This window comes from Dioscorea cayenensis, chromosome 11 (genome assembly GCF_009730915.1).
Source record: "Dioscorea cayenensis subsp. rotundata cultivar TDr96_F1 chromosome 11, TDr96_F1_v2_PseudoChromosome.rev07_lg8_w22 25.fasta, whole genome shotgun sequence".
Classification (NCBI taxonomy): Eukaryota; Viridiplantae; Streptophyta; class Magnoliopsida; order Dioscoreales; family Dioscoreaceae; genus Dioscorea; species Dioscorea cayenensis.
The window spans coordinates 13,435,211-13,507,299 of record NC_052481.1 but is presented as its reverse complement, the minus strand read 5'-3'; the positions used below and the strand labels follow the sequence as shown (position 1 = coordinate 13,507,299).

Genomic DNA, 72,089 nt, shown 5'->3' with positions numbered 1-72,089 from the left:
ATTTTAAAAAATAAAAAAATTTACATAATTCGAGTACCCGATCTGAATTTTTAAATAAAAACCGGATCAGATACTTGTTAAGAGAAAAAAAAAAAATACCGAATCCAATCGGGTTTTTTAGTATATATATATATAAATTCAAAATTTACATGAGCTAAAAAACAGTTAAAAAATCCAAATTCATAATCTAATCTCTTTAAAAGTTATATATATATATATATATATACACGTTAATAAATTAAATTTTACAAGTGCTACATGTAAAAAAATAATCCAAATCCTTAATTTAAAGTTATATATATATAATAAATTTAAATTTTAGATGAGCTAAATGTATAAAAAAATCATTATTCAATCACTTTAAAATATATTTTTTTTTCTTTTAATTCCTCTCTTATAGTCTTCATTGCCGGGACTTATAAAATGTTTAATGTTTCTCAAAATATTTGATTTGTTTTTTTTTTATATTTTTTTAAGGACCGATAAAACTTTTTATTATTTATGTTGTGAATAATATAGAATTTTAAATTTTTTTAGGTTTCTTATATTTGTTTCTTATGTTGTATTATTATATAAAAAAATTTCAAAAAACCAATAAACTAAAATTTGAATTCCAATATCTGATATGTGGATACCAAATTTTTGGTATTTAGTTTGAATCGAGTGGGATGCGGGTTATCGATTTTTCTTACACCTAATTGAAACCAAGAATATACAACTAAAATTTGTTTTTACAAGTCACGAAAATATATTGCATCTTATCTGAGAAACAAATAATAATAATAATTATCATTATATATATATTAAATATTTAAGTACTCTATATAAACTCCATCTCTAATAACTACCTCATCTTTTTTTCTCAAAACCCTCTGATCACTCCGGTGAATTACGTGGTACCAGGCAAGATGATGATCAAGGTCGAAAGCTCTGATGGAATGGTGTTTGAACTAGATCAGAAGGCGGCGGAGCAGTCCTTCTTCATCAACGAAACAATCCAGTACTGCATCGAGCAAGTGAATACCATCAAGATCCCTAACATCAATGGCAAGATTCTCTCCATGATTGTGAATTTCTGCAGGAAGCATGCTGAAACTGTCGATTTCATTGAACTCCAAAGCTGGGATGATGAGTTCATCAAAGATTACAACACGGATGATATCTTTGATCTCATCAGTGTGAGTCAGATATCTACCTATAGATTCATATCGTCTAAGAATCTAATTATCATCTGCATTTTTTTCTTTTCCTTTTTTTTTCCCCTTGTGATTCGTTTGATGGATTTGGAGATTTCTCGGCTGAATCTTGTGTTGTGTTTTAGTTTAAATGATGATGATGATGATGATGTTAATTAAAAGCATGAGTTCATGTTATTCATGTGACGAAATTGGGCTTTTTGGTTGGATCTTGTGTTTTATTTTGCTGCAGATGATAATGATGAAGATGTTAATTGTTGGATAGATTTAATGATTAATCGTGAACCATCAACATTTTTCTTGTTATTCATGTGATGAATATATATGTAGCTTTCTTGGTTGATACTTGTGTAGTATTGAAGTTTAGATGATGACGATGATGATGATGATGATGATATGAATGTTAGATTAATGTATGGCTTAATCATCTAAGCATCATCTGCGTGTTTTTGTTGGAAGCAGGGTGGGAATGTTACTAGGTAAAACAAAGAGAAAGAGGCAAATTTCGTTGTGAAAAGTTACTCTTGTCATTTTTGAATATTTTTGCAGAATTGTTGCTTAATATGATTGTAGATGTAAAATAGACAATCCTACTCCCATTTCCTCCATTCGTAGGCCATAACAACTTCATTATATTGCCAAATCAATGTGTGAAAATTACTTTTATTTGAGTTCTTTTTTCTCTCTTTCTTTCTTCTCTACCTCTAGTAGGTTGTCATAATTCTCTCATCGTTATATTAAATTACTATATATATATATATATATATATATTTTGTTTTACTCTCCCTTGAATGAGCATATTTTACTATATAGGAATAGGATCACTATATTCATTTTCAAAGATTTATACAAAATTGTTGCTACTATCTAATTATATAATTTTAGAAATACTTCTTTGTGGAATTGGCTAATCAAAATATCAGCCATGCATCTAAAATTTCTCGGTTAGTTTCATAATAGCATTCTTATATTGTTTATTTATCTATTTATTTATTGTTATGGTATTTTCTAGATAGATCAAATATGTTCCAATTACTCCTGTGACTTCATTTTACACCGTCATTACTTCAATTGCGACATTTATATGTATCCTTCCCATCCATTGGATTAGGACATGAAAAAAAAAGAGGACCACTATATCAATTAGACAGTTAACAACCAATGGTTAAATTTTTGTCAAAAATTAATGAACATGAACCTTCATGACTTCAACTAATATGGCAAATTTCACACTGTGATCAGTGATGAACCAACCTAGTCTTAGCCCTCCAAATTGTGCAAGCTGCTTTGCAGTAGATGAATTAGAAGTTTTGAGAATAAACATATTGTTCTTGGTATTGTCTTGTTGTGCCATTGATTTCATAGTTCTTGTGTACATTAGCAAAACAAGAATTTTCCTCCTTTATGCATCTTAATGCTTTGGTTTCAGTGACAAACTTTTTACTGTGACATTCAGGCTTCTGATTTTCTCCGCATCCATAGTCTCATGAATCTTTGTTGCTCCAAGGTGGCAAAATTGATCGAAGGGAAGACTGCTAGTGAAATCCGAGACATGTTAGGTATCGAGTATGACTTCACTGAAGAAGAGAAGGAAGCAATAAGGAAAGAGAACATGTGGGCGTTTTCATGAAGATGGCAGCAATATTGTTTGCCTAAATAAAAAAAACAACACAAGCAGTAAATAAAGCACAAGTGTTTTGTACTGTTCTATGTTTGATTTTCATGGAACAGTACAGATTTTTTTTGTGGTGGTTAATATTTGATTTGCATAAGTACCGAACACAAAATAATACAATAATACTTTTTTACTATTCTATATTTGTTTTATAATAAAAAATATACAATAATATTTTATAAAAATTTATGACCACAAAATAGCAACAAATTAAAAAATCAACATAATTTTAAAAATATTTAATCCAAAAAAACAAATTTTTATTAATATCTTAATGTTAAAAAACAAATAAATTGATAGAAAAATAAATAGATAAATAAATAAATAAATTTTTAAATAGATAAATACATAGATAAATAAATAAATAAAATAAAAAAAATTAATAAAATAAATAAATCAAGTTATCACTTTTATAATGAGTAGTGTAATTTGTAATTTTAAATAGGAACAATTTTACTATTAAGTTGCCCTGTGTAAAAAAAATTAAGAAGTTGTGTTGTACTGATTAGGTAATTTGTTTTATATACCCGCCCCATTTGTAAATCATGCGTATCAAGCGGACCCTTAGTCTATTTTCCTTTCATATTATGATTGTAGCTCATAATTTGCACAGATAATGTCTTTGGTGATGCTTTAACACTAAGGGGTCGTTTGGTTCATGGTAATGACATATTAACACATAACAAAATTATAATGTTAATATGAGTGGGAATGTTATATGGTTGGGAATATTGTGGTAATTTAATATAACCATGTTTGGTTGGGAACTCTTATTACCGGGAATAATTCATTAAAGTGTTTGGTTGTCATAGTAATCTATTTGTTAAAATATAAAAAGTTATAAGATTATCACGTAATCTAAGACAGACACCAAATTTGGTGGTAATAGGATTACCACTTTCTTGGTAATATTTATAAGTTGATAATGTGATATTACCATCCAGATTACCACTTGTGCAATGCCAAACGTGGTAATATTTTCAAATTACCACGTAACACATGGTAATCTTTCTACATTACCATGAACCAAACGGCCCCTAAGAATACATTTTCATTGTCATTAAATAGCTGTTTTGTTGATACTATTTGTTCTTGCGATTAGACTTGATAAAAATATAGGCAAAAAAAAATGTAACTACTTCCAAAAAGATTAAGTACATATTTAAAAAATAATAAATATCGACTGTGAACTAAATAAAATATTAGACAAGGACTTCATTATTTATTTGGCACTTGGGGACTTCATTGACAATGACTTGTATCACATAGTGGAACAAGATATGATATTCATCCTCGGTGATATACGTCTATCTTAGATTTCCCTTAGTAGTAATTAGTAAACTGCTTACTCCCGCACTTAATCTATTAATGACAGCTGGATCCTTTCCCATTTAGTGGACCCAGAACTTTAAAAGGAAAAAAGGGAAGTGTGCATCGCTGGAACATGCTAGGAAAGCTTGTAACTTAGTAGCAAAGAACAAAAAAAGAAGTTTTGGCAACATTAGGTTTTGCTCAAATTACCCATGCATGTTGAATCCTTGTAAGCTGCTCATCATTTAGGGGTATGATTTCTTGTTTGGTCTCTCTTTCATATCCCTTTTGATACTATCATTTTGGTGAGATCTGAGCTTTTCTAGGTGGTAGTTTGGTTATCTATCTTTAGTAATGATGATTATGTTGATGGTGAACCAAGAACAGAGTTCTTGATAATATATTATTATTGTTATCAATCTCTAGTTTGGATAGAGAGAATTTTGTAATTCCATTGTTGATATAGTGGAAGATTTAAGTAGCTTACAAGTCCTACGGTTCTTCAGCGATTTGAGTGGGTTTTCATGTTAAATTTAGTATCTTGCATTTGTGGATTGTTGTGCTCAGCTATTTTGGTTTGTTGCTAGTCTTGTTGATTGACTTTATAAGCAGATTAATTGATTTCCTATTTGAGTACACAAAATGATTCGACTTTGTAGTATTTGCAGTTGTTTTCCCAACATAAACAATCTATTCAAATGTACAAAACTTCTCAACTTCGTCACTTAACCCAATAGGACTTTGATGATCTGTAGTTTGTTGCACAGTGTATGATAAAGAGTAAGATGATTGTTCAAAATTAGATGAAAGCATTGAGCTTGGATTGTTTGCTGAATTGATTTTCTACTTGTTGGGGTTGCTTGCGTTGAAACAGTTAAAAATTCTGTGGAAGTTACTATAGCAAAATCATTGTGCATGGTATTGTAGCAGTTTACTGTTCACGTATATGGCCTCTATATGGGCCGTATAGAGGGGTATAACTCCAAAACAACTCCGAATGGTTTCTATAGGTGCTCAAGAGCCTCCTAGGTCAAATGCAACCCTCAAGAGTGCGATTACAATCCCTCTTTGTGCCCTAGAAATAGGTAAATACTACGAAGATGACGACAATATGCATACAACCATGCAAGACACTAATTTAGCGTGGAAAACCCTACAAATCGAGGAGAAAACCATGGGACTCCTTAGAACTACTTACAAATGCTTCACTACATAACCAATAGGGTACAAGAGGGTGTTCTCTATAGATACAACTAGAGGATTACAACAATGAGAGCATAACAAGTTAAGAGCTCACTCTCAACAATACATACATCATCACTAGGATGGATCTACACAATAAAGACATCAAGAAGAGATTAAGGGAATATCAAACCCGGTAGGTTAGGAGAGCCACCCACAAGGATTCTTTACCTGAGATTTGGGCAAGATCCAACACCAATTTACACTCTGATCGTCTTGCTTGCTTAAGCCCTAACCCTTTTTTTTCCTTCCTCTTCTTCTTGGCTTCTTACCTCTCTCTTTCTTTCACCCTAATATGTTCTGACCCCCTCTTACTCTCTCACTTGGATTTTAGTCCAATGGCAACATTACCATTGTGCCCTCAAGCGCTTCCACTATTGATGTAGTTTTCCTCTGTTTTTCTTTTTCATTAATGGATTGGGCCAAAGCGCCAATCTTATTTCCTCTAGCCCAAATGAGCTGAAACCCTAACAAACCTCTTCCTCAACTCCATTTGGGGTGCTCATCCAAGCATACCCTTTGCCTACAAGCTTCAAGCTTGTCCTTAGGCAAGATCTTTTACTTGTACACTTGCTTGTACATGAGTGTCTTCTTGCTCTTTTGCAGCTTTACCAAGTCATACTTGTGGTTCTCATACAAGGAACTCATTCCTTATTGCATGGCTTTAAACCACTTTTGCTTCTTGTCATGTATCTTAGCCTCTTGGTAGGTTTCTGGCTTTTCACCATTACTAAGCATGACAGACTCCACACAATATCTACTAGAAGGATAATGCTCTCTAGTAGTTTTTTACAACTGAGGTTTCATAGGTGGTGTTGGTGATAGTTATTCTTCTTCTTCTTCTTCATCAGTTAGTTCTATAGCATCAACTGAATGAGTTTGTCTTGCCCCTTCAACTGCCCTCACTCCATTAGTTAGATAGGCCTGCGTTGTTCCCTGTCAACTAGCTTTACTTCATTAGTTGGATGGGCTAAAATTATCCTTGTCTCATCACCATCTTCTTGGACATTTTCCCCTTGATTTGCATTCACCATAAGAGGGGACATGGGATCCAAATTGACAGGATCTCTAACAGACAAACTAGGAGATTTACCTTAGTTGCCATCATCTATCACTTTGAATTCAAGGAATACTACATCTTTGAGCTGACAATTTTCTTGTTTACAAGATCCCACAATCGTATGCAAACTCTTCATAGAAATACCTTATGAAAACACATGGCTTTGCCTCAACACCATCAAGCCTGGACCTTCCATCTTCAGAAGCATGAATATAAGCCCTGTAGCCAAACACTCTCAAGTGATCATAAGAAACATCTTTTCTAGTCCAAACCTTGTCTGGTACACCATTGTCCAAAACAGGTGCTAGAGAAAGATTGATTAAATCCACTGCAGTCCTCATTGCCACCCCCTGAAAAAGCTTAGGTAGCTTTGTATGAGAGAGCATCCATTTGATCCTCTCAACTATTACCTTGTTCACCATCTCTTCCACACCATTTAACTGAGGTGTCTTGGCAAGTATCTTTTCAAGCTTGATACCACTGAGTTTGCAATACCTTTTAAGCTGCCCACTGTACTCACCACTATTTTCTACCTTGACTACTTTCAGTTTTTTCCCTGTTGCTATTTCAACTCTGAGATGGAACTCTTAAAAGCATCAAGCACCTGATTTTTGGTCTTTAGAGTAGTGACCTACATCTTCCTTGAGTGGTCATCAATGAAGCTCACAAAATACTATGCTCCTCCAAGGGATTTCTCTTGTATAGAACATACATTAGTATGGATCAAATCAAGAATACATGACTTTATATATGGGTAATATGAGTGAAAAGAAACTCTATGTATTTTAACTCTAAGAAATCAACACAAACTTTGAGAGTCATACCTTGCAGGTTGGATAGACATTGGTTCCTAACAAGAAGATGTAGTTCTTTCTCGCCGATGTGGCAAAGCCTCTTGTGCCATAAATCAATGTCTGCATCCTTCTTAATTGTGTTCACCTCTCCTTTGTGAAGCCTTTCTTTCAAAACATAGAGTGTGTATGTCTTCCTTCCTTTAGCAACCACTAGGGAGACTTTGGTGAGCTTGCACTTGCCTTCACCAAACCAACTGACAAACCCCTCGCCATCAAGCTTTCTTGTGTATATTAGGTTTAGGCTCATGTCTGGAACATGCCTGACATCTTTGAGTAGTAAATTGTACCCAAGGTTTGTCTCCAACCAAACATCACCAATACCCAAAATCTTTGATGTAGCATTGTTCCCTATTTTCACATTCCCCAAGTCACTACTAGAGTAAGAAGTAAAGAGCTCATCATGAGGAGTAACATGGAATGACGCTCCTGAGTCAAGCACCCAGTCACTCTCTTGGCTGACAAGACTGATACAACTATCATCATATGTAACATAGATGTCACCCTCTGCGGCTATTGTATTTGTCTCTTTCTCTTCTTCACTTCCTCCGCCTTGTTCCTTCCTTAGGAATCTGCACTTATTTATATGACTCACTCTATTGCAGTAAAAACACTTGATGTTTCTCCTGCTTCTTGGCCTTCCTCTAGATGTTTCTCTATCCCCATAATCCTGTGGAAGTCTACATGCACTTCTTCCATACTGTTCATGAGTTTCTGATATGAGCGCTTAAAAAGAAGATTCACCTTTCTCTTTTCTTCTAACTTCTTCACTCAACAAAATTTTTTTTACCATCTCCATTGTTAATGTTCCTCCAGGGGTTGAAGTACTCAGAGATACTGCCAAAGTTTCCCAACTATATGGTAGTGAGCTTAGAAGTAGCAACGCTTGCAACTCATCTTTAAGAGTTATCTTCATAGATGTCAATTGGTTTACCAAGCCCTAAAAGTCACTAGTATGCTCAGTCATACTCCTTCTATCTTTGAACTTCAAATTCACCAACTTCTGATGGTAGTGGCTTTATTTATGAAGGTGTTCTTCTCATACATGGCTTCTAGCTTTTTTCCATAGCTCATCAGTCTTCACTTCTTCAGAAACATGGTGGAAGATACTTACATCAACATATTTCCTAATCATGGCAGATGCTTCCAAATGCAATATCTCCCATTCATCATCACCCATCTTCCATGGCTTTGTCTTTCTCATAGTAGGGAGATACAGGTCTTTCACAATCAACAAGCCTTGCATTCTTCTCTTCCAAATTGCATAATTGGAAGGATTTATTTTGATCATCCCACATGCATTTTGCCCTTCCATTCTAGGTTACAAGAACTGTCTCTGTCAACTTGATGCCCTAATACCACTTGTTAGGGTTACCTGCGCTTGTCGGGTTAGCTACGCTGAAAAATGAAAAAATTCTACGGAAGTTATTGAATCAAAATCACTGTGCACTGTACAATAGTACTTCATTATTCACGTATATAGCCTAGATGCCGGCCGCATGATTTAGTGAAAACTCTCGGGAAAATCCATACCAACCCCTATATGGCCTTATGGACCTCTTATGACCTAATTCAACCTCTCGGGATTTTCTATATTGACCTCTATACGGGTGGTATGGACCTCGTATGATTCCAAAACAACTCCGAATGGTTTCTATAGGTGCTCAAGACCCTCCTAGGTCAAATGCAACCCTCAAGAGTGCCATTACAACCTTTCTTTGCGCCCTAGAAATAGGTAAAGACTACAAAGATGATGACAATATGCATACAACCATGCAAGGTGCCAATTTAGCATGGAAAACCCTACAAATTGAGGGGAAAACCATGGGACTCCTTAGAGCCACTTACAAATGCTTCACTACATAAACAATGGAATACAAGAGGATGTTCTTTCTAGATATAACTAGAGGATTACAACAATGAGAGCATAACAAGTTAAGAACTCACTGTCAACAACACATACATCATCACAAGGATGGATTTACACAATAAAGACATCAAGAAGAGATTAAGGGTAGATCAAACCCGGTAGGTTAGGAGAGCCACCCACAAGGATTCTTTACCCGAGATTTGGGAGATCCAGCACCGATTTGCCATCCGATCATCTTGCTTGCTCAAGACTTAACCCCCTTTTTTTTCTTCCTCTTCTTCTTGGCTTCTTACCTCTCTTTTTCTTTCACCCTAATGTTCTGACCCCCTCTCACTCTCTCACTTGGATTTTAATCCAATGGCAAGATTACCATTGGGCCCTCAAGTGCTTCCACTATTGATGTAGTTTTCTTTTTCTTTTTCTTTTTTATTAAGGGATTAGGCCAAAGCCCCAATCTTATTTCTTCTAGCCCAAATGGGCTGAAACCCAACACTAGTTGCAATTAATTCCCAATATAGTGTCATGTTTGTAATGGCTAGAGGTGTGGATATCTACACATTTACTGCTTAGTAGTCATTTAATCTCCAAAATTTTCTTGTATTAGAGTTGCAAGGTTCCATCTTTGTTAAAGGCTGATTTATAGAGGAATCACATGTCAAGCAGAAGAAGTGATTGCCATCCAATTCTAGTTTTTTCTGGAGAATATTTTAATCATTGGTGTGTTAAGATGAATCCCTATTTAGATCATAAGATTTGTGGACTATGTTGAGGATGGATATGATCAATCTCTGACAACACTCCTTTGCATGTGTACCGCAAGTGCACGGGTTGTCGAAGTAATAAAAGTACCTTGGTGAGTGGGTAGTCATATCCACAGGGAATAGTGATTAGAAACACAAGAATTGCTATTTAACTATGGTGAAGATGAATCAATAGTGGTGTGAATAATATTAATACAAATAAAAATGAATAAAACAAGAGAGAGAGAGACGCAATAAAATGATAGGAGAGACAATTGACAGAAAGTGGGGTACCTGGATATTGCTCACCCTAGGACTATTGTTTCAAGTGCAAAACCAACCATTATGTCTCTTAAATGATGCTTAATAAGTTGTGCAAATCCTAAAATACACGCTCCCAAATCTAAAGTCAACCGTGACTAAACCTACACTATGCCCTGGCAGAGAAATCGCTCAGTCTCAACACCTCACACTATATAAGGTCGCATAAAGCTCTAGCGACTCCAAGTGATATCTCTATTCCCTAATATAGATCTAAACCTTTGGTCCAGGCAGAAGACCCCTAGTCACAACTAAGCCCCAGCACTAAGGATTACTTCAATGCTTCACTCGATTGCTCGCACAACTAAGCCCCAGCGGAGTTCCTCTCTTAGCACTTCATTCTATTGTGACCGTGAAGAACTCTTGGAATACGGAGGTAGGATAAATCACACTGGAGGGGAAAAGGGACGTTCTGTTACCTGTCGACTCACCCTCTCAACTCTCTCCAACCTAGCTTTGTCTAACACTCATGGTGTGTCACTTATCCACAAGGATTACCAAGATGGATTCTCAATCCTAGTGTCACTCTAAGGGAAAATTAACTCAACAAGCATTCAAGATTAGAACTCAATTAGAACATCAATTAAAGAAAACATAATAAAAGGTCAATGAAACAAAATTATCCTAGAGTTTACAAGTCCAAACACTCACTAGCGGTTTATCTCTCCATGGAGCAAGATACAATCAATAATGAAATCAAATATAAAAACATGTAATCCATAAGTAAAACCCCTCGCATTCCATTTTGATGGTTTTGCGGAGTGGCTTTATCTTCTCCAAGGGTTCCCTCGTCAAGCCTAGGTCACACCTCGCCAAATTGATGCTGGTGAAAGCTCCCCTAATAACTATCTTCTAAAAGAACACGGTATTGAAGGCTGTAGAGCCACTCTAAAAGCCTTGCTAAAGCCTCTCCAAACCCTAGTCGTGACCGCCTCCAAAGATGAGGAAAAGATAGAAAAAGGATTCGGAAAGGATCCCCAAAATGCCATAAGTCATGGCTTTAAATAAGCTGAAATCTGGCATCCACACGGGCGTGTAGAATTTCCACACGTTCGTGTGAGTTTCTGGGACTCAACATGGACGTGTGTGCTTCACAACCCATTGGAACTCAACTCTCAATGAATATAACTCCATCAAATGTACCATTAGGAGTTCAGGGGAGTATTTTTTCAATTGCCCACTTGCACATATGTTTTTGATTACTTTATTTTTTATTGAGCTTGCAAGCGTACATTGAGGGCAATGTACATCTTAAATGTGTGTGTGTGTTGGGGGAGTTCATATTACAGTTCTATACTTATGTTTTTATTATACATGCTCATGTAGCCAATGGTGGGTCACCTTAGTTGCAATGGTTGTATTCATATATTTAGGAGAATTTTTAACATTGAATGTTCTCATGCTCTAGTTTTACTTGAATTTTTAGAAATTTTGCCCGATTGACACTTTGTTGCACTACTCATTCATTAAACCTTGTGTAAACTCAGGTTCGACATTTGAGGGACTAGTTTTAGTTTGTTCCTTCTTTAGTTTCTTTTTTTTAAAAAAAAAATGGTGGAATGAAAAGAAAAAAAGTTATGTTATTTTTGTTTGTGTATTGGGGGTGGAAAGAGCTACCACCTATGAAGTATGAAGCTATTCTCATAAGTTGGATACTAGTTATGCCCTAATGAGAGAAAGAGCTATCTCATGGGATGAGTGAAAGCTACTACCGCGGTAGAAAAAGCTACTACCTCGAAAGTGTGAAAGCCACCTTAGCGGCCGCTTCAGAAAGGGTTACCTTAGAGGATATGTGAAGCTACTACCTTCTCCGTTCTTTTTGTACATAAATAAGTCCCTTGCATTTAGAACTTTGAGGAGTACACATTGGATTGACTTTAGTGAGTTTCACACACTTATATGATTTTGGGTTTGTTGTCCTTTTTTATTCAAGTTTTTAGCTAGAGCATTGATTTTTCTTATTCGGTGTTGAAATTTTTCCTTACTTGTAGAATGCTTCCCTTGCATGCTTTTGGTGAACCTAAGGCCAAGCACTTTCATTTTTCCTTCTTATGTGCTTTAATGTTTTATTTTGCTTAAGGACAAGCAAAAGCTTAAGTGTGGAGGAGTTTGATAAGTGCTTGTGTAATAGTAATATGAAGTATTCTGTTCTTACATTGAGCATTACTTTTCTAAGATTTTATTGCTTATACATGTGTATTTGTGTTCTTTTGTGCATGTAGGGTTGTGGAGACGATTATGAAAGAAAAAAACAAAAAGTAGATCGTGGATGCACTTTGTTGATGAAATCTTGGAGTGAACAAACGTGAAAACACAAGTTGTGCTCAAAGACATATGATTGTGTGCCAACCACTACTGTGCTCAAGTAAATACATGGTTTAGAGGGGCACAAAGGCAGTCACATTCGCGTGTTCTGACTTGTGCAAGGCTAGCAAGATCTCTGTAAATGTGATTTTTATTGACGACACAATGTGATCTACCACATGGATGTGTGCCCATTCATGTGGTCTCGATGAAGAGTGTGGATTCGGGAACATTTTGGCAAAATACTATAGAGGTTACTACAGCAAAGCACTGTAGCAGTTACTGTTCACAGCTTGCAGAAAAATGTAGTTCCAGAAATTTCCACGGGCGTGTACAAATTCCACGCGCTCATGTGGATGCCCAATTCTAGCCTATTTAAAGCTGCGACTTATGACGTTTTGGGGATCCTTTTTCCAATCCTTTTCCTATCTTTTCCCCACCTTTGGAGGCACTCGCGGCTAGGGTGACAACGCCCTTTTGCGTGTGTACCACAAGTGCATGGGTTTGTCGAAGTAATAATACCTTGGTGAGTGGGTAGTCTATCCACAGAGAATAGTGATCAAAAACACAAAGATTGCTATTTAACTAGAATGAAAATGAATCAATAGTGGTGTGAACAAAATCAATAAAAATAGAAATAGGGAAAGAAGAATGAGGCGCAAATAAAAGTTAGGAGAGACAATCGACAGAAATTGGGGCACCCAGACATTACTCACCCTAGGAATAATGTTTCAAGTGCAAGACCAACCATTATGTTTCTCAACTGATGCTTAATGAGTCATGGAAATCCTAAAACACACGGTCCCAAACCTAAGGTCAACCGTGACTAACCCTACACTATGCCTCCATGGAGAAATCGCTTAGTCTTGACACCTCACACTATGTAAGGTTGCTTAAAGCTCTAGAGATTCCAAGTGATAAACCCTATTCCCTAATATAAATCTAACCCTTTGGTCCAGGCGAAAGAACCCTAGTCACAATTAAGCCCCATATACTAAGGATTACTTCAACGCTTCACTCTATTACTTGCGCAACTAGGCCCCAACGGAGTTTGTCTCTTAGCACTTCACTCTATTGTGACCGCAAAGAACTCTTGGAATGTGGAGGTAGGATAAATCACATTGGAGGGGAAAGGGGACGTTCTAGTACCTCTCGACTCACCCTCTCAACCCTCTCCAATCTAGCATTATCTTACCCTCATGGTGTGTTACTCATCCACAAAGGTTACCAAGATGGATTCTCAACCCTAGTGTCACTCTAAGGGAAAATCAACTCAACAAGCATTCAAGATTAGAACTCAATTAAAAACATCAATTAAAGAAACACAATAGAAAGGTCAAAGAAATAATATCATCTTAGGGTTTACAAGTCCAAGTACCCACTAGGGGTTTAGCTCTCCATGGAGCAAGATATAATCAATAATGGAATCAAAAGTAAAGATATGCAATCCACGAATAAAACCCCTTGGTGTCCATATCGATGATCTTGTGGAGTAGCCGCGTCTTCTCCAAGAGTTTCCTCGTCATGCTTAGGGCACACCTCGCCGAACTGATGTTGACAAAAGCTCCCCCAATAACTATCTTATGAAGGAACACAATAGAACTACTCCAAAAACCTAGAAAATGCCTATCCAAACCCTAGCCGCGAGTGCCCCTAAAGATGGTGAAGAGATAGGCAAAAGATGGGAAAAAGATTCTCAAAATGGGCTGAAATCGTGACTTAAATAGGGCTTAAATCGGCAGGAATAGATTTTCTACGGCCTGTGAACAGTGACTGCTATAGTAACTTTGCTACATTGATTTTCTAGAGTAACCTGCTATAGTCTCTGACAAAATACTCCATAATCCACACTTTTCATCGAGACCACATAAATGGGCACACATTCATGCGGTAGATCGCGTTGCTTCTTCAATAAAATCATATTTGACGACAATCTTACTAGCTTTGCACAAGTCAGAACACATGACTGTAACTGCCTTTGTGCCCCTCCACTTTGCATGTTCACTCAAGCATAACGGAGGTTGGTACACACTCATGTGTCTTTGAGCACAACTTGTGTCTTCACATTTGTTCACTCCAAGATTTTATTAACAACATGCATTCATGATCTACTTTTGCTACTTTCTTCCATGCTTGTCTCCACAACCCTACATGCACAAAAGTAACACAAATACACATGTATGAGCGATAAAATCTGAGAAAAGTAATGATCATTATAAGAAAAGTAATGCTCATTATAAGAAAAAAATACTTCATGTTACTAATACACAAGCACTTATCATAGGGTTTGGAGAGGTTTATCAAGGCTTTTGGAGTGGTTCTACGGCCTTCAACACCGCGTTCCTTCGGAAGATAGTTATTGGGGGAGCTTTTGTCGGCATCTATTCGGCGAGGTGTGCCCTAGGCTTGATGAGGGATTCCTTGGATAAGACGAGGCCAGTCTGCAAGATCATCGACACGGAGTACGAGGAGGTTTTACTTATAGATTGCATGTTTTTACATTTGATTTCATTATTGATTGTACCTTGCTCCATGGAGAGCTAAACCCCTAGTGGGTGCCTGGACTTGTGAACCCTAGGATGCTTTTGTTTTATTGACCTTTCATTATGTTTCTTTAATTGATGTCTTTAATTGAGTTCCAATCTTGAATGCTTGTTGAGTTAATTTTTCCTTAGAGTGACACTAGGGTTGAGAATCCATCTTGGTAATCCTTGTGGATGAGTGACACACCATGAGGGTTAGACAAAGCTAAGTTGGAGAGGGTTGAGAGGGTGAGTCGAGAGGTAGCGGAACGTCCCCTTTCCCCTCCAGTGTGATTTATCCTACCTATGTATTCCAAGAGTTCTTTGCTGTTTAGCTGTCACAATAGAGTGAAGTGCTAAGAGAGGAACTCCGCTGGGGCTTAGTTGCGCGAGCAAAAGAGTGAAGCATTGAAGTAATCCTTAATGCTGGGGCTTAATTGTGAATAGGGGTCTTCCGTCTGTACCAAAGGGTTAGATTTATATTAGAGAATAGGATTTATCACTTGGAGTCGCTAAAGCTTTAAGCGACCTTATACAGTGTGAGGTGTTGAGACTGAGCGATTTCTCAGCTGGGGGCATAGTGTAGGGTTAGTCACGGTTAACCTTAGGTTTGGGACCATGTATTTTAGGATTTCCATGACTCATTAAGCATCAGTTAAGACACATAATGGTTGGTTTTGCACTTGAAACAATAGTCCTAGAGCTAGGGTGAGCAATGTCCGGGTACCCCACTTTTTGCCAATTGCCGCTTCTATCATTTTACTGCGTCTCTCTCTTGTTTTCTTTATTTTTATTTGCAATGATATTGTTTACACCACTATTGATTCATCTTCATCATAGTTAAATAGCAATTCTTGTGTTTCTAATCAATATTCCTTGTGGATACGACTGCCCACTCAGCAGGGTATTTTTATTACTTCGAAAACCCATGCACTTGCAGTACACACACAAAGGGGTGTTTTCAAGTATTTGGCGCTGTTGGAGAGGAATATGCATTTTAGAAACATTTTGTACTTTGCTATTTTATCTATTCTTTACTTGTTCTATTTCATACTTTCTTATTCTTCCATCGTTCTGATTCGTTTTCTTTTATTTGGTTGCAGCTCCAGGTTATGACCCGAGGAAACCGTTCGACATGGTTGAAGGAAATCTGGACATTGAACAAAGAATTCATAGAAGGAGAAAAGAACCTGTACAAGAATAGTCAAATCAAGATGAGATAGAAGGTGAAGGTCTGATAACATGGTAGAACATAATGAGCAGCAGAGGACACTCTTAGATTATTCCAGACCCGCAGTTTTTGGCACGCAGTCCAGTATTATGCGACCATCGATTATAGCTCATAATTTTGAGCTCAAGCCAAGCTTCATCCAGATGATACAGCAGTCAGCACAGTTTAATGGTTTGGCTGATGAGGATCCAAACAATCACATTGAGAACTTCTTGGAAGTGTGCGACATGCTCAAGATTAATAGAGTAATGGATTATACTATCAAGTTGAGGGCCTTCCCATTTTCCTTGAAAGGGAGAGCAAAGCAATGGCTACATTCATTACCTAGAGCATCGATCACTAAATGGGAGGAGATGGTAGAAGCTTTTCTTGCCTGATATTTTCCTCCTGAAAATCCGCGAAGCTTAGGAATGAAATATCCTCTTTTGTGCAAACGGAATTAGAGTCTTCTTTTGAGACATGGGATAGGTTCAAGGAGCTCCTGTGGAAATTTCCTTAACATGGGTTTCTTGAGTGGATGATCATTCAGACTTTCTATAATGGTTTGAACCCAAGTAAAAAGCGATTACTTGATGTTGCAGCAGGAGATACCTTAGGAAGCAAGACCCTTGACGAGGCCCAACATCTCATTGAAGAAATGGCTATGAATAGTTAACAGTGGAACACAAGGGACAGAGAGAAGGTAGCCGGATTTCATAAGATTGATGGAGTTACCTCATTGGCGGCCCAGGTTTAGTCATTGAGTAAAAAGTTAGACACTCTAACTTCTCCTATAGTGGCGACTATGATGAGTTGCACTGGGTATAGGGGAGGACATGCTCTATCCGATTGTTCAATTTCTATTGGTGGTACATCCTCAGTAGAACAAGTGGATTTTGTGGGTAATGCAATGAAAGGACAAGGAAATCTGTATAGCATTACCTACAATCCGGGTTGGAGGAGCCTCCCAAACCTTTCTTGGAGTAATCAAGGGAAACAGAAGACGATGGCACCACCTGGTTTCCAACAACAACAACAAGCCCCGAACATGGAGAATCGAGTTTCAGGGTTGGAGAACTAGATGACCGACTTAGAGAAGGCCTTCACCAAGTTCATTCAATCGTCAAATACAAGATTTCAATTGGCTGAGGCCACACTTCGCAACCACACCGCATCACTGCACAACTTAGAGAATCAAGTGGGTCAAATTGCGAAGTCACTCTCGGAAAGACCTTAAGAGAGTTTTCCTAGCAACACAGAAACCAACCCAAGAGAACATGTGAAGGCGATCACTTTGAGAAGTGGTCGTGAAGTTGAGGGTAGGCTCCCGAGTGAGAAGGCCAATGTTGAAGCACCCAAGGTCATGGAGGCTGAGGAAGAACCAAAGGGAAGGAGGTGGCATCCCCATCTTACAAGCCAAGAATCCCTTATCCTTCGATATTAAAGAATGACCAAAATAATGAGCAATACAAGGAGTTCTTGGGTCTATTCAATCATTTTCACATCAATATCCCATTTGTGGGGGCGTTGTCTCAAATACCTTGTTATGCAAAGTTTCTCAAGGACCTCTTGACCAACAAGAGGAAGTTGGAGAAGAGTGCATCTGTGATCTTAGATGTTTCATGTTCGGCGGTGTTGCAAAAGAATATGCTGAACAGGAAGAAGGACCCCGGAAGTTTTATCATTCCATGCAACATTGGCAATTTGGGTGAAGAGAAGGCATTGGCGGACTCTGTGGCTAGCATCAACGTCATGCCTTACAGATTCTTCTAGAAGCTATGCTTGGGAGAGTCTAGGCCCACTTGGATGACACTTTAATTTATGGACCTTATGATTAGACATCCAAGGGGCATCATCGAAGACGTACTTGTGAAAGTCGACAAGTACATATTTTTTGTAGACTTTGTAGTGTTGGATGTTGATGAGGTTGTTGATGTTCCGCTGATACTTGGGAGGTCATTCTTACGCACTTCCAAAGCTCTCATTGACATAGGGTTGCTTGTTTGTAATTTGGATGATCATCTTTGTTGATGTATTGTTGGATGTTATATTTTTTTTTATTGAATTTTGTAGTTTGTGGTTTAAGCTTTGTGCTCATTGATGTGTTGGATTGCATGAGAACTATGCGGTTCAACTTCTAGGTTGTACTTGGTTGCGTGATCATACCCCTTGTACTAGACACACTTAGCTTGGAAGGGATTCATGTATCAATACACCGTGACCATCGGGTATTTCGTACCCCTCCAAACATTAGGGTTGGACCTAGTTTGAGTATCGACCCTAATTAGAGACTTCACTAAGTGTAATGTAATCATAGGAGGATTTAGACAGGAGCAATTATGATCCTATACTTGTGTGAGATTAGCGGTTAACCGCCGTGACCATCGGGATGACCTATTTTAGGAGTCTCATGGCCAACCTACCATCTCAACATTTCATCCTAAATTCAGTACCTAATAACAATCCTGGGGGATTCATTATACAAATCATCACTTCTTGTGTTTGATTCTCCTTTGATTGCCAATTGTGTGTGATAGTAGTCCGGATTTCATTCTAGTTAGTTCTTTCTCTTTTTTATAATTACTATTTATCTTTTGAAGTGTTTGTCTAGGAAATAGACAAAAGGGAAGTATTACTAGCTTCTTGGCCACATAGAATATGACCCCTGTGTCACACACGCAGTATTACTTGATGACCCCGTGCACTTGCTGGTCACCAACCAAGTTTTTGGCGTCGTTGCCAAGGATACAAGGGATACAAGGAAAACCTGTAGTCTATTGCTTTAGTCATTTATTTTGCCTTTTGTAAATATTTGTCTTTGCATGTGTATTTTACCATTTTGTGTATATTTATTTATTTTCCTTCTCTCTTGTTTTCTTTGACAGCTTATTGATTTTAGTTCTGTTTATTTACACAGGGCCATGGATTTTGAAGAAAGATTGTTGGTCGCAAAAATCTATTCACTTGAGAAAAGGATGGAAATTTTTTTTGCCATGAAATAAAGCCAAGGCAATCCACAACAACCAAGACCACCACAGCCCCAAGGCCCCCAATTTCAGCCCCAATAGCAACAAGTGAAGAAATACACTACCGAAGATGTTCTAGTAAAGTTTATGCTCAACATGGACGTGAAATTTCAAAACGTAAACACCTAGTTTGACCACAATTGGAAAAGAAGCTCAATTGACCACAATTGAAGAAGCTAATTGCCTCAACATTGATCATTCCGTCAATCTATCTATTTTGGTCAAGTGCACTAGAAAAATTTTGGGAATTGTATTTGAAGATGTGGGTAGGAAGCTAAGGTCATCCTTGAACCCACCAATGCTGGGCTTGGACAATGCCCAACCAAAAATATTTCCATGGTGGCCCAAGCAAATTTTGTGGGTCTTTTTTGATCATTCAAGAAAGGTTGAGAAAAGAAATGTGGATAGGATGTTAAAGCCACCAATTAATCCACCCATGCAAAGCTCGACGAGTTCTCAACCAAACTTGTTCCCTTGGAAACCCAAACAACTCCTATGGGTAGTTCAAGGGCATTTGACAAGATTCAAGGAAGAAGATGTGGGTAGGAGGTGGAAACTGTCCAAGGACACAACCATGCCGAGCTTAAATAACTCTCGACCGAAAGTATTTCCTTGGAGGCCCAATCAACTTGGTGGAGTACTCAAAATAATTTTTGCCGGAGCCAAAAAAGAAGTAGAGAGGATGCTTAAACCAGCCAAGGATCTGCCCAAGTTAAAATTGCACAATGCCCGGCCTAAGCTTTTTCCATGGAGGCCAAAAGATAACTCATGCATGGCCTCCAATTTGACATCATCTCGGAAGGTAAGCTTCATTTTTCTTGGTAACTCTTATGCCATCTATAGCCGTGTTGAACACACCACTTTCAAGCGTCCCTAATGTAAGAAAGAGGTACATCAAGCTAATGATGTTAAACAAGCTCTTCTTGGTAGGCAACCCAAGCTTTTAATTCATGTTCTTGCATTTTTCGTATTCTAGTTGTGTGATAGATTTTTGTCTTGTTGTATTTCTTACTTGTTGTTGTTTGATTGTTAGGTTGTTTTTTGTTGTTTGAGTTAAATCCATGCTTGTTCTTGAATTTTTAGGAGTTTTAGGATTTTACGCTTAATTTGATGTGGAAAAGGGTGTAGTTTCACTTGGTTCAAGGTTGCCAGGAAGGAGTGCCAAAATTGTTTTTTTAAGCTCAGTAGAAAGGTTCACAGGCTTATTAATGGCCATGAACCAGCCCGTGAACCCATCCCAAAAAGACCTTAAGCAGCCACTTATTAGGGGTACCTCTTCATCATTTTCTTCATAACTCTCTCATTTCTCCTCCGTTTTTCCTCATTCTTTCACCATTTTTCTTCATTTTTCATCCTCTACACTCCTATCCTAGATATTGAACCTTGCTTCTTATGGTTTATTCAAGGTTTTACTATCTATTTCACCGATCTTCATCGATTCAAGTTTTGAAGCCCTAGCTTGTGTTTTGAAGTAATCTTGACTTTCCTTCTTGATTTTGTATGTTTTCTTCCTTCAAAACATGGAGAATGATATTTGGTTGTTTTATATTTAATTTATTTGAATTTTTAGCCATTATTTGTAAATTTTTATGATCCAAAAATAAGGAGAACTCTAGCTCTTTTAAGTCTGGGCTACGGTAACTTTTTAATGATGCTTTCCTTGAAGTTGTTTGTCACTTGTAGCATCTTTGTGAATCCCCAACAACACTTGCAATAGAGAGATTTGGACATCTTGTTATTGATTGAGAAGAGAACTTGCATGGAGTCATATTTTCGTATTTTTGTTTAACTTAGCTTGTTTTTGTGTTTGCTTCCTACTTATGAAATAGTGAGATGATATATGCTTGTTGATCTTTACAAGATTATTATGAAAGGAGCTTCGCTCTCATGATCCCTCTTAGATCAAACTCACCCCGTACTCATGCATGTATTATCCAATTCTCACCGAAAATGGGGAAGTTTTTTTATACCATCTCCTCATACTTATTTGATATCTGTCACCATATATTGCTGATATATGCACATTGAGGGTAATGTACGACTCTAGGTGTGCGATGGGGTATTTTATTTGATTGCATGCTTGACTTACCAATAATAGTTGTGATAATTAGTGATAAGTTCTTGAGTAGACATATTTTTCTATATGCTTTACATGCATTGAGCATCATTTTTACCATGGTTTATGTCTCATATTGTGTGTTTGGTATTTTTTTGTGCAATTAGGTTGTGAATGCCTTGAAGAGTCAAAAGGAAGCAAAGATAGGCTATAAAGACACAATTATGGGATTTTTTGTTCAATTAAAGGACCAAGACACGAGAAGAGTTCATGAATGTGGAGATGTGTGCCAACTTCCAAGGAGATTCAAGCCACTTTACTAGTTGGAAGGGCACAAAGGCAGTCACATCTTCATGTTCCTTCTCTTTGTGAAGATTGTAAGACCTTTCAAAGATGTGTAGATGAAGAAAAGTCTTATAGCCTACCACATGGACGTGTGCCCGACCATGTGGCCTTAAGAGAAGAGTGTTTGGACCACAGTTGTGCAAAGTAATGTAGCAAAACACCGCAGCATTTTACTATAGCAGAATTACTATTCACACAACCGCGTGCAAAATCCACATGGGCACGTGGGGCACATGACAGGCGCAGTTTTGGGCTATAAATAGACCATTTGCCCTATTTTTTAGGAGACTTTTTGCGGGGCTTTTTGTGAGAACTCTAAGGGCAAGGCGGCTAAGGTTTTAGAGGAGGTCTTTGGTGATATTGGGGGCCGTTCATCACCAACATTTATCGATCTTCTCTCCATCATAGCATCGAGGGGGCCTTCGGCAACCTAGCTTCAGAGAAGGATTCTTCAAGAAGTTGAACGACCCATCAAGGCCATCATGACGAATTCAAGGCAGTTTTTCTCTATGGTTTTCATTGCTATTCATTGTATTCATCATTGTTTTGTAACTTACCACATGGAGGGCTAAACCCTAGTAGGTATTTGGGCATGTGAACCCTAGGATCTATTCTTTTGTATTGATTTGGTTTATGTTTCTATTAAATCCTAGTTGATTTGAGTTTTAATCTTGTGTTCCCATTGCTTGCATGTGTTATTGATCCTTGTGGTTGATTGTATATGCATGATTTGTTACTTTAATGTGAGAGGTCTCCATTAGAGTTAGAATGCCAAGGTTAAAGAGGGTTGAAAGGGTGAGTAATGAGATAGTGGAGTGTCCCCTTTTCCTTCCGATTGAGTGTTTCCTATCTCGTATTCTCTAGACTCTATGCAACCATATTTGGCGTGAAATTGAGAGATTTCACTGCTGGAACCTTGTAGGGGGTTAGCGATCCTTCACCGGGAAATAGGGTCGGATCTATCTTTAGGAATGGGTTTCACTATTAGGTATCCTTAGAGCTTATTGCGGTCATATGGGGTGTGAAGCGTTAAGATTGAGAGATTTCTCCACCAATACCTTGTAGAGGACTAGTACCAGTAGCTTGGAGGCAAGGGACGGTTATTCTTGGATTACCTCGACTCATTAGACTCTGTTTAGAAGCATTTAGTAAATCTTGAGCTTCATGTAAGATCCTAGGGGAGCATCGCCCGGGTACCTCATCTTTATTGATTGATATCTCCTTTCATTTCTTTCTTGCCCACTTGCTTGCTTATTAATTTTTTTGCAATTAGTTCATTTCATCACATCCATTGATTTATACTAGATAACTAAGAATTGGTTACTACTAATATTTCGTTCCCTATGGATTTGACTACCCACTCACCAGGGTAATTATTACTTCGACACCTGTGCACTTGCGATTCACATACAATTCAGATAGGTGTCACTTAGTTAAGAACTTCCTAGCTTGAAAGAATGATAGATGTGAGTTGTATTTTTATTTATGTTTTTATGGAAGTCTTGTTTTATTTCTAGTGCACCTTCATGCTTTGTCATGAAAACTTCCACCTTATATGCTCCTACTAACCCATCACTTTGTTATTGGCGTTAGAATGCCAAATTTTACGCTCAATTTTCTTTTAAGATTTTTGGCTCCTTTATTATTCTCTTTAACCTTAAGTAAAGTTTTGTAACAGGTTTCTACACAACGGGGCATGAGATACAGTATGTATATATGAAAAAATAAGAAGAAAATAGGAGTCTATGACAATATTTCTTTGCTAGTAAAGCACAAATGCATCTATGTAGATATGTAAAATCAAGTAAGTTGGGTGGCTCTTATGCCTAATCAGCATGTACATCCTCCAAAAAGATTTTGCACAGTCTATGTTAGTCAGACTTGGAAAAAATGTATATATTAAAATAAAATATATTTATTGATCTCCTGGAACCTGTGTTACAATCACTTAAAAGCTAGAGTTTTATTTAGGAACCAAAGGGCTCTTGACTGATTATTGGGGTGTCTTTAACATTTCTGACACTAGTTATCATCGTGTGTGGGGTAAATGGACATCCTGGGGTAATCCAAGCTGTGGAGGATGAGGTTGAAAGTTTACACACACTCACAGGAGAACTTTAGGTGAAACAAGACTATTTTATCTACTTGATTACTTATAGAACAACTCACTATCTTGAATTCTTTTCATATGTGCTTATCAAGTTCTTTACTTTTGAGCTTGTGGTCATACATTAAGCCGCTTATCTTCTTTCCCTTATTCTTCATGATTGTTTGCTTAGGGATAAGCAAATGCTTAGGTGTGGGGATGTTTGATAAACGCCTAGATGTATAAATTATATACATATATATGTTTTACTATTTATGTATTAATTGATGAATCGATGTCAATTTTGTGGTTTAATTGGTTTTATTCGTGTTATAGAACTCAAGGAAACCCAACTGAGCTAGAGACGCAATTAAAAAAGAAATTGACACTGAAAATAAAGTTTTAGAACTTAGACTATAGCAACACTATAGCACAAAAGAGTTGAGAAATGGCGAAGTCTCAATTTTTTTTTACAAGCATTCTGACGAGCGAGAAGATACCGCAAACCGGCTAATTTACTATAGCATTCCACTGTAGCACTTCACGAAAATTTTGGTAGAAATCCCAAGGCTCTCATGGGTTCCTCCACGCCCATGAACCAAACCATGAGTCCATCCCGAGTGAGGTTTTAAAAGGAGTTTTAAGGCAAAGAAAGGCATCATATTTTTCTTGGGTCACTTGGCCCATCGCCCCACCATTCTTGGAGGCTATTTTCGGCGATCTACTGCGCTAAGCTTCTCCAAGGGCAAGGCAAACATCGCAGGAAGAGATAGTGAGAAGATCCAAGGCATTAAGGCATCATTTGAGGAGATATCTCTTTGATCCTTCAAGATCTTCATCCATCCAAGGGGATCTAAACCTAGAGGGTGTATTTCTTGCTTTTTTTTTTTATTTATTTGTTCCTTGGAATTGTATAAGTCTCCCTCTTTCATGAGTAACTAACTTATTTTTGTAGTTTATGGTTCAAGTTATGTGCTCATTGATGTGTTGGATTGCATGAGAACTCTGTGGTTCAACTTCTAAATTGTACTTGGTTGCGTGATCCATTGTACTAGACACACTTAGCTTTGAAGGGATTCATGTATGAATACACAATGACCATCGAGTATTTCATACCTTTGGACCTAGTTTGAGTATCGACCCTAATTAGAAATTTCCTTAAGGGTAATGCGATAATGGAGGATTTGGGTGAAAGCGATTCCGATCCAATACTTATATGGGATTAGGGGTTATTCACTGTGACCATCGGGGTTGACCTACTTTAGGAGTCTCTTGGCCCAACTACCATCTCAACATTTCATCCTAAATTCAGGACCTAATGACAATTCTAGGGTGATTCATTGTCCAAATCACCCCTTCCTGCGTTTGCTTTCCCTTGGTTGTCAATTGTGCATGGTAGTAGTCCGGATTTCATTCTAGTTAGTTCTTTCCCTTTTTGTAATTACTATTTATCTTTTTAAGTGTTAGGCTAGAAAATAGATGAAAGGAAAGTAATAGTAGCTCCTTGGCCCTGTGGAATACTACCCCTATGTCACACACAAGGTATTACTTGATGATCCCATGCACTTGTAGGTCACTAACCACTTATGTCCATAAGGAGGAATTTAGAGCCAACTCAGAGGATCATACTGGCAAGGCTTATACCTATAGGGATGCTGACATGACCCTTTTGCGTGTTAACCGCAAGTGCACAAGTTTGTCAAAGTAATAATACCCCGGTGAGAGGGTAGTCAAATCCTCAGGGAATAGTGCTTAGAAACACAAAGATTGCTATTTAACTAGAATGAAAATTAGTCGATGGTGATGTGATAACAAATCAATGCAAGTAAAAATAAGAAAAGAAGAAAGAGGCACAAATAAAAGATAGGAAAGGCAATAGATGATAAATGGGGCACCCGGACATTGCTTACCCTAGGACTATTGCTTCAAGTTCAAAACCAATCATTATACTTCCTAACTGATGTCTAACAAGTCATGGAGATCCTTAAACAGACGATCCCAAAACTTAAGGTCAATTGTGACTAACCCTACACTATGCCCCGGTGGAGAAATCTCTCAGTCTCGACACCTCACACTGTGTTAGGTTGCTTTAGACTCTAGGGATTCGAAGTGATAAACCCTATTCCCTAATATAGATCTAACCCTTTGGTCTAGGCGAAAGACCCCCAGTCACAATTAAGCCCCAGATACTAAGGAATACTTCAACGCTTCACTCTGTTGCTTGCGCAACTAAGCCCTAGCAGAGTTCATCTCTTAGCACTTCACTCTATTGTGACCATAAAGAACTCTTGGAATGTGGAGGTAGGATAAATCACATCGGAGGAGAAAGGAGACGTTCCGCTGCCTCTCAACTCATGCTCTCAACTCTCTCTAATCTAGCATTGTCTAATCCTCATAGTGTGTCACTCTAAGGGAAAATCAACTCAACAAGCATTCAAGATTGGAACTCAATTAAAAATATCAATTAAGGAAAGCATAATAAAAGGTCAAAGAAATAATATCATCCTAGAGTTTACAAGTCCAAGTACCCACTAAGGGTTTAGCTCTCCATGAAGCAAAATACAATCAACAATGAACTCAAAAGTAAAGAGATGCAATCCATGAATAAAACCCCTTGGTCTTCGTGTCGGTGGTCTTGAGGAGTGGCCGCATCTTCTTCAAAGGTCCCCTTGTCAAGCCTAGGGCACACCTCACAGGATTGGTGCCAACGAAAGCTCCCTCAATAAATCTTTTCCAAAGGAAACATGGTGTCGAAGGCCGTGAACCTCTTCAGAATCCTAGCCAAAGCCTCTCCAAACCCTAGCCGTAGGCGCCTCCAAAGGTGGAGAAAGATAGGCCAAAAGATGTGGAAAAGAATTCTAAAATTGGGCTGAAATTGTGACTTAAATAGGGCTGGAATCGAGCATCCACACGGGTGTGTGGAATTTCCACACACCCGTGTGAATTTGCAGAAATTCGGTTTTCAGCGGCCTGTGAACAATAAGTGCTATAGTGATTTGCTACAAGTGATTTGCTACGGTACCCTGCCAAAAACACTCCCGAATCCACACTCTTCATCGTTGCAACATAAACGGGCACATGTCTATGCTGTAGATCACGTTGCATCTTCAAATAAAGCACATTTGACGAGAATCTTGCTAACCTTGCACAAGTCGGAACATATGAGTGTGACTGCCTTTGTGCCCCTCCAATTTTCATATTCCATTGAGCATAATGGAGGTTGGCACACACTCATATGTCTTTGGGTGCAGCTTGTGTCTTCTCGTGTGTTCACTTCAAGATTCCATCAACATAATGCATTCGCAATATACTTTGGCTTCTTTCTTCTCTATTTGGCTCCACAACCCTATATGCGCGAAAGAGCACAAAAACACATGTATTAGTGATAAAATCTGAGAAATGTAATGCTCATCGTAAGAAAAGAATACATCATATTACTAATACACAAGCACTTATCAAACTCCCCCACACTTAAGCTTTTGTTTGTCCTTGAGTAAAAAAAACATTGAAGTATAGAAGAAGGGAAAAAAAATTGAAAATGTTTGGCCTTAAGTTTACCAAAAGCATGCAAGGTAAACATTCTACAAGTAAAGGGAATTTCAACACTAAATACGAAAAGTCAATGCTCTAGCTAAAAACTTGAATAAAAAAGGACAACAACCCGAAATAGTGTAAGTGCGTGTAAACTCACTCAAGTCAACCCAACGTATACTTCTCAAAGTTTTAACTATAAGAGACTTATTTATATACAAAAAACAAAACAAAACAAGACAAAGAAATGGTAGTAGCTTCACACATCCTCTAAGGTAGCCCTTTCCGAAGCAGCCGCTAAGGTGGCATTCACACTTTCGAGGTGGTAGCTCTTTCTACCAGGATGGTAGCTTTCACTCATCCCATGAGATAGCTCTTTCTCTCATTAGGGCATAACTAGTATCCGACTTATGAGAGTAGCTTCATACTTCATAGGTGGTAGCTCTTTCCACCCCAAATGCACAACTAAAACAAGTATTTTTCTCTTTTTATTTTTCATTTTTTTCATTTTTCTCAGCAAAATTAACACAAAAAAAACAAAACTAACTAGTCCATTAAACATCAAACTTGAGTTTCCAAAAGTATTTAATGAGCGAGTAGTGCAATAATTGTCAATCGGGCAAAAATTTCTAAAAACTAGAGCATGAGAATATTTAATGTTAAAAATTCACCTAAACTTAAGAATACAATTATTGCAACTAAGGTGAACCTCCATTGGCTACATGAGCATGTATTTTCAGTCAAAACTTGTGTAATGAACATGTGTAATGTGAACTCCCCAACACACACACACACACACACACACTTAAGATTTACATTGCCATCAATGATGCAAGCAAGCATAACAAAAAGTATAACATTCAAGATCAAATGTGAAGGTCAGCAATTGAAACAATACTCCCCTGAACTCCTAATGGTACGTTTGATGGAGCTAAATCCTTGAGAGTTGAGTTTTAATGTGTTGTGGAGCACACGTGGCCATGTGAAAATCACATTAACCGTGTCTATGACTTAATCCTCAAATTCCATACTCACAAGACCATCTGCACGTATACACAAGGGGGGAAAGGGGATGTTCCGCTATCTCTCGACTCACCCTCTCAACCCTCTCCAATCTAGCATTGTCTAACCCTCATAGTGTGTCACTCATCCATAAGGATTACCAACATGGATTCTCAACCCTAGTGTCATTCTAAGGGAAAATCAACTCAACAAGCATTCAAGATTGGAGCTCAATTAAAAACATCAATTAAGGAAAGCATAATAAAAGGTCAAAGGAACAATATCATCCTAGGGTTTACAAGTCCAAGTACCCACTAAGGGTTTAGCTCTCCATGGAGCAAAATACAATCAATAATGAAGTCAAAAGTAAAGAGATACAATCCATGAATAAAACAGTTTTGGTGTTCGTGTCGGTGGTCTTGAGGAGTCACCGCGTCTTCTTCAAAGGTCCCCTTGTCAAGCCTAGGGCGCACCTCGCCGAATTGGTGCCCACGAAAGCTCCTGCAGTAAATTTCTTCCAAAGGTAACATGGTCTCGAAGGCCGTAAACCTTTTCAAAAGCCTAGCCAAAGCCTCTCCAAACCCTGGCCGCAGGCGCCTCCAAAGGTACAGGAAGATAGGCCAAAAGATTGGGAAAAGGATTTTAAATTGGGCTGAAATCGCAACTTAAATAGGGTTGGAATCGGGCATCCACACGGGCGTGTGGAATTTCCACACGGCCGTGTGAATTTGCTGAAATTCGGTTTTCAGCGGCCTGTAAACAGTAACTGCTATAGTGATTTTCTACCGTGATTTGCTACGGTAACCTCCTACGGTACCCTGCCAAAAACACTCCCGAATCCACACTCTTCATTTAGGCAACATAAACGGGTACACGTCTATGCCGTAGATCACGTTGCATCTTCAAATAAAGCACATTTGACAGCAATCTTGCTAGCCTTGCACAAGTCGGAACACATCAGTGTGACTGCCTTTATGCCCCTCCAATTTTCATATTACATCGAGCATAATGGAGGTTGGCACACACACTCATATGTCTTTTAGCACAACTTGTATCTTCTCGTGTGTTCATTTTAAGATTTCATCAACATAATGCGTTCGCAATCTACTTTGGCTTCTTTCTTCTATATTTGGCTCCACAACCCTATATGCGCAAAAGAACACAAAAACACATGTATTAGCGATAAAATCTAAGAAAAGTAATACTCAACGTAAGAAAAGAATACTTCATATTACTAATACATAAGCACTTATCTGATGCCCGTCAGAAGCATCCAGAGGAGTTTACAACTACAACTTATGCCAATAAGAGCAGTCGCAAGAAGTAGAATAGTGAAGTTTAAGGTCTAGTTCTTAAGGCCGTAAAATGGACTGTAACACAAATAGAAGACTTTACAGACATGACTTACGACCTTAAGTGGTCCTGTAAAGCTCGCAACTATCTTCTCCAGCTCCCTTATGGCCATGTCCTTATGCCCATAAGCAACCCATAAGCAGTGGGGTATAAATAGAACTTGACAACGCTCTTTTATGTTTAAACCGCAAGTGCATGGGTTTGTTGAAGAAAAATAATACCATGGTGAATGGGTAGTCGTATCCACAGGGAATAGTGATTAGAAACACAAAGATTGCTATTTAACTAGAATGAAGATGAATCGATAGTGGTGTGAACAAAATCAATAAAAATAGAAATAAGGAACGAAGAAGGAGGCGCAAATAAAAGATAGGAGAGGCAATCGAAAGAAATTGGGGCACCCGGACATTGCTTACCCTAGGACTATTGTTTCAAGTGTAAGACCAACCATTATGTTTCTCAACTGATGCTTAATGAGTCGTGGAAATCCTAAAATATGCCCCGGTGGAGAAATCGCTCTGTCTCGATGCCTCATACTATGTAAGATTGCTTGAAGCTCGAGGGACTCCAAGTGATAAATCCTATTCCTTAATATAGATCTAACCCTTTGGTCCAGGCGAAAGACTCCCAGTCACAATTAAGCCCCAGATACTAAGGATTACTTCAACGCTTCACTCTGTTGCTTGCGTAACTAAGCCCCAGCGGAGTTCATCTCTTAGCTATTCACTCTATTATGACCACAAAGAACTCTTAGAATGTGGAGGTAGGATAAATCACACCGAAGGGGAAAGGGGACGTTCTGCTACCTCTCGACTCACTCTCTCAACCCTCTCTAATCTAGCATTGTCTAACCCTCATGGTATGTCACTCATCCACAAAGGTTACCAAGATGGATTCTCAACCCTAGTGTCACTCTAAGGGAAAATCAACTCAACAAGTATTCAAGATTGGAACACAATAGAAACATCAATTAAAGAAAGCATAATAAAATGTCAAAGAAACAATATCATCTTAGGGTTTACAAGTCCATGTACCAACTAGGGGTTTAGCTCTCAATAGAGAAAAATACAATCAATAATGGAATCGAGAGTAAAGATATGCAATCCATGAATAAAACCCCTTGGTGTCCATATCAATGGTCTTGTGGAGTAGCCGCGTCTTCTCCAAAGATTCCCTCATCAAGCGTAGGGCACATTTCACCGAATCGATACCGATGAAAGCTCCCCCAATAACTATCTATGAAAGGAACACGGCGTTAAAGGCTGTAGAACCACTCCAAAAACCTAGCCAATGCCTCTACAAACCCTATCTGCGACCTCCTCTAAAGATGGTGAAGAGATGGGTAAAAGATGGGAAAAAGATTCTCAAAATGGGCTAAAGTCGCGACTCAAATAGACTGGAATCGGGCATCCACACGGGCGTGTGGAATTTCCACACGCCCGTGTGAATCTGCAGGAATCATTTTTTTAGCGGCTAGTGAACGGTAACTGCTACAGTATCTGCTACAGTACTTTGCTTTAGTGACCTACTGTAATACTTAGCTAACATACTCCCAAATCCACACTTTCATCGAGGTCACATGAATGGGCACAAATCCATGTGGTAGATCGCGTTGCATCTTCAATAAAATCACATTTGACGATAATCTTGCCAACATTGCACAAGTCGGAACACATGAGTGTGGCTGCCTTTATGTCCCTCCAATTTTCATGTTCACTCGAGTACAACAGAGGTTGGCACACACTCATATGTCTTTGAGCAAGAATTGTGTCTTCATGTTTATTCACTATAAGATTTCATCAACAAAGTGCATTCATGATTTACTTTGACTTCTTTCTTCCATACTTGTCTACTCAACCCTACATGCACAAAAGAACACGAATACACATGTATAAGAGATAAAATCTGATAAAAATAATGCTCATTGTAAGAAAAGAATACTTCATATTACTAATACACAAGCATTTATCAAACTTCCCCACACTTAAGCCTTTGCTTGTCCTCAAGCAAAAATAAACCATTGAAGCATAGAAGAAGGCAATGTTGAAATTGCTTGGCCTTAGGTTCACCAAAATCATTCAAGTGAAGCATTCTACAAGTAAGGGAAATTTCAACACCAAATACGAAAAATCAATACTCTAGCTAAAAACTGGAATAAAAAGGGACAACAAACCTGATATCATGTAAGTGTATGTAGATTCACTCAAGTCAACCCACCGTATACTCCTCAAAGTTCTAACTTAGAGGGACTTATTTATGTACAAAAAGAAAGAAAAGAGGTGGTAGTAGCTTCACACATCCTCTAAGGTAGCCCTTTCTGAAGCGGCCGCTAAGGTGGCTTTCATACTTTTGAGGTGGTAGCTCTTTCTACAGGGGTAGTAGATTTCATTCATCTCATGAGAAAGCTCTTTCTCTCATTAGGGCATTACTAGTATCCGACTTATGAGAGTAGCTTCATACTTCGTAGGTGGTAGCTCTTTCCACCCCCAATGCACAAACAAAACAAGCATATATATATATATATATATATATATTTCAAAGAAACTAAAGCAAGGAACAAACTAAAACTAGTCCCTTAAACATCAAACTTGAGTTTCGACAAGGTTTAATGAGCGAGTAGTGCAACAAGTGTCATTCGGGAAAAAATTCCTAAGAATCCAAGTAAAAACTAGAGCATGAGAACATTCAATGTTAAAAATTCTCCTAAACTTAAGAATACAACCATTGCAACTAAAGTGAACCGCCATTGGCTACATGAGAATATACAATAAAAGCATATGTATAGAACATGTGTAATGTGAACTCCCCCACCACCCACATACTTAAGATGTACATTGCCCCCAATATACGCATGCAAAGCACAATAAAATATAAAGCAATCAAAAACATATGTGAAGGTGGGCAATTGAAACTATACTTCCCTGAACTCCTAATGGTATGTTTGATGGAGCTATGTTCCTTGAGAGTTGAGTCCCAATGGGTTGTGGAGCACACACGGCCATGTGAAAATCATAATGACCATGTCTATAACTATTCCTCAATTTCTATACTCACAAGACCATCTGCACATATACACAACGGGGTTAAGTGAAGCGCAACAAAAACAAAAAAAAAACTCGAGGATATAAAGATAAAGCAATGAAAAACAACTCGAGAAAATGAAAAATAAAAGATAAACTCAGAAGGAGGATCCTTTCTGAGAAGTACAAGTCCAAAACATAATACTGAAATGAAATATGAAAAATAAGAAAGAAGAATAGTAAAGATGCCTCAAGCGTCGATGTCTGGTGCTATCTCTAATGCTATTGCTGGTGGTGATGAAGATGATGCTAGTGGATCTGTCGGCACTGCTGTAACTGGTGATGGTGGTGACGGTGATGCCTGAGGAGTAAGGGTCTCATCACAAAGGGTGAGGTCGCGTATCGCTCTAGTAGCTGCTGTAGTATGTCGAGACGCGCCATCACCTCAGTGTGGTTCACGACCTGTATAGCATGCATCTCGGCCAGGTTACTCTAGATCACCCCCATAGCACTCTCGAGCCTCTCAAATTGATCATGGGCTCGAGTCGGAGAGAAAATCCTGACTGGTGGTGGCTTCTGTTCTATGGGAGGTGCCTCTATCTCCATCTGCTCCTCTTGTGGCTCGAGAATAGGCTGAGACCCCACTACAACATCACCTTCTTCCTCGACTATCTCTAGAGCGGGTGTAATCAGTACATACACTCCCGGCCGATACCTGCGCACCATCCCCATCAGTCTCATCGTCTCTATACCAAGGAGAGCTGGTATGATCATCTTCTCAATCCTTTTGATGGCATCTAGTAGACCCATCCTAATGATTAGTTTGGTGATGTGGGGACTAGAGAAGAGGATGTCGATCCTGGCATACTGTCCCTGATGCCATAAGTACTCTATCAAGATGTGTCCAAGGTGGATCCGTGTGCCCTGTACCATAGAATACAAGTATAACAGCTCCTGTCGGCTGAGTACACCGGTGTTGTTGCCATAACCATTCACTGATCTACTCAGAACGGCATGAATGTATATGTAGCTGGGCCAGGAGAGACATGTGGACTTTGATACCCTGGGCTCATACTGTTCTTGTCAGCACAACACTCTGTATATGCGCTATGGCGTCAAACTGCAGGGGTAGTCTGTAGGCAACTGCTCATAATCCTCTGTACTGACGAACACCTCATTATACAAACCCAAATAGATTGAAAACTTGGTAATACTCATACTATGATATTGTCCGAAGGCTCTGAACTAAATGGCGTCAATACTATTGAAGCAACAATAAGAGTGGTCGAACTCAAATGAGGCGAGTACCTCTAATGTAAATATGTAGATAGCCAGATCTCTGATCAGCAATAAACGCCATCAACTACCATAGATAACAGCTCCTCGACATCGTCGGCCATGTCATCTGCAAACTGAATCTCTCAGAATGCGCTAATGTCAAGAAAACGAGACTTGCCAAACCTCAGCTTCGAAAGCCTCTCAAAACGAGCCTGGCGCTTGTGAATCGTGAACTCCATGTGCTTGGGCTTTGGCGAATCCTCCATGGGACGCTTCCCGGCTTGCTTCTTTGGCCTGGGGGCCATGTCTTGAAGAATTGAAAAGAAATTGATCAAATTCACTCAAAGAATCAATACTGCAGAAATCTACACGGTTTTGTGGAAATTCCACACGCCCGTGTGGATCCACGGGGGGTGAAAACCGCACGGCCACTATGCAAAAATCCACAAATACATCAAAAATTCGCTCACAATCTACTCTAAACACACACCAAACATTTTAACATGCAAGGAAAACAATAATCACCAGTTTAATCGAATGAAATCAAGTATGGCGAAAGGAATAGAGAAAGAGGGATTACCGACAAGATGAAAATGAAAAGCTTTGAATATGGCCGGCAAACAACTCTAGATCCCTATATATAAACGGTGAGGAGTCAGGAGAGTGAAGAGAGGTGCGGTTTAAGTGTTTGGGAGTTACAAAACGAAGGGCGTGAGCGTTTTTATAAAGAGAAGGTTGCACCTGTTCATTGTTAGCACATTCACATGGGTGTGTGGAAATCACCCACGCCCATGTGACTCCACAGCAGGGCTCACAAGGGCAGCCACACGCTCCTGTGTGCTCTCGAGATAGTAGACTTCACCTCTGAACGCACCCACACTAGCGTGTGAAAATTTCCCACGCCCGTGTGTCCGATCCACAGGGGCACCCACATGCCCCTGTGGCTTCTCTGTCTACTTGAGAAATTCTTCTAAGTGTTTCACACGCCCCTGTGGAAATTCCACATGGGCGTGTGGATCTTCACGAGAGACTCACTGGGTTACTCACACGCCCCTGTGTCTTCTCGGGATGGCAGAGACTCTCTGTAGAGATTCACACAGGCGTGTGGAAATTACCCACGCCCATGTATATTTCTCAGGGTCATCCACAGGGGCAGACATGCACCCCTGTGTCTTTTCGGGATAGAGTACTAAACTCTGTAGAGAAACTTACGCCCGTGTGGAAATTATCCACGGGCATGTGACCGTCACAAGGTCGTTCATAGGGGCACTCACACGCCTCTGTGTCCTCTCAGGATGAGCTCTGAACAAAAACACACGCCCGTGAGTAAATTCCACAGGGGCGTGTATCTTCTTTGGATGACTTAAAAAAATTTACAGACTCTGCAGAAAATTTCTGAACACTTATACACATACAGAGCCTGCTTATACTATGAACAACTGACCAGAGAATTATGCAAAACGAGCTCAAACGACCAAGAAACTACACCAATCACAATTAAGCACATGAAAACATCAATGACCCACGAGAAAATCACAACAAAAGCATGTAAAAGATTAAGACACCAAAACTCAAGGTCTTATTCACGCAAGCACTAAACTAAAATCTAGAAAACAGTAAAGACTTGGGTTGCCTTTCAAGAAGCGCTTGTTTAACGTCACTAAGCTTGACGTACCTCTTCTTACCTCACGGGGGCTCATAGATGAAGGTTTTCCTCTTACCCATAACCTAAAAGCATGATGAGCATAATCTTTTTAAGGTAGAGGGGGAGTTGTCGAGCATGTTACCACATGAGGGTACGTCACTCTTACTTCATTCTTACACATTCCCATTACCCTTGGGGTATTTCTTGTGACGTCTCCTTGCCTGCTTCATCTTCTGGATCATCTTCTTCATGATCCCTGGGGCAGGTTGCACCTTGTCCTCGAGAGCAAGCATCAAAACTTCTTCATTCTCCATCTCTTGGTCTACTAACCCCTCCTACCGGTCCAGACACATCATTTCCTGCACATATTCATGGATTAGCTCATCAGTAGTGTCAAGGAAGTAAAGAGTATCATCAAAGACAAGAGAATGTCTCATGGCTTCGGCGAGGTGATATGTCAACTTATCATCACCAACTCTCAATGTTAACTTTCCGCCATCCATGTCAATAAGAGCCTTGGAAGTGCGTAAGAACAGCCTCCCAAGTATCAAAGGAACATCAACATCCTCATCAACATCCAACACTACAAAGTCCACAAGAAATAAGTACTTGTCAACCTTCACAAGTATTTCTTTGATGATTCCCCTCGGATGTCTAACCGTTCGGTCCGCCAGTTAAAGTGTCATCCGAGTGGGCCTAGGCTCTCCTAAGCCTAGCTTTTGGAAGAATGTGTAAGGCATAACGTTAATATTAGCCCTTAAGTCCCCCAATGCCTTCTCTTCACCCAAATTACCAATGTTGCATGTAAATAAAGCTTCCAGGGTCCTTCTTCATGTTCGGCATATTCTTTTGCAACACCGCTGAACATGAAGCATCTAGAATCACAGATGTACTCTCTTCCAACTTCCTCTTGTTGGTGAAGAGGTCCTTTAAAAACTTTGCATAACGAGGCATTTGAGACAATGCCTCCACAAATGGAATGTTGATGTGCAACTGCTTGAATAGACCCAAGAACTTCTCGTATTGCTCATCATTTTGGTCGTTCTTTAATCTCAAAGAATAATGGATTCTTGGCTTGTAGGGTGGGGTTGCCACCTCCTTTCCTTTGTGATAAGTGCTTGTGCGATACGAATGAGAAGCGTTCATTCCTTATGTTGAGCATTACTTTTCTCGGGTTTTTACACTAATATGTGTGTTTTTATGTTACTTTTATGCAGGTAGGGTTGTGAGGCCGAGTATGAAGAAAATAGGCCAATGTGGATCACAATGCACCGATTTTGGAGGAAATCTTGCTAAGGTTCAAACGCGAAGACATAGGTCAGGTGTGAGATGCTAGAGTGTGTGTGCCAACCTCCTCGTATTCGAGTGGGCACATCCATTTGGAGGGGCACAAAGGCAGTCACATTCGAGCATTCTGACTTATGCACATAGAACAAGAGCTCCACCAACATGTACACCATTGAAGAAGCAAGTGTTCCACGATGTGAACGTGTGCCCGTTGCGTTACCTCGATGAAAGTATGGAATTTGGAAGTTATTCAGGTCGAATACTGCAGCAGAGCACTGTAGCAACACTGAAGCATATATTGTAACAGCACTGCTCACAGCCGGCCGAGAAACCAGAGAAACAGAAAATCCACACGGGCGTGTGGAAATTATCCACGGCCATGTGGAAATTCCGCACGGGCGCGTGGAGCATCCACGCCCGTGTAGTCGCCCGATTCCAGCCCTATTTAAAGCCGATTTAGCCCGGATTTTGTTATTCTTTTCTCCATCTTTTCCCCAACTTGAGAGAGGGCTTCGGCTAGGGTTTCGAGGGATATTGGCCAAGGTTTTGGAGAGGTTCTACGGCTCTGACATTGTCATTCCTTAGGAAGAAGGTTGGTAGGGGAGCTTCCGTCGAGGCGTATCCTATACCGGATGAGGGAATCCTTGGACGACGAGTAGAGGACTTTCCATAAGACCATCGACACGACTATCGAGGGAGTTTCTTTATGGATTCATTGCTTTAAAATTCTATTTCATTGATTGTACTTAGCTCCATGGAGAGCTAAACCCCTAGTGGGTACTCGGATATTGTGAACCCTAGGATGTATTTGTTTCTTTGAACCTCTTTTTTATGCTTTCAATAAATTGATGTTTATTGTGAGTTCCAACCTTGAATGCTTGATTGTATGAACATTTCCCCTAGAGTGACACTAGGGTTGAGAGTTCTTGTTGGTAACCTTATCAGTGAGTGACACACCACGAGCGTTAGACAAAACTAGGTAAGAGAGGGTTGAGAAGGTGAGTCAAGAGGTACAGGAGCGTCCCCTTTCCCCTCCGGCGTGATAGATTCTACCTCCATTCCTCGAGTTCTTTGCGGCCATAATAGAATGAACGGTCTAAGGGATGAACTTCCGCTGGGGCTTAGTTGCGCATGCAACGGAGTGAAGCGTTGAGGTGATCTTAGTATCTAGGGCTCAATTGTGGTTAGGGACCTTTCATCTGAACCAAAGGGTTAGGTGTATAATTAGGAAGAGATTTATCACTTGGAATCCCTAGAGCTCATTGCAACTCTATGCGAGTGCGAGGTGTTGAGATTGTTCGATTTCTCCTCCGGGACATATATAAAGTTAGGCATAGTTGACCTTAGATTTGGGACTATGTAATTAAGGATTTTCACGACTCACCATTGCATTGATTAGGAAGCATAATAGAGGGTTCCTACACTTGAAACAATTATCCTAGGCGGAGCATTATCCGGGTACCCCATCTTTATCGATTGCCTTATCCCCTTCTTTACTTTTGCTCTCTTTCTTGTTCCTTTTATTGTTGAGAATTGAATCATTATTATACTCATTATCATTGATCTTTCACATAGCTAAGAATCGAATTAAGTATTTTTATTCCCTACTCCCTGTGGATTCGATACCCGCTCACCCAGCATTATTACTTTGACAAACCCGTCCACTTACGGGATATACGCAAGGGGACCTTGTCACTTTGTTTCTTTCCTCAATCTCCACGACCTCGAGTACTTCAACATTGGTCTTCTCACTTGGAAGCCTATCCTCAATCTCACAACCACTTCTCAAAGTGATCGCCTTCACATGTTCTCTTGGGTTGTTTTAGTGTACTAGGCAAGCTCCCTTGAGGTCTCTTCGATAATGACTTCGCAATCTGCCCCATTTGATTCTCTAAATTGTGCAATGACGCGGTGTGGTTACCAAATATAGCTTTGACCGACTGAAACCTTGTATCCGGTGATTGGATAAACTTGGTCAAAGCTTTCTATAAACTGGTCATCCAGGTCTCCAAACCTGAAACTCGATTTTCCATATTCGGGGCTTATTGTTATTATTGGAATCCCGGTGGTGCCATGGCCTTTGTTGCCCTTGATTACTCCATAAAAGATTCGGATGGCTCCTAGAACCCGGATTGTAGGTGTTGCTATATGGATTGCCTTGGTTTCTCATTGCATTACCCACAATATCCACTTGTTCTATTAAGGATGTACCACCAATATAAATCGAGCAATCGGATGGAGCATGTCCTCCCCCACACCCAGTGGAACTCATCATAGCCGCCACTCTAGGAGAAGTTAGCATGTCTAACTTCTTGCTCAATGACTCAACCTGGGCCGCCAATCAGGTAACTGCATCAATCTCATGAAGTCCGGCTATCTTCTTTCTGTCCCTTGTGTTACACTGATAACTATTCATAGCCATTTCTTCAATGGGATGTCGGGTCTCGTCTGTGGTCTTGCTTCCTAAGGTACCTCCTCCTGCAGCATCAAGTAACTGCTTTATGCTTGAGTTCAAACCATTATAGAAAGTCTGAATTATCATCCACTCGAAAAACCCATGTTGAGGACATTTCCTCAAGAGCTCCTTGAACCTATCCCATGTCTCAAATAGAGACTCCAATTCTGTTTGCACAAAAGATGATATTTCATTCCTAAGCTTTGTAGATTTTTCAGGAGGGAAATATCGAGCAAGAAAAGCTTCTACCATCTCCTCCCAAGTAGTGATCGATGCTCTAGGTAATAAATGTAGCTATTGCTTTGCTCTCCCTTTCAAATAAAATGGGAAGGCTCACAACTTGATAGCATCATCCATAATATCATTAATCTTTAGCATGTCGCACACTTCCAAGAAGTTCTCAATGTGATTATTTGGATCCTCATCGGCCAAACTATTAAATTGTGCTGACTGCTATAACATCTGAATGAAGCCTAGCTTGAGCTCAAAATTTTGAGCCATGATCGGTGGCCGCACAATACTAAATTGCATGCCAAGAATTGCAGGTCTGGCATAATCTGATTGTGTCATCTGCTGCTCATTCTGTTCTGGCATGTTATCAGACCCTTCACCTTCTATTTCAGCTTGATTTGACTATTCTTACACATGTTCTTTTCCCATTCTATAAATTCTTCATTCAATGTCCAGATTTCCTTCAACCAATGTCAAAGGATTTCCTCGGGTCATAACCTAGAACTGTAACCAAAGAAAAGAAAACAAATCAGAACGATGGAAGAATAAGAAAGTGTGAAATAGAATAAGTGATGAATAGCTAAAATAGTAAAGTGGAAAGTGTTTCCAAAACGCCTATTCCCCAGCAACAGCGCCAAAAACTTCAAATGCCCTTTTCCGTGTGAACTGAAAGTGCACAGGTTTGTCGAAGTAATAATACCATGGTGAGTGGGTAGTCATATCCACAGGTAATAGTGATCAGAAACACAAAGATTGATATTTAACTAGAATGAAGATGAATCGATAGTGGTGTGAACAAAATCAATGAAAATAGAAATAAGGAAAGAAGAAGGAGATGCAAATAAAAAATAGGAGAGACAATCGACAGAAATTGGGGCACCCAGATATTGCTCACCCTAGGACTATTGTTTTAAGTGCAAGATCAACCATTATGTATCTCAACTGATGCTTAATGAGTCATAAAAATCGTAAAACACATGGTCTTAAACCGAAGGACAATAGTGACTAACCCCGCATTATATCCCGATGGAGAAATAGCTCTGTTTCGACCCCTTAAACTGTATAAGGTTGCTTGAATCTCTAGGAAGTCCAAGTGATAAATCATATTCCCTAATATAGATATAACCCTTTGGTCCAGGAGAAAGACACCTAGTCACAATTAAGCCCCAAAAACTAAGGATTACTTCAATGCTTCACTCTGTTCCTTGCGCAACTAAGCCCCAACGGAGTTCTTTTGTTAGCACTTCACTCTATTCTGTCCGCAAAGAACTCTTGGAACGTAAAGGTAGGATAAATCACACTGGAGGGGAAAAGTGATGTTCCGCTATCTCTGACTCACCCTCTCAACACTCTCCAATCTAGCATTGTCTAACCCTCATGTTGTGTCACTCATCCACAAAGGTTACGAAGATGGATTCTCAACCCTAGTGTCACTCTAAGGGAAAATCAGCTCAACAAGCATTTAAGATTGAAACTCAATTGAAACATCTATTAAAGAAAGCATAATAAAAGGACAAAAAAATAATATCATCCTAGGGTTTACAAGTCCAAGTACCTACTAGGGGTTTAGCTCTCTATAGAGCAAAATATAATCAATAATGTAATTGAGAATAAAGATATGCAATCCATGAATAAAACCCCCTTGGTGTCCGTGTCGACTATCTTGTGGAGTAGCCACGTCTTCTCCAAAGGTTCTCTCGTCAAGCCTAGGGTACACCTCTCCGAATCGATTCTGACAAAAGCTCCCCAAATAACTATCTTCTGAAGGAACGCGGTGTTAAATGCCATAGAACCACTCTAAAAACCTAGCCAACGCATCTCCAAACCCTAGCCGCGAGCGCCTCCAATGATGGTGAAGAGATGGGAAAAAGATTTCCAAAACGGGTTGAAGTCACGACTTAAATAGGCTGGAATCGGGCATCCACACGGGCGTGTGGAATTTCCACACGCCCGTGTGAATATGCAAGAATCAATTTTTCAGCGGCCTACGAACAGTAACTGATACATTAATTTGCTACAATGATTTGCTACAGTAACCTGCTACATTACCTCCTCAAAATATTTCCGAATCCATACTTTCATCGAGGCCACATGAATGGACACACATCCATATGGTAGATCACGTTGCATCTTCAATAAAATCACATTTGACGATAATCTTGCTAGTATTGCACAAGTCAGAACACATGAGTGTGACTGCTTTTATGCCTCTCTAATTTGCATATTCACTCGAGTACAATGGAGATTGGCACTCACTCATATGTCTTTGAGCACAACTTGTGTCTTTACGTTTATTCACTCTAAGATTTCATCAACAAAGTGCATTTATGATCTACTTTGGCTTCTTTCTTCCATACTTGTCTCCACAACCCTACATGCACAAAAAAAACACGAATACACATGTATAAGCGATAAAATCTGATAAAAGTAATGCTTATTGTATGAAAAGAATACTTCATCTTACTAATACACAAGCACTTATCAGAACTAATGAGGATTTTAGGGCAATTCTTGGTTTTTCTTTTGGGAGTTTCTTAGAGGTGAAGTTAGGGAAGATAGGAGCCAGATCTCTATAACACAAAGGGTGACTTGAAGGGAGATTTGGATCTATAATCAAGGGGTTTGGAGATCATTATCGTCAATCTCACCTTGGCGGCGTGCACGAAAGCTTACCTAGGGCTTCTCCAGCTATTGTTCATGGGCACGATTGATTAGTGCTTGTGTATAAGTAATACGAAGTATACTTTTCTTACATTGAACATCACTTTTATCAGATTTTATAGCTCAGTCGTGTGTATTTGTGTTCTTTTGTGCATTTAGGGTTGTGGAGACAAGTTTGGAAGAAAGAAAGTAAAAGGAGATTGTGGACACGATTGTTGATGGAATTCTTGTATCGAATAAGGGTCAAGGCACAAGTTATGATCATAGACATGTGGGTGTGTGCCAACCTCCAAAATGCTCAAGTGAATATACAAATTGAAGCGGCACAAAGGCAGTCACACTCATGCAACTTGTGTATATTTCCAAGAGCTTCGTCAATGTGGTTTAATGGAAGACGCGACATGATCTACCACAAGGACGCATGCCTATTCATGCGGGCTCGATGAAGAAAATGAATTTGGGAGTATTTTTACGAAGTACTCTAGCAGTTACTGTTTATAGCGTGCAGGAACAAAATCTGAAAATCCACACGGCCGTGTGGAAATTCCACACGCCCGTGTGGATGCCCGATTTTAGCACTATAAATACCGATTTAAGATTTTTATTTGGGGATCTTCTTCCTATTTTTACCTATCTTTTGGGGGAGAGTGCGACTAGGGTTTGGAGAGCCTTTTGCGTGGTTTTAGGAGCGGGTTTATGGCATTTGGCATCAATTCCCTTTGGAGGAGAGCTATTGGGTGAGCTTTTGTCGGTATCGATTCGGCGAGGTGTGCCCTAGGCTTGACAAAGGAGTCCTTGGAGAAGATGAGGTGCCTCTTTAATACCATTGACACGAACAACAAGGTGGTATTCTCTATGGATTGCTTGCATTTATCTTTAGTTTTATCTTCGACTTTGCATTACTCCATGGAGGGCTAAACCCCTAGTGGGTGCTTGGACTTGTAAACCCTAGGATGATTTTGTTTCATTGATTTCTATTATGTTTCCTTTAATTGATGTTTTAATTGAATTTCAATCTTGTGTGCTTGTTGATTTGATTTTCCCTTAGAGTGACACTAGGGTTGAGAATTTATCTAGGTAACCCTTTGAAGGGGTGACAACTTCATTAGGATTAGACTTAGTGAAATTAAAGAGAGTTGAGAGGGTGAGTCGAGAGGTAGTGGAACGTCCCCTTTCCCTTTCGACGTGATTTGTCCTACCTCCACGTTCCAAGAGTTCTCTGCGGTCACTATAGAGTGAAGTGCTATAAGACAAACTCCACTAGGGCTTAGTTGCGCGATAACAGAGTGAAGTGTTGAAGTAATCCTTAGTACTGGGGCTTAATCATAACTAGGGGTCTTTCGCCTGGAGCGAAGGGTTATATCTACATTAGGGAATAGGGTTTTTCACTTGGAGTCCCTAGAGCCTCAAGCAGTCCCACACAGTGTGAGGTGTTGAGAGTATCCCTTTCCGCCGGGGCATAGTGTAAAAGGCTAGTCACGGTTGACCTCAGGGTTGGGACAGTGTGTTTTTGGATTTTCGTAACTCATTAAACTTCAATTAGGAGGCATAATATTAGTCTTGCACTTGAAACAATAGTCCTAGGGTGAGCATTGTCCGAGCACCCCATTTTACCATCGATTACATTTCCTTACTCCTCCTGCTTTCTCTTTTCTCTCTTTTACTTTCATTTGCATTGATATTTTGAAGCATCACACATTGGTTTCACTCTAGCTAAATAGTAATACTTTGTGTTTCTAAACAACTATTCCCTGTGGATTCGACCCCCCACTCACCGGGGTATTTTATTACTTCGACGACCCATGCACTTGCGGTACACACATGCAAGGGGTGCGCCAATGATTAAGAAAGAGGTTTTCATGGCTTTCATGTTTTCTCTTATTATTTGTATTTTGGATGTTTGCCCTCCATTAATGGAGGGCTAATTTGTAGATGTTTGGGCATATAGTTAAAGTCTAGGGTTTATATTTTGACATTAGTTGTTGGATATTTGATGCTTTAATTGTTTTCTTAATTACAATCATTTATATTTGAATCTAATTACGTGTTTGAATGCTTAGTTGCTAACGAGGCGAAAGTCCTAGCTATCATGTTTGATGTATTACGTGATGAGTAGAAATACCCACCTACAATAGACATGCCGTGATTAAAGGAAATTGTGAGTAAGCCTACGTATAGGGTACTTCGGAGACTCCGTCTCCCTTAGTTCTACTGAGTGAGTTTTTGGAAATCTCCGTACCTTTTGCAATCATGTGGAGTGGATTTTAGGAAAAATCGTATTTCTACTTAGTATTCAGATTAGGGGTAATCTCTCTCTTCGGGGGAGATTATCTATTTAAGATATTATTACTAGCTCACAGTGAGGTTTCATAGAGTGTTAATGCGATTGTGTGGATGCCTATATCAACTCCACACCTATTCAGTTACTTTTCACTTGAGAAATCAGGATTTAGTATTATTCTGAAAATCTCTCATTTAAAATAGGATTGCATGTATAATCAACCTCTATCCTGCACTTCATAACACAAGAGGGATGCTATACCTGAACATTGCTTTCTTTCTTGACTTCTCTCTTACTATTTTCCTCATTTTCTTGTCTTTGTCTACTTTTGTTCACATAGACAACATTTAATCACTTATGCTAATTTTCAGAATTAGAGTTTCTACTAGTACTCACTTTCTACCATGTGGACCAATAGTCTGCTTTACGCACACTATTATTACGTGATCGGTACTTATACTTGTGTCCCTATCACATCCTTCCAGTCAACTACTTAGGAGTTTCCATTTTTAGTAAGAAGGCCAGGCATCAGGACTATAGGGATCATATCTCTAGAGTTAGAAGGAGAGACTCTCCCTAGAAACCGAAATTTCTTTTAATGGGAGGCAGACTCACCCTAGTTAACTCAATTATGACCTTACTTCTAATATATTGGATATCCATCTTTAGACTACTCATCTTTATTAGGAAATCCATGGATCAAATTAGAAAGTATTTTTTATGGTGAGGCATTAACATTGTCAATCTAAAGCCTAGACCTTTTAAGTGGGAATAACTCTATAGACCTCAGAAGCAAGAAGCTTAAGATTCTCAACCTAAAAGATTTTAATACTGCTTTCCTTGAGAAGTGGTGGTGGAAGATTTTGACTAGTAACCCTTGGTGTGAACTTCAAATAATCCAATTTAACTATGTCCAAGAAACTCTACAATTGTATCAATAAAAATGAAAATATTTCTTTTGGCAAGGTATTCTTTTCTCTAGGAACATATTCAAAACATGAATTCATGCAATTATTAGAGATGGCATTTCTACTCTATTCAACATAACAACTAGTACCCACGGCAACTGCCAAAGAACCTATAGCAAGAAAAGTATTCACAATCTTCTTATCCTCAGCGTCTATCAAAAGCCCCATTCTACTGTTTTTGGCATTAAATAACATAGAGGTGTTAGGATTATGCCCTTCAGTACCAATGAGGATACTTGTATTAGAGGATTTCATTTGGTATTGTAAATTTATATTATTAATAATAGACATTTATTTCTTATGTTCATATAAATGTTGTGATGGCATCTTAATGAGGTTTTAACATTTTAGTCTTTGTGTATCAAGTTAAATCTTCTCATCTTTATAGGATAAAGAGGAGGGCATAGAAGGGTTTAGTACTTATACTCTTAAATAATTCTCATATTAGAGAATTTTTAATTGGTGTTAAAGATTCATAAGGATTTGTATGACATATTTTTTTACAAAGAGTGCTAGTTGAACACTATAGGATAGTGGGAGTATATGTCATAAATACATTGATGGCAATGGTGTATTCGAACATGACTCACAACAATCTAATCACATGAGTTTTACTCTTTGACCGTCAATTATTGGAATTGTTGGTTATGATCATATGAGTGGATCTTAGACCTAAGGCACCATGGCCACAATGTGCTTATGACATCTAGTATGTTACTAGAGTAGTTAGCTTGGTTTACCTTTTGATAGGACCAGCCTCAAAGTGCGGCTAAAGCTGGCAAGTAGCTGCTGTGAGTTATCCCCAAGAAGGAATTTGTTCTTTCAGAAGTAAATGAGTTACTATCCTATGCGATCATAAGTAAATAAGATTAGAAGACCTTAGCCAAGATAGTCAAACTAATCATGTGGGGAAAAAAGGGTAATTTGGCAATCTTACCTTACTATGGTTATTTACATATGATGGATTTTAGTGAATTTGGCGATTACCATGGCTCACACTTGGTTGGGATACAAGCACAAAAGATTTATACACATATGGTAATTATAATTTAAATGGTTCGTAATGATCTACTCATTCATGTTCGATTGACATATGATGTGGGGCAACGGGTTGACTAAGTGTCACCCACGTCCTTTGGTATGTTCCCATTACCAATTAAAATGAACCTAGAGAGTCATGCTTAAAGGAATTAAGAATCTGTTCGTTTTGAGTGAAACGGTAAAATTGTTAATTTATAATTTTACTTCATAGGATGAAAAAAAAAATTATAAATTTATTTAGGGGTTTGTATTAAGTTTAAATTTTGATTAAAGTTTGATGGATTCAAATAATTAATCAAACTTATAAGAACTTGAAGACAAAATTGGTTTTAGTTGCTTTAGGACTTATACGTTTATTAGGACTTCATAATAAAATAATGTTTATCATGTTTTATGAAATTTTTATAAATATGACTCCTCTATAACCCTTGCATCAATTAATTCTATTCTCTAGTGAGATCTTCCCCAATCTCTTTCTCCCTTTCTAACCCTAGCCGCTATTTGGAGAGGAAGTGGAGGCTGTTGTTTTATTCCACCAAATGATTTAGAGACATGGCACCTTTGTTTGGTGCTAGAAGATCCGGATGATCCAAGGAACAAATTTAGTACATCAAAGGAATAGATTTGGACCATCTAAAGGTATTTAAAAATCTTTATTTAATTAGAATAATTCAGTTACTGTTCTTATGAAGTCAATAAGTTGATATTGTTTTTGCTTCCGCATGTTTTCGATTATTTTGTACAATTTTGTGATATTTCCTAATAAGAGGTTTATTCTTTTTTGGATGAGTTAGGCAATTGTGTCATGTTCCTTAGTTCACCAAGATAGGATTATGGAATTTGGAACCTAACACCTAATTTAAAATCCAAGGCAAGTTCCTTCTATGACTTCCTTATATATAGGAGGGCCCAATGCTCAATGACATTGAGATTGTAAACCATCTTCTCATTACCTGTCTCTTTGCACAGTCCATTATTTGGCATCACTTTAATCAAATCCTTAAGCAATATCAAGCTCTACAGTCCTTAGAGGATCTGTGGGATAATTGGCTTCGAAAACTGAATTCTTTGAACTGAGCCACCTAGAAACTCTTAGCAAAAGAAATTACTTAGAACATCTATCTTGTGAGAAATGACAGTATTTTTAATTTTCAAATTTCATAACATGCTTGTGTTATTGGCAAAATTGGTCACTTGTTTCTCTTTTGGGTGTTTGTAGCTCCTACATCTAAGAGACTGAAGATGGAAAACTCATTTGAGGTAGTAAAGAGGAGCATAAGTTCTCAGCATCTTCCATATCTGGTGAGCATGAATTTGATGTATAGGTTCCAAACTTGATCTCTAGCATATAGTCTATAATGTTATCCCTTACATAGGATGGGGAGCTTCTTCATCCAGGTGTTCTATTATTATTTTTGCTTCACCTGATGTATATTTTCCTAAAATTTTTTCTATGTTGTTTTCTTGTTTTTCCGGTTGCCTTTTTCCATACCCAGTAACTCCTATTTCGAGTTGTTAGGCCCAATTTACCCTTTGGTAAGATCAACCACGAAGTGTGGCTATGTCGAAAAGTAGCAATTGTCAGTAATAACCAAAAATTTGTTCACTTATGAATAAACGAGTTAGTATCTATGCAATCATAATTAGGTAAGATTAGAAGACCCTGGCCAAGGTATGAGGCTGGAAGGGCAGTTTGATAATCCTACTCTATAATGGTTATTTGCGTATGATCGTGTTTAGTGAGTTGGATGATTTCTATGCATGCCACTTGGTTGGAATACAAGAATGAAGTGTTTATATATATATATGGTAATCATAATCGAAAAGGTATAATACCCTAATTGGTTCCTCTACTTTTCTCTCTCTTCCCTTTTGGTCCCTCTACTCAGAAATGCTCCCAACTAGTCCCTCTACTATTGAAAATGGGCCCAATTAGTCGCTCTGTTCTTAGTCTCTTCCCAATTAGCCCCTCTACTCTTGAAAATACAAGGACTAGTTGGATCATTTTCAAGCATAGTGGGACTAAGTAGGCTCATTTTCAAGAGTAGAGGGACTAGTTTGGAGCATTTCTAAGTAAAGAGACCAAAAAAGAAGAGAGAGAAAAATAGAAGGACCAATTTAGGTATTATACCTAATCGGAAATGTTCATAATGATCTATTTATTTGTATTTGATTGGGCTACAACATGGGGCCATGGGCTTGGCTAGGTACCATCTATGTCCTTTGAATCTCATATTTCCAATTGAAACGAACCTAGGGAGTCATGTTTACAGGAATTGAGAATCAATCTCGGTTTGTATGTGGGGGTATAATTGTCAATTTACTATTTTACTTAATAAGATAAAGTGAAATTGTAAATTGGGCTAGGTTTTATCTTATCTTTAAATTTTGAATAAAGTTTGATAAAATGATAATTATGCTTTTTGGGTCATATGTAAATCAAGTGCCTTTATCAATATGGCAAAATGATAATTATGCTTAATGAAGTTTGTATATATAAATATGACTCCTCGCTTACCCCTAGAACTCTCTTTTTGTGAGATTAATGCCTAGATCTTTCTCTTTCTTTCTAACACAAATTATTTAAAATTAGGGTGGTGATCATTAAAGTGATGTCATAATTTTATTTTTGCTTCCACTTATATCTGACTGTGTTGTATACTTTTTACAATATTTTCTAACAAGGATAAACTATCATATCATGCTTTTATCTTTTATTGGGCAAGCTAATAGGATATAATTGTCTTATCATATTAACCCACTTTAACCTATGCGCCAACGGAATATGTGGAAAGAGTTAGGATAGAAATGGGTTGGATAGTATAAAAAATAAAAATAAAATAAAAATTACTTTTTACCCTTTTACTTGGTTTCTCTAGCTCACTCATCTGGGTTTCACCATATTAATCCAAAAAGTCCTTTTATAATATATATATATATATATATATATATATATATAACTATATCATAAAAGATAACTTTTTTTTTATTTACATATAATTCATATTACATCTTGTGTCATTATTTGGTTCACTTCAAATATAAAATAGGATAATAAAATATTATCCGATAGCTTATCTATTGTATATCAAAAATAGGATATGAACTTATTATGCCTATATTTTTTCTAACTTTGTATAATATGAATTGTATATTAATAGATAGAATTACCCTTTATCATATAATTATATGTAGTTTTAAATATAGACTTTTTAAACCTTTTCATTTACAATTTGACTTATTTGTATATTAGTTTCTATTCTAAATTATTAAAACATATATGACCCATAAATAAAGTCCACAAATATATAGATGTTATATCACCAAAAGCAATTTGCAAAAATTATAGGCCCGCCAAAAGTGTAACAATATAGCCCACCAAACAAAAGATAAAAGTAAGATATAATAGCTGATCTTATGCTATATATCCTCCTTATCCCGTTGACCAAATGGCCCTAAGATTATAACATATTAAATTTCTAAAACATATATTATTTATTTTTTATTTAAAATATTATTATTGTTGGGTCATATTTAACATACTTCGGACTAGTTTAAATCGGTAAAAATTTTAAATAGATTTCTCATATATCCTAAATAGTTTTTTATTATTAGGTTATTCTATATAATATTATAGTTTTTGTCAATTCAAACTCTTGAGCTGCTCAATTAATTAACAATTCTAATAGTAGATTATCCTTAAGTTAAACTGTGCCTCAAAATTTATTTTTCTGATTTGCGTAAAAAAATATTGATTAAAAAATAAATATCATAGATGGCATATATAATCATTATATAAATTATTTAAATGTAAGAGTTAGTTTATTAGCTACACTCAAGATATTTTTAAGAATTTCATCCCTGCTTTTTTTTTTTCTTTATAAAAATAGATAAACCATGAAAAATATATTAAAAATGAAAGTTATAGAAATAGTACCATATATATAACAAATAAATAGGGGCATAAGCATTAAGTTATGGTTAAATGACCTAACATATGAAGAAAGCTGAAAAAACTGAGATAAAAGTCAAGAGGGTTCAAAAGGGAAGGAAATTACAGCCAGTAGGGATAATCTATTTGTGGTTCCATTGTTGATCCTACAAGCTAGGAGTCTTTAGCTTGATTCACAATTGGTAGAAAGGTAGCACCTGCGTGAGAAGTGGTGCACAAAAAAACTATACTCCTTTTTATAGTTGTCATTAAGTCCTTCAAATTTGGTCTTTTCAACTCTTGGGTCGCAAATGACTCTAAGGGTTGTTTGGTTAGCTGTAAGTAGATGTAAGTGATTTTACATGTAAGTGAGTGTTTGGTTTGCTGTGAAATCAGATTCACATGTGAAAAGTTTTACATGAGAGGCATGTTTTACAGCATTTCCACTTACAGCTAAATCAGCTGTAAGTGAAAATATTGTAAAACATAACCCTTATAATCACCACTCCCACCTTCCACATCTCCACCTCGGAAATTAAAACCTAACTCGACCTCGCTACCGCCATCGCAGCACACTACCTTTTCCCCTCTATTCTTGGTCCCTATAACTACATCGTCGACTCTGCCGCCATTCCATCAGCTCCTCCGGCTCCACCTTTGGCCTTGTCATCCCCAACCCTTACGCCGAATGGCGCCGATCCATGGAAGAGATGGTCGCCGCCCTAGGGTTAGGCCTCACCAGCCGCGCCAAGCTCCACAAGATCCTACTCAGCTACCTCATCCTCAACCGCTGCCATGCTCACAAGTACATCGCCGGCGTCTTCGCTGACTCCTCGTTGGCTTCACCGTCGCCTTCCGATCCAAACTTGATAAGAGGTTTTTTTTGGTTTAATATTAAAATGGTTATATAATGTTGTATAATGTTTTAAGTTTTTCTTAATTTTGCTAGATTAAGTATGGGAATTTCGAGTGTTATTTCTTCTTCTTTGATGGATGTTTTTTTTTTGGTGTCAATGCTAATGCACTTGAAATGTTTGATGGAATGTCTATTTGAGAATCCAAATATTTGTTTTTGATTGTATGTTTTCACATTCCATGCCTGTTGTTGTTTCTTGATTCCATGTCTTGAATGTTAATGCACTTAAGGTGTTTGATGAAATGCCTGTTGAGCAATATTGTTAGTGAATTTCTTATTTTGAGGTTTGATGGGTGCATAGTGAGTGATCTCTTTGAGAAGATCAAATTTTTGTTTTTAATTTATGTCTACTTTTGAATGACATTGTTGATCTTTGCAGGATCCTTGTTGTTTTATGCTAAATTCCTTTATATTATAAGTTTTTTAGATTAGTATTAACCTTAAATAATGAGTGTTAAAGTAATTAGTAATTTTTTGAATAAAATTGAAGCATTGTACATAATTAAAATATTTTATAAATAATATTAATTAACTAGTGTTAACAATATGTAAAAGGGATAATCTTACCATTTCACTTACATGATAATTATATCCCTCAACTTACATCAAACCAAACAACCAAAAAGAAAATACAGCATTTCAAGTTACAGCAAACCAAACAGCTATGTTGTAAGTTAAAATACAGTATTTACACTTACATTGTAACTTCACTGACATATAATTTTACTTATAGCTAACCAAACAACCCCTAAGAGAAATATTTGATTTTAACTTTGAATAGAATATAATAGTAGAGAGGTGGTAATGTTTAAATATTCAGTTGCTTCCCTTCAATCAAATATTCAAGAATATTCTTTAAGTGAGAATCTTCCAAGCAATCTTTGAATCAGGGTAGTAGACAATCCCGTTAGGATGTCCAAACTTTATTTAAGAAGTATGGGATCCTAAATAGACCAATGATATGCTCATTGTGACTCTAAATTCGAATGACATAATTATTGGTAGATAAAAGGTACACATACACAGGTGGTTGTAGGTAGTTTGTAACAACCTTCCCTAGCTAAGTTATCAAGTGTGAGAATGAGGACAAACCACTCTTCCAACAATTGCTTTTTTTGTGGTGAACTCAACCTGCTATCATTCAAAAAGCAATAAAAGGAATTGACTAAAATGGACTCATTACTTTAAACTCTAGACTTTGAGATTGCCTGAATGTTGAGGACTTTAGAGTAGGGGCAAGGGGATCATTAAGTAATGAGTGCACATCATTCATGTATTTTATACCAATTTGTACACTCATTCAACATGTATTAAGATTATATTGTGGAATTTGATGCAAAATCTAGCGTGTTTCACATGTACAGGCTTAGGGCAGGATTTCAAGATGAGAGAGAGAGAGAGAGAGAGAGAGAGAGAGAGAGAGCCGAAAGAAGCATTTTAGACCTCAAACGATGAACTTGGAGCTCTCTTGGCATCTTAAAATAAGGACAAGGTAAACTGGGTGGCTTATGGACAGCTTACGATCTTCCTTACGGTCGTAAGTCAATTCCAGAAGACCTTACGGGCATACTTATGCGTGTAAGAGAGATTTAGACCCAATTCAGAGGACCTTACGGGCAAGGCTTACGCCAGTAAGGATGCCTGTAAGGGCCATCTAGAGGAGCTTACCATCATACTATACCCTCGTGAGGGCGGTCACAAGGAGCAGGACAAGTGAATCTTACGGTCCAGTGTTTATGGCCGTAAGATGGACCGCAACACAAATAGAAGACCTTACGGAGGGGGCTTATGGTTGTAAGCGTTCTCGTAAAGCTCGCGACCATCTTCTCCAGCTCCCTTACGACCTAGCCCTTACGCCCATAAGCAGTCGGGTATAAATAGAACTTATACGGATTTTAAGGGCATTTTCTATTTCTATTTTTTGAGGGAAGATTCTTGGAGGTGAGGTTGAGAAATAATAGAGACGAATCTCCAGCACCTAAGGAGCGATTTGGAGAGGGATTCGGATCTACAATTAAAGGATTGAAAATCTTAGTCGTTAAGCTCATCTTGGCGGCGTGTGTGGAAACTTCTCCGGCTATTCTTCATCCCAGGGATTCAAAATGGGGTTTTCATGGCTTTCATGTTTTTCTCTATTATTTGTATCTTGAATGTTTGCCCTCCATTAATGAAAGGCTAATTTTTAGATGTTTGGGCAAGTTGAACTGTAGGGTTTATATTCTTGATTTTGGTTGTTGGATCTTTGATGCTTTAATTGATTTCTTATTTGCAATCATATCTATTTATGTCTAATTGTGTGATTGAATGCTTGAGTGCTAACGACCCAAAAGCCCTACCTATCATTTTTGGTATTACTACGTAATGAGAAGAAATTCCCACCTAGCATAGACTTGCCGCAACTCGAGAGGATAGTGGGTACACCTCTGGTTAGGGTATCTAGGAAACTTTGTCTCCCACAGTCCTTCTGAGTGGATTGATAATAGTTTCCATATTCTTTGCAATCATGTGAAGTGAATTTTAGGAGAATTCGCATTTCTGCTCTATATTCGGATTAGGGGAAATCTCTCTCTTTGGAGAGAGATTTTCCACTTAAACGATTATCATTAGTCCACAATATATAAGATTTCAAAGAGTGTTAATGCAATTATGTGGATGTCTATATCAGCTCTGCACCTATTCAGTTACACTTCACCTGAGAAATCAGGATTTTGTATATTTCTGGAAACCTTTGGGTTCAAATTGAATTGCATGTTTAGACAACAATTGTTTTGTACCTCATAACCCTAGAGGGATGCTATGCCCGGATATCATTTTCTTCCTTGACTTTTCTACTATTTTCTCTTATTTCCTTGTTTTCATTTGCTTTTGTTCACACACACACCAGTCAATCCTTTAGGTTATTTTTAAGGTTTAGAGTCATTACTAGTATTACTTTCTTCCTTGTGAACAGATACTTTGCTTTACACACACTTTATTACGACTTTATTACGCGATCGGCACGTACACTTGCCTCCCTGTCATTAAGAATTTCCAAATAAAATGGGGAGGGGTAGTGGGATCATTTAGGAATACATGGACTAAGGCCAAAAAGATTAGAGAACCGCCAAACAGTGCCAACCACATCTCCTTGGGGTTTTTTTTGCTGTTAAACCATCTATCATGCAGAAAAATGTGCAATACTGGAGGGCTTGGAGTTTTTGTTACATGCATGGCAGTGATGGCAGTATGGCTACCCCCAATGTGTATAACTATAAATTGTCTATATACTTATTAAAATCTTCAAAATTTTGCTTATATCCTCATCCCTATCAAACATTAATATTTTTGAGATTAAAATTGGCATGAAATCAATAAACATTTTAAAATTTTTAATTATAAATCATAAGATTTAATTTTAATAACATAGTGATTAAGAAGTAAATTGTGGTGTTTCCAATGCATGCCAACTATTATTTTTGCATTTCATGACACGAAAAACAAAGCAGTAGAATTATTTTTTCAATTTCCCACCAAAAATAATTGGCAAATTGTATTTAAATTTTCTTTCAAAAACTTTGTCATGCACTAGAATTAATAGTTTTTTTTTTTAAAACCGTTATTTGGTTTTAAACGTTTTATTTAAATTTAAAAAATTTCAATGTAGAACGCACATCACTGAAAATATATTACAGCTTGCTTGAAATACCTTTGGGTAATGAAATCAGAAATAATATTCTGCTAAACCAAATCTTACGGGAAAAGTTCTTTCTATTTTGGCCGCTGTAGTATCACAATTTTAGGCTTTGGAAAGATAAAGAGTCAAATAGGTTGTACATTCAGAGTAAAGAACAAATTACACTGCTTCAATTCTATGAAAAACAATGCAGTAAAAGGAGATAATCAACTTCAATTGAAAGAAGAGAAAAGTCATATAACTCGAATTAATTGGTCAGATGGAAAAAGCATAGGCATACCATTAGAAACAAATGCTGATTTCAAAAATATAGTGATAAGAAGAATTTCAATTATGATGTTACCTATGAGAATCATCAAAACCATTAACAGTAGAGTATCAGTGAAACTATTTGATGCCAATGGGAAATGAAGTCTTGAGTTCATATCAGTGTATCACGAGACAGATTAAATGTTCGTATCAGTCAAACCATTGTTTGAGCACAAACACTTGCAGAACAATATGAAATGAGGAAACTAATTTTCTTTTGTTAACGAATGCCGACTGCCATCTTCTTTAAAACTCCCACAGGTTCTCCCTCCTTACTGCTTCCGCTTCTTCTGGGGTGAAGTCATTCTGGATGTTGAAAATTTCCCGGATTTCATCAGCAGTGAGCCCCTTGATCAATTGTGCAACCTTTTTGCAGCAAAGGCGCAGGAGACTATTGATAGTGAGAGCGAGAGCAGCCTGAATGCATAATGAATATTATTAGCTGAAAGCTGAGCAAAACTGTCTAAAAGATGAAATGTCTTGTTCTGTTGATCCAGATTACAACTATGAAATCAATATAAACAAGGCCTGACTAAGAAGAACATGTTTATTATCTTAACTGCTAATTAAACATTAAAAAGAAGATTGCTCACTTTGGAGGGCCAAGTCTAAATTGGTCTTCACTAATCACAGGGTGAAATTTTTCATATCAGTTATAGCCTTGAAGGAATAGTAGCAAGTGATAGCAACAGTTAGAAGGGATGAATTGATCTAGAAGAATTCTAGTGATAAATAAATTAAAAACACACACTCACACACACACACACACACACTCACACTCACACGCACACACCTAGCAATATGAATGCTGTACTTGAAACTATATGGAGAAAATCTGGATGCATGGCTGATTTGATCAGCCAAATCTTTGAAGTCCTAATTTCTAAAATTATATAGTCAGGCCTTGAATGAGAAAGAGTTTCCTACAAAGAAATCCGACATATACAATAAAAGAATTTATGATAGCCTATTAGTGGCAGCAAAGAAAGAAAGAAAGAAAGTACTTTAATAAAATTAAATTGCAACATACAATGAGAGTGCAATAACAATTTCTGAAATTTATTTGAAAATGACTAGAATTTCACAGCAAAATTTGCCTTCAAGGGAGACCAAAACAAAATAAACAGTATAGACATGCAGCAATGAGAAAGTATTATGGCCTCATAATGGTAGGAAAAAGAAAAGCAAGGCAGCATAATACCAATCCAACATCATGAGTCACTAATATAATTTGAAAACTATTTTGCATGCCACCTGAACAAAAATTTCAGAGTGAGATTTCCATCTGCTGCAGAAGTGTCAAAATAATAGCTGTATTTGAAATCATTCATCTATTGTTTCTTGCTTCCATGTTCAACAAATATATTATCTTATAGTTCCATATGAAATTTTATATCATTGAAATATGCTGGAACGTTAACATTAATGGATGAGAAAACAAAATTAGGAATGAATCCAGTCAACGAAAGGGCATCACTAGTCAATTAGCCTCGAATATTATTCAAAATAGGAAATCTGTCACTGGATAGATATCCTTTACTTTTATAAAAGTCACCAAAAGCCATTCAACTTTCATATTATGCAACAGGCCCAATTCATTTTTCAATTACACACACTCTAAAGTAACAAATAAATAAATAAATAAAACTTAAGAAATGCAATCATGACCAAGATTTAACAAAGAAATTGAAATATCTGATAATTCAGGGGCAACAATGGAATACCAAAGAACAAGCTCGGAGGTGTAGACAGTCCTCGGATGTATATATACTACTACTAACATTATAAAAAACAATATCAGCATCTACACTAGAAGACCACACAAGATTCATCCAAGCAACTTCTAAATTCATCACAAAGAATTAACAAGTAAACAAGCTGATGATTCTTAGACGATCAATCCATACATTGATCTGACATTTAATATCATCATCATCATCTTACCCAACATACAACACAAGATTCACCCAAGAAACTTCAAAATTCATCACATGAAAAACAAGAAAACATGCTGATGATACTTAGACGATTAATCCATACATTCTTCTAACATTTAATATCATCACCATCTTACCCAAAAAACAACACAATATTGACCAAAGAAACTTCAAAATTCATCACATGAAAAACAAGAAAATATGCTGATGATTCTTAGACGATCAATATTCCATACATTGATCTAACATTTAACATCGGCATCATCTACTCCAAAAAACAACACAAGATTCAGCCAAGAAAGCTCCAAATTCATCACAAGAATAACAAGAAAACAAGTAAATCTATTAAACAAACTAGTAGAAACAGATAACATCTCGCTCACCATGATAAAATCGTAGAGAATGTGGTTCTCCACATTAACGAACTCAGCATCCCAGCAGTCGAGCTCAACATGGTCGGCGGTTTCAGCATGCTTCTTACAGTAGTCCATTACCTTGGCGAGAATGGAGCCCTTGACATCAGAAATCGTGACCCCATTCTCTCTGGCATCGGAGAACATCATTAATCCCCGGATGAACGCTGACTGCTCCGCCGTGTGCTCCTCCACTTCATACTCCATTCCGTCAGAGCTTCGAAGCTTGATCATCACCTTCATCGCCTGCTCCATTGTTCACTCGAGATCGAGAGAGAGAGAGAGAGAGAGAGAGAGAGAGAGAGAGAATGAAATGAAATGAGGTGGTTGCTAGAGAAGGGATTATATAGTGGAAGGTTGGACTCTGATTCTCTGAAAAGAGCGGGCAAATGGAATATTCACTTCTTTTTTTTTTATGATTTACGTAGAAAATAATTAAAAAAAATTATAAATAATATTTGATAGGTTGAAATATATTACTTGATTAGCTAAAATAAAAATATAATTAAGACTTCCATGACGTCTTCTAGTGCATCTCAAAATAAAAATATATTTTTAAAATTATATATTGATACAAATTTTTAAATTTCAAATTTAAAGTTTTGCCTTATTAGCTAATTTAAAAATTGTGGATTTTTTTCTTATGATCTTTATTAATAAATATTATGATAATCAAAGAATCATATAACTTTATTGAAAACCGTACTCGGTTTTTTTAATAGCAAAAACTCACTATCCGACATGTTTAAACCGGATACAAAAACGGTTTAAACCAATATTCGGTCCAAATTTTTATGAAATTTTATTTTATATCTAACAAAATTATAATAAAAAAAATACAACAAAATTCTTATCCGGGGATGAGTTTGAAGTCTTAAAAGAGGAGGGAGTGGATAAAAAATAAAATTTGGATCCTATTTCAAGATGGAATAATAAAAAAAAGGAAAGGGTAAAGTAGAAGTAAAAAATATATATACTTCAAAAAAAATAAATAAATCTAAAAAAAAAAGTTAGAATAAAAAAAATAAAAAAATTATAATTATCAGTATATTCAAAATTTTTCCTATATTAAAATTTTAAAATAAAATAAAAAGGATAATTAAAAAAATAAATAAAGGATAAATCTTAAAAAAATGATAATCTCCCAAATTCAAAAAATTGGAGAGATCGGATTTCTAAATTGAAAAAAAGTAATAAATTAAAAAAAGAAAAAGAAAAAGAAAAAAAATGGAGAGATTGGATTTCTTTAAAAAAAATAATAAACTCGAAAAAGAAAAAGAAAAAGAAAAAGACAAAGAGGGAGAGATTTGATTTTAATTTTTTTTTAAATAAATATAAATCCAGAATTTAAAAAAAAAAATCGGATTATTATAAAAGAATAGTAAATAAATAAATCCGAGAATTATAAAACAAATATATAAATCCGAAGAAAAAAATCGTGAAGTTCGGAAATAATAATAATAATAATAATAATAATAATAATAATAATAATAATAATAAAAGGAAAATATCGATAATGATAAAAAACAAATGTATAATGATAATTTTTTATAAAAATTAAAAACAAAAATCTCGTATTATGAACGAAAGACGCGAACAAAATAATGAAATCAAATCAAAAACTTAAAAAAAACAAAGACACTGGAGAAGAAATAAAGACAAGGACCGACTTTTAGAGATAGACAAAGGCAAAAGATCACCAGAAAGGATGTCCAATGCGGGAATCATAAAAAAACAAAAGAAGAAAAAAAGAGGCAATATATTTTCTTCTATTAAAGTTTATCATGCCTGACTAGATTATGATCATGCGTTAAAATTATATGCATGCCCATGAATTTTATCCTTGATGAAACATGTAAAAAATTAATAAAAGGAAGTGGGGTTGACATTGTGTTGTATGCTCATGCTTATGCTTTATCCAATTAGTTCATGATGCTCATTTCAAAATATACTAGCAGGCTGCCCGGGCTTAAGATGTGGGTATATGTAAATATTAAAATATTTGGTTTTCTAAATATATAATTAATTATTTTTTATAACTTAAATGAATTAAAGATAAATTGGATCTAATAATAATAAAATTTATTATAAATTTTATTTTAAAATAAACACTCATACAAAGTTTTTACATCAGTGGTAGTGATTAAATATTATAATGTTTATCAATAATATAATACAATTACATATGTAAAACTATTTTTGATATTGGTTTTTCCCATTTTTTGTGGTTTATAACTAAAAACACAACTTTTATTTGTCCCTGCAAACAAATGTAATGTATTGTTATTTCGTCATCAATATTAAATAAAATTGGGGAATAATTTGTTCATTAATCTTTTTGGTTACTTACTTGTCCTTAATTATTTTTTAAGCTTATTCAGGGTAAAACTTTAATGAAATTTAATGCTGTAATGTTGAAGTTAAAACATCATCTTCTATTTCTAGTTGTTTAGCACCATAAACCCTATAGTTAAAGGCGATTTCTTGTATTGCTTTCTTTGAGAGGTCTATAGTAATCTCATCTTTCAATGGGGTTATGTTTTTTGATACTTTTGACTTGGAGATTTCTTAAGCAAATGATAATAAGGAAATATATATGCGAGTAAGAATTTCAATTTGTTTTATAAAAAAACAGTTATTTTCATTTCTCAAATGTCGTCCTTAATAGCTAATGAAAGATGTATTCTGTAGATTTATAAAGAAGTGTGATAGAGTATGTATGTAAATTAAAATAGTGAATAAACATAGAACATATGCATTTCGAAGGGGGCAATTATGTTATTTTTGGTAATTTTATGCCATGTTTTTTGCAATAAAAATTTCTTTCCCATTCTTCAAGTGTTTTTAGCCATTCAATATAGCATCAACATCTAGATATGTTGATATTTTCTATTTTAATGGCACATTGAAATTGAGTTTCTTGGAGAAATTTGAAAAAAAAAATGTATATATATATATATATATGTTGTTTGAATTGTAAGATATAAATTTGAGTAAAGATGAATCCATGTATATGTTAATGGTAATATATTGTACCACTATTGTGTGGTAGATGAACATTTTTTTATGGTAGAAATGCATTTGATATTTTTTTAACAAGCATTATAGTATACAACCACTAATTGTCACATTATTGTACTTACATTTTCTCCATCTGAATTTCTTAATTGATTCAATTACATATATCAGGTGAGTATATATGATAGAATATGCTAGTTAATAACCCATTTTGAGAATTAATGCTACTTGTATATATATATATATATATATATATAAGTCTTTGACACTACACCAGTGTGGGTCTTTCCCGGCGTTTTTTTTATGTTTTCCCGGCGTTTATGAACGCCGCTAAAAAACATGGTGGCGTTTTATGAAAACGCCAACCAAACGCCGGGGACTCCAACGTCGTCGAAGTGCCGGCGTTTTCTTATCAAACGCCGTACTATAGGCGGCGTTTATAACAACAAACGCCGCCCATTGTTGCCGGCGTTCTCGATGTAAATGCCGTTAACATGCCGGCGTTTATATCTAAAACGCCGCATGTATTGCCGGCGGCGTTACCTAAAACGCCGGCACATATCATGGCGTTTGCATGTAAAAACGCCAGGGATATGTATAGACTATTTTCTTTTAAACCGATAAGTAGCCGGCGTTTTGTGCTTGTAATGACGGCAAAGTGCCGGCGTTTTATTGTTAAACGCCAGTAATTTAATGGCGTTTTGATTTAAAACGCCGTGAATGCAAAGTAAATTATGTCAAATTAGTATTCGTTACCGGCGTTTGTGAGTAAAACGCCGCGAGTTTTCAATTCTGTTTTGTAGCTTTATTTTGTTTTCCATTTTTCACCTGATTACAAAACCCAACATTCACAATCAATATATTACAAGCATTATTGTCCTGACATTTTCCACCTGAGCAATTTCATTTTTCACCGTTACAATATATAACAAATACAATAAGTAGATATTTTGGGTACATAATGCACTTTATAAATTAGCACCATCATTCAAAATTAATACACCATTGTTTAGCAACCACGACAAACGAAATTTTAACAAACCCTAACACCATCACCATTCAAAGTTCATACATAACCAAAGTTCATACATAACCAAAATTTTAAAAAAACACATGCACACAAAAGAAAACATGTGTTCAACCTTCAATTGGCCAATGCATCACTATGTTCCAGTAGATTGATTCTGCAATAAGATTTAAAACATTAGACTATTGCCATTGCTTCGTAGATCATATTTTTGATTTGTAATTACCTGAAATTGTGAACTAGAACCACCCGTATTAGCCCCAGGAATTTCAGGTCCAGTAGATTGATTCTACAAGTACAATTACATGTTTAGATTATAGAAATTAGGACAATAATAATTTACAAGTTTAAAATACCTGGGATTGTGATGTTGAGACACCTATGTCTAGGAAAAGGCTACTAGCTTCAGGGAATTTAGTTTGCAAGAAAGCAATAACAACTTTGTATTGATCAAGTTCTCTTTGATGATTTTCTTCCATCTTTTGAAATTTATCTTCGATCTCTTTGTATCGCTCGATGCACTCTGAATGGTCGCCTGATGCTGTGGTGTTGCGGCTACTTGAACCATAATAACTTGTAGGTGTTGGCCCCAATCCAAGTCCTCTTACTCGGCCATGTCGTTCTTTTCCAATTATTTTCATTCAAAATTTGTGTCTCAACCATGGGTTCAACCTCATCCTCACCCATTGTATCATGTTCAGCTAGTTTTGCAGTTGCTTTTGCCTACATTTAAGTAAAAAAGTTTTTAAAAGTATGTGATTTAAGAAGGAAACAACTAAATTGAAGAAAATTAGAGAAGTATTTTCTACCATAATGTCTTCAGTTTCTGCATTCACATGTGATCCATCCTTCTTTGTATGAGTTGCTTTAAATAACTCAAAACGTCCTATTTTTCTTCCTCTATTAGCCTCCTAACTCATCAAAATAACAAACAAGGTTTAACAATATAGTGAAAGTCATTTAAAACAACAAAAATCAAAAATCAAAAAATGAATCTTGATAAACATCACAAGTTCTTACCATTTCTTTTTCTTTTCTTGCAAAACTTTTTGAACCAGAGGTGTGTGTATATTTTTGTTGCTTTCTAGATTTAATCCCAACTTGTTCTGCTTCCTGCATATTGACATGTATATTAAATGATGCACAAGACATCACAGTTTTAATATGTCAACAAACAAAAAAATTATTCTAACCTCTCCTTTATTTGAATACCAATAGTCAATTAACTCTTCCCACTGCCATCTAATGACACCTTCTGGAAGTTTCTCCTTGTTTACCCGCACTCCAACTTCTCTTTTGAAATATTTTTTCTTCAAATCATGTTTGTAATCTCTCCATTTCTTTCCCAGTGACTTAAGCACATAGTCTTTTGGAATTTCGAGAACAAAACGTAACTATATGTTAAAACCATAAATTATGTGAGCTTAATGTTATAACCCTAATGCCATTTATATATTGGAATGTAATCATAACTCAAATTTAAGTATGTGGCCATACCTCAATGAAGTTTAATAATTCCTCCTTTAATGTTTTTGGCACTTTATGCCAACTTTCATATTGTAGGCCAATTCTTTGACTACTTCGAGCAAGCATACCTAAAAATGATGATAGAAGTTGTGCCTCGGCCCCAACAGGTTGTCCCAATTGGTTGGCACTAACCAAAACTTTTTCTTGTGGAGGTAATGCCCATAACTCCTTTAAAGTTGTGCGACCTCTTTTTTTGTATTGTCCCGTGTTATCAACTATAATGATTAATACACCCACTAGTCAATTAAAACATATTCAAGAACTTATCAACTAATAAAATTGAAATTCAAGATTGTAAAGTACCTGCATTTACATTAACCGCTTCGTTAACATCTTGTACATTTTCTAACATGTTATTATTTTCGTTATTTGCATCTTCCTCATTGCTATTTGAATCAGTTGAAGAAGAATGACTTCGGCTGCAAGCCTGAGCATTAGGTGCTGGTCTAGCATTTTGACAAGGTTCATTTGAAGTAGCATCATTCGAAGTTGTTTCAGACCGGATCAATTTTATGCCCTTTAGCTTTGATTTTGGCATCTTGATGTTATCTACATCATACAAAAATATAATCAAAAATAAATACTATCTTTTAGGAAATGTGTACAAATGTTATAGTTGGAATGCAAGTACTGAATGCTGGATTGTTAATTTTAACAATGAGTACAATCTGGTAAATGTAATAAAAGATCTTTACTGTAAAAAGATCACTCTATAATTCTCAAGTTTTAGTTATTTTTACTCTACAGTAAGTAGTTATTGGTTTGGAACATAATCACATTCTGAGAAGTGGAGTTTAATGGAATTTAGGCAGTTAGATAATTTATGCATTGTCTATATAAACCTCATTGTACTATCCTACAAGTTGTTGTTTCTATTTGGCATTCACTGGTTCATGTAACATGTTGATATTCTTATAGTAAATTGAACTCAACTTTTTATTTCATCTTGTAGGTACACAGATGCTGCATCTGTTCTGTTAAGATTGGCCCTAGCTGCTAATAAATGCAATGCTGTCCACAGTCAATGCAAAGGTGTTCTTGCACTACTTCTGTTTAATTTTTGTGTTTTACCTAGAACTGCCGTATTTTTCAAAATGGAAGAATGTTTAAGTTTTGTGTTCAGAGTTCTCCTTTAGACACAAACATGATAAAATATTATTCATCTACTTGTGTGGTGCTCTGTTAAAATTTCTTCTGTGAACAATGAGTAATTCTTCCCATTCTGCCTGTTAAAGTTTACAATTTTAAGTATATAGGATTATGACTATGTTGTTCTTATGTGTGCAGGCTTATCTCAGTGTTGTGATAGTTTATCTTCATGCAAATGATTTCCAGCAAGCTTCAAAGTGTTACAATATTGATTGTTCTCAGCATGTAATATTTCTACATATTGTATTCATGTGTCTTGAGCTATTCCTGTGGGTGTACCCTGTTTTTAATCATATAAGAGTGTAAAAGATATAATTCTTTAATGGTTCTGCTTCTAAACTCAACTCCCCAAATACTAGTAATAGTGACTCTGATGATGTTGTAGTGTCTGTTTCCTAATCTATAAGCTGCTGTGTGGAAGTTAAATACCATCTTCTTGTGATCTCTATATACTTATGCATGATTTTGAAGTACAACTATGAAGGCAGAAGTAATTTTTATATCATCAAGGACATTTTGAAGACAAACTACACATAGATAATCTATCCACTACGGAAGAACATGTCGCTGTCCATTGTTGTTCAGAATCTACATGTTTTATATTTTATTTTCCCGCTGTTGTTATTGTCTAATTTGTGTAGAGAGTTACTTGGATTACTCTGCTGGTGAGTTTGAACGATTCTTATGTGCAGTCAAGTATTCCCTTTTTTGTTAGTCAGTTCAGATGGAGGATACCTATACAGAAGTTTTCACAACTAAGTTAGTTCAGATGTTTAGATACCTTACAGAACTTTTTGCAATTCAATCATGTATGATGGAATCACAAAGATTTCATCATTTTTAACCTGCAACTCAATAGATTAGTTTTGGAAAACAAAGAAAGGTGTATATAGATGCGATATTGAGCAACAACAAGGAAAAGGATTGAAGTGAGGAACTGCTGAGCATTTGTTGATCTCACATGTGTTGATATCAATAGAGGGGATGGCTCATTATTTCAATGAATCATTTATTCTGAATAAGGCAATGATCTGATTCAGGCTTGTACTGGTACATGCCAAGAACCTTGTCTGCGATTTAACAAAAGAGAGAAATTAATAGAGGAGAAGTAGGATCAAAACAAAGAAAGAGAGAAAAGAGTATACCTTGACGAGATGACACAGATACGAGCATATCAAATTGGGAAGTAGAAAAGCATACTCTCATGTTATACCCAATATATTAATATGATTGTGTTAGTGTTAAAGGTGAGTCTAAATGACCAAAAAATATTGTATAGACTACAGAGAAAACATAGAAAATCAAATGCCATACAATGTATGATTAATTTAATGATGGAATCTTAGAATGACAAGTATTGTAGACATATTATTCCTCACACTCACCTGACAATGATGCCAATGATTCAACACAGTGAAAATCATCAATATGCATAAACATCCTCGTCGACATCTTCACGAACCCATTGTCCATCATCATTGGTAGTAGAAATCCTCTCATTGTTAGTAGGAAAGCATTCAGTTCGAGAACTATTTTCTATGACTTCATCACCCATGTCAAACACCTCCCTAGGTTGATTTTGAATGACAACATGCCAGCCAGCTTCAGAGGGATCTTTACAATAAAAAACTTGTTTCACTTGTGATGAAAACACAAAAGGCTCATCAAGTATATTTTCACCAGTATGGATTAATCTTGAAAAATTAACCATTGTAAATCCAAATTTGTCTTTCTTGATCCCTCTACTAGTGCTTATGTCAGCCCAATCACATCGGAATAATACAATCTTGTACTTGTTAAAATAATCTAACTCAATAATATCATTCAAGACCCCATAATAATCAAGCTTTCCTTCCAGAGGATTACCATCACTGGCACTAGCATAACTCATTGTTGAAGAAGTAACAATACATCCAGAATTTTGAGTTCTCCTCAATCTCTCGCGAGATTTGGTATGAAAGCGAAAGCCATTGATGATGAAACCCTTGTATCGCTTAATAATTTTGTTTGGGCCTTGTGCTAGAATTCTTATTTCGTCATTCACAATTCTTCCACGAGAAACCTAAGAAGGTTACATGAATGTATTTAGGAAATATCACTTAAATATTTATATCGAATTAAAGTTGGACTCTTGCACCACTTACAGTTTCTGCCAACCATTCATGAAAATTCTTAGTAAATTGCAAATCAATGTCACGAGCATTTGAACGACGGTTGCGCATTTTCTGTCTCAAAATATTCTTATACTCACTACAGTTAAATATAATAGACGTTAATGAATTGTAAGTATAAATGTTAAAGATAAAAAATGGTTAACTTACATCTGATATGATTCAATGGCATCATGGTGCAATAAAACATATCTATGTGCTTGTGCCCATGAGATATCATCCAACTCTGCTATTTCAAATTTGCCGATTGGCTCTCCACCACTATGAAATAAGTAAGATCCCGAAGGATATTCATCATGTGCTTCTCGTAAATTCCGTAAGGGTTTATCAAATATTGTTTGAACATCATCCAAGTATCTTGAACAAAAAAAGTAACACATTCCTCCGCCAAATATCCTTCGAAAGAATAGATCCTTCGGGTATCGCTTATTGCACACGTAAGATTTTTAATTTGAGCAAGAACCTATACCAAGTATATCATGTCAAATTTAATCCTAATATTTTACGCAAGAAACACACAATATCTTATTTTCATAAGCCAAAATTATACCGTTCTATAGGGTACATCCATCGATAATGAACAGGTCCACCAAGTTTGGCTTGCAATGGAAGATGAATAACCAAATGCACCATTATAGTGAAGAATGAAGGTGGAAAAATCTTCTCCAAGTCACATAAAGATATAATTGCGTCACGGTGAAGTTTGTCAAGTTCTTCAACTGTAAGAACCTTACCACAAAGGATTTTGAATATATTACAAAATGCTGAAATGGCACAAGTCACTCGATTTGTTAATGATGACCGCAGAGCGATTGGAAGCAAATCATGAAGCAATATATGATGATCATGTGATTTTAGAGATTGAAGTTTCCGCTCTTTCTGATTCACACATCTTGATATATTTGAAGAATAACCATCTGGAACTTTAATGTTTTTCAAAACTTGGCAAAACACATCCTTCTCTTTTTTTGTCATGGAATATGAAGCAGGTGGCAATCTTGTTCTTCCATTAGGAAGATACTCCGGATGAAGCTCACAACGAATTCCCATATCTACCAAATCTTTCCTGGACTTTAAGTTATCCTTTGACTTCCCTTCAACATTGAGGAGTGTTGCAATAATATTTTCGGAGACATTCTTTTCAATGTGCATCACATCAAGGTTATGTCTAAGCAGGTTATACTCCCAATAAGGTAAGTCAAAAAATATGCTTCTCTTCTTCCACAATTCGGCTTCATGTGATTCCTCCGCTACCTCCTCCATGGCGCTATCTACTTCAACATTGGAAGCTTGCCTATGTCTTTTCCTCGAGTCACCATCACTCCTTGATTTTTTCAATGTTGACTTCATTCCTTTTCCATAACTGTATTGTGCATCATTCAACATTGATAAGATTTCAGATCCAGAAGTAGATGAAGGAGCTCCACGCAGCTCTACAGTACCATCAAATAGATGTTTTTGGAACCTATATGGATGATGATGTTCTAACCACCGCCGATGTCCCATGAAACAGAACTTCTGCCCATTAGATAGCCATCTTGAACAAGTTTGTGCGGCGCAACAAGGGCAAGCGAATTTTCCTTTAGTGCTCCAACCAGATAAATTTGCATAAGCAGGGAAATCATTGATAGTCCACAATAAAGCAGCCCGTAAATGGAAATTCTTTCTTACTGACGCATCATACGTCTGAACACCAACCCATAATTGCTTTAACTCTTTGATGAGAGGTTGTAAGTAGATATCGATGTCATTTCCAGGACCTTTATCTCCAGGTATAATCATGGATAATAGAAAGGAAGATTGTTTCATCCCAACCCATGGTGGTGAATTGTAAGGAATCAACACGACCGGCCAAGTACTGTAAGAAGTACTGAGTACCTTGAAAGGGTTAAAGCCATCAGATGATAATCCGAGCCTAACATTGCGCGGATCAGATGCAAAATCTGGGAATCTTGCATCAAAAGCTTTCCATGCCTCAGCATCAGCTGGGTGCCTCAAACGACCATCATTTGTACGGCCATCGGCATGCCAAGTCATATCATTAGAAGTCTTTGACGACATAAATATCCTCTGCAACCTTGGAATCAGGGGAAAATATCGCAAAACCTTTGCTGGCCTTTTACGAACCACCTCAATGTCATCATTGAAAGATTGATTGGAATCAGTGGTCAACCAACGAGAACTACCGCACACATGACAAGCTTGTTGGGTTTCTCGATCATCACAAAAGAGCATGCAATCATTAGGGCAAGCATGAATTTTTTCATACCCTAGCCCTAAATCTTTAATGACTTTCTTAGACTCATGACTATTTGTAGGAATTGTAGCTGCGGGAAAGAATTCTTTCAAAAATTCAATCAAGTAGTCAAGCCCTTTCCCAGTCATCCCACACATACATTTTAGATGGAACAACCGAATACAGAAATACAACCTAGAATGCTTGGATCCATCATAAAGTTTTTCATTCATATCTTCAAGTAGCTTGTAAAATTTAGCTGCGTCTATAGGAGGTTGTTCATAGCTTACCCCATCGTGGGTTTCGCCTTCATCATGCAAATTAGTGAATTCAGATGTATTACCCTGAACATCCTCGTGAACAACGGCATGCATGTTGAAAGCATCACGTAACAACTCCCCCATGGCATTTGGCGTACTATGAACAGCTTGATTAAGATATGTAGAGCTTGAAGAAGTTGTGAATGCACCTGCTGAATTAGAGGAAGAAGAAGGAACACACTCTCCATGGAAGAACCAACAATTGTACCCTTGAAGAATTCCATCACATATTAAATGCTCCAGAACTACTTCACGCGCATTCCATTTAACATTCGCACATTTTATGCAAGGACAAACAATCATGTTGTCTTCACTTGCATTATTAAAAGCAAAATTGAGAAATCCCTCGACTCCATCTAAATATTCTTGACTTAATCTTGACTTACACATCCAACTCTTGTCCATTTCTGCTTCATATATGTGAAAATTAATTGAAATCTTTTAAACCTAATTTACAAAAACAACTCAAAATGCAACATTATTCTAAATGAAATAAAGAAAATTATTTTAAAAATCAAAGCTTCATTTTTTTTTAACTGTTACTTGGATTCATCAATAGAGGAATGAAGCGAAATAAGGTTAAACATTATTAATTAGTTACGCATTTGGGTCAAAGAATATCTACCAAACCAAATAAAGGTATACATTATCAAATTAGACACTATCTAAATAGCAAGACAAAATCAGGAAAAATCAATACAATAAATCAAGATTATACTTAACATCATATACTTTAGGATTAAATTTAAGGCATCAACAAATTAACAAAGGAATACAATAAAGAACAAAAGATTAAAGGTTGACATAGGGCAAGAGTAGTGTGAGACATATTTTCTACAAATAGTATACTTAAGGCAACATCATCACATTAACATTAAAAAACAACAACAACAACAACAACAACAACAACAACAACATGAAGCAAATTATAATATCAACAATTAAGAATAAAGGAGAGTGTTCCAAATTCAACATTTATCGAATGCTTATATAATATTTGAATAAAAAGAGACTCTTTGTATTTCATCAAACAAAAGAAAGAGACGACACATGATAAAGGATAACAACTAATATATATATTAGTGGTTAATTAAAAAGATGCATGTGCTTAGGGAAAAGGGTAGTTCAGGGAACAATGAAGAGGCAGCCAACCTTTATAGGGTTTTGTATCATTTGCTAGCTTAACTTAAACAAAGAGATTAGAATAACATTAATGAAAGACAAACTTTGCTCTCATTGGTTGTAGATGCATTGGCACCCTACAAGCACTTGTTAATTGGGACTAGATCTACTTCTTTCTTTATATATATATATATATATTGGTTCTTGTTTAATTAAAATCTCATACTAATATTATAAGATCAAAATACATATATATATATATATATTGTAACTCTAACAAAAGAGAAATATTATATTCTTAAAGATATGATTTCGATATCAGCATACAATGTATGATAAGATATTTAATTACTAAGTTCATTAACACAATTCATCTTATTAAATACTCTGTGATATTATAGATATATATATATAACACAAACATTACAGGTCATAGCTATTATTGTACTTGGGATGGTAATCTTTTTACCACTCATCGCTTTCAACCTTCTTCAAATTCATCCATTGTCTTTTGCATTGGCAATAGATTAATTATAAATCGGCTTACAAACCTTCGGTACAAATACAATTACTAGACCACATGCATTGTCCATTGTCGCCATCCCATGTATTGGTGATAACTATTCAAACTATCTGATATATTCATACAACTAAAACTATCAGAAGATTTGGTGAGTTTGGTCCCAATACAATTGTTGTATCATGAAGATTTGGTATACTGCAAATGTAGATTCTTGAAATTGTACAAATTTATAATGTACAAATTAACTACGACAGAAAAATAGCATTGCTTGAAAGAAGAGACCATGTAAAGGATCAGAAGGACAAGGACAGGTGCAGTGAACAAAACTTTTGATGAGATAACAATACTCATAACCTTTTTCATCTGTACATGTGCATGAGAATAGGAAATTGAACTAACTCAACAGAAACAATACTTTGGTATGAAGCAATAGGAAATTCCAATAAAAGAAGACAAGCTCCAGTGAACAAAATTTTGAGGGGATGAATTTTGTCACATACTAAATCAGCTATTCCAATTGGTAATGGTGCTCTCACCTCCAGTCTTTATTCTAAGAACATATCCATGATATTGTGTCTCATAGTAAGTCCAATATTCTTAATGAAACCTAACAATTTTTTTGTTTTTTTGACAGAAAGAGTTATCCACAGGCAACTAGGTGTATCAATAATACACTTCAATTGCTAATGGTGTTTTGTTATCACATTCTCTGTAACTTTACAGTCTTGGCCAATAAAGAAAGATGACTGGCACAAATACAACCATAAAAAAAAAAAAAAGAACAAATGTCTCAGTCAGAATATGGTAGCTTTGCTAGTTTACTGTTGAACATATGCATTTCCTGTTTGAAAGAGGTTAGTTATTACCAAGACATATTTTTCAACTTCAATGATTCATGAATAAATTGCCCAAAAGCATGACAAACATTTTTTTTCCGGACTGGAAAAACTTCAATGTATTCCATACTAGCATTATAATGATAAATAGAAAATCATTGGGAAAACACAGGTAAAAGTTTTTCAAAAATATAAAACACACGAACACACACAAACACCCTTGTTGATGTAAAAATTAAAAAAACATAGTACACACAGAAGTACCACCTAATGAAGGTTCATTCCAAAAACTATGGCTTGATTGTATATAAAAACAAACTTTCACATTTCCAGTAGTTTACACATGAATCTATAGAAGCAGACACTTTCAAAGCATCAGTTAAACTCTTGAACCTAAAATTGGCTTTACAGTC

At 36.8% G+C, this 72,089-nt stretch overlaps 3 protein-coding genes and 2 non-coding genes across 5 annotated transcripts; 2 read left to right on the top strand and 3 right to left on the bottom strand.

Moving 5' to 3' along the window:
• Nucleotides 1-876: 876 nt before the first annotated feature.
• LOC120271440 (SKP1-like protein 9) lies at nt 877-2,939 on the top strand. The gene is made up of 2 exons (XM_039278119.1): nt 877-1,178; nt 2,653-2,939. Exons 1-2 carry the CDS (start codon nt 909-911, stop codon nt 2,824-2,826), a joined length of 444 nt encoding a protein of 147 aa, XP_039134053.1. The 5' UTR covers nt 877-908; the 3' UTR covers nt 2,827-2,939.
• Nucleotides 2,940-16,723: 13,784 nt separating this feature from the next.
• LOC120272749 lies at nt 16,724-16,830 on the bottom strand. Its single transcript, XR_005540288.1, has one exon. It is a non-coding gene; the product is annotated as a small nucleolar RNA R71 (small nucleolar RNA).
• Nucleotides 16,831-39,483: 22,653 nt separating this feature from the next.
• LOC120272795 lies at nt 39,484-39,590 on the top strand. Its single transcript, XR_005540331.1, has one exon. It is a non-coding gene; the product is annotated as a small nucleolar RNA R71 (small nucleolar RNA).
• Nucleotides 39,591-55,475: 15,885 nt separating this feature from the next.
• On the bottom strand, nt 55,476-58,013 carry LOC120272640 (SKP1-like protein 1). Its single transcript, XM_039279509.1, has 2 exons — nt 57,718-58,013; nt 55,476-55,814 (listed from the first exon to the last, which is right to left on the bottom strand). The coding sequence occupies exons 1-2, from the start codon at nt 58,000-58,002 to the stop codon at nt 55,644-55,646; spliced, it is 456 nt and encodes a 151-aa protein (XP_039135443.1). The 5' UTR covers nt 58,003-58,013; the 3' UTR covers nt 55,476-55,643.
• A 7,878-nt stretch (nt 58,014-65,891) lies between these two features.
• LOC120271620 lies at nt 65,892-69,600 on the bottom strand. The gene is made up of 3 exons (XM_039278294.1): nt 67,190-69,600; nt 66,613-66,718; nt 65,892-66,530 (listed from the first exon to the last, which is right to left on the bottom strand). Exons 1-3 carry the CDS (start codon nt 69,598-69,600, stop codon nt 65,892-65,894), a joined length of 3,156 nt encoding a protein of 1,051 aa, XP_039134228.1.
• Between the last annotated feature and the right edge of the window lie 2,489 nt (nt 69,601-72,089).

What these genes read in the sequence shown, in the direction of transcription:
- LOC120271440 (XM_039278119.1), top strand. Translation starts at nt 909, where the DNA reads ATGATGATCAAGGTCGAAAGCTCTGATGGAATGGTGTTTGAACTAGAT. An exon ending in ATATCTTTGATCTCATCAGT is followed by an intron (nt 1,179 to 2,652) that starts GTGAGTCAGATA and finishes TGTGACATTCAG; the next exon opens with GCTTCTGATTTTCTCCGCAT.
- LOC120272640 (XM_039279509.1), bottom strand. Translation starts at nt 58,002, where the DNA reads ATGGAGCAGGCGATGAAGGTGATGATCAAGCTTCGAAGCTCTGACGGA. An exon ending in TTCTCTACGATTTTATCATG is followed by an intron (nt 55,815 to 57,717) that starts GTGAGCGAGATG and finishes TTATGCATTCAG; the next exon opens with GCTGCTCTCGCTCTCACTAT.
- LOC120271620 (XM_039278294.1), bottom strand. Translation starts at nt 69,600, where the DNA reads ATGGACAAGAGTTGGATGTGTAAGTCAAGATTAAGTCAAGAATATTTA. An exon ending in TGGATGTACCCTATAGAACG is followed by an intron (nt 66,719 to 67,189) that starts GTATAATTTTGG and finishes ATTTAACTGTAG; the next exon opens with TGAGTATAAGAATATTTTGA. An exon ending in ATGAATGGTTGGCAGAAACT is followed by an intron (nt 66,531 to 66,612) that starts GTAAGTGGTGCA and finishes TAACCTTCTTAG; the next exon opens with GTTTCTCGTGGAAGAATTGT.